General features: G+C 39.8%; 6 protein-coding genes across 14 annotated transcripts; 1 reads left to right on the forward strand and 5 right to left on the reverse strand.

Annotated features, from left to right (window-relative positions):
- Window positions 1-342: 342 nt before the first annotated feature.
- LOC122002979 (chromatin-remodeling ATPase INO80-like) lies at window positions 343-18,181 on the reverse strand. 2 transcript variants are annotated; one of them, XM_042558399.1, is made up of 22 exons: window positions 17,949-18,181; window positions 17,466-17,553; window positions 16,421-17,271; window positions 16,121-16,321; window positions 15,906-16,016; window positions 14,366-14,793; window positions 14,139-14,247; window positions 13,990-14,070; window positions 8,287-8,459; window positions 8,058-8,183; window positions 7,727-7,888; window positions 7,595-7,652; window positions 5,676-5,906; window positions 5,340-5,483; window positions 4,658-5,218; window positions 4,280-4,534; window positions 4,013-4,120; window positions 3,187-3,281; window positions 2,476-2,632; window positions 1,738-1,938; window positions 1,330-1,464; window positions 343-1,068 (listed from the first exon to the last, which is right to left on the reverse strand). In XM_042558399.1, exons 1-22 carry the CDS (start codon window positions 18,009-18,011, stop codon window positions 769-771), a joined length of 4,638 nt encoding a protein of 1,545 aa, XP_042414333.1. In that variant the 5' UTR covers window positions 18,012-18,181; the 3' UTR covers window positions 343-768. The 2 variants fall into 2 exon arrangements, with proteins under 2 accessions (XP_042414333.1, XP_042414332.1); XM_042558398.1 differs by having other exon boundaries at window positions 1,330-1,467.
- Window positions 18,182-20,158: 1,977 nt separating this feature from the next.
- LOC122002984 (thylakoid lumenal 16.5 kDa protein, chloroplastic-like) lies at window positions 20,159-21,588 on the reverse strand. Its single transcript, XM_042558406.1, has 4 exons — window positions 20,920-21,588; window positions 20,708-20,847; window positions 20,562-20,634; window positions 20,159-20,472 (listed from the first exon to the last, which is right to left on the reverse strand). The coding sequence occupies exons 1-4, from the start codon at window positions 21,227-21,229 to the stop codon at window positions 20,363-20,365; spliced, it is 633 nt and encodes a 210-aa protein (XP_042414340.1). The 5' UTR covers window positions 21,230-21,588; the 3' UTR covers window positions 20,159-20,362.
- Window positions 21,537-24,077, reverse strand: LOC122002982 (cyclin-P3-1-like). Of its 3 annotated transcripts, none has more exons than XM_042558405.1 (3): window positions 23,834-24,077; window positions 22,157-22,582; window positions 21,537-21,883 (listed from the first exon to the last, which is right to left on the reverse strand). In XM_042558405.1, exons 2-3 carry the CDS (start codon window positions 22,555-22,557, stop codon window positions 21,616-21,618), a joined length of 669 nt encoding a protein of 222 aa, XP_042414339.1. In that variant the 5' UTR covers window positions 22,558-22,582; window positions 23,834-24,077; the 3' UTR covers window positions 21,537-21,615. The 3 variants fall into 3 exon arrangements, with proteins under 3 accessions (XP_042414339.1, XP_042414338.1, XP_042414337.1); XM_042558404.1 differs by having other exon boundaries at window positions 22,157-22,607; XM_042558403.1 differs by having other exon boundaries at window positions 22,157-22,589; window positions 23,834-24,076.
- A 1,660-nt stretch (window positions 24,078-25,737) lies between these two features.
- On the reverse strand, window positions 25,738-29,756 carry LOC122002985 (SUMO-activating enzyme subunit 2-like). 6 transcript variants are annotated; one of them, XM_042558411.1, is made up of 5 exons: window positions 29,511-29,755; window positions 28,140-28,285; window positions 27,885-28,067; window positions 27,703-27,800; window positions 25,738-26,325 (listed from the first exon to the last, which is right to left on the reverse strand). In XM_042558411.1, exons 2-5 carry the CDS (start codon window positions 28,197-28,199, stop codon window positions 25,989-25,991), a joined length of 678 nt encoding a protein of 225 aa, XP_042414345.1. In that variant the 5' UTR covers window positions 28,200-28,285; window positions 29,511-29,755; the 3' UTR covers window positions 25,738-25,988. The 6 variants fall into 6 exon arrangements, with proteins under 6 accessions (XP_042414345.1, XP_042414343.1, XP_042414344.1 ...); XM_042558409.1 differs by having other exon boundaries at window positions 28,140-28,290; XM_042558410.1 differs by having other exon boundaries at window positions 28,140-28,293.
- Window positions 29,757-31,232: 1,476 nt separating this feature from the next.
- LOC122002986 (SUMO-activating enzyme subunit 2-like) lies at window positions 31,233-39,381 on the reverse strand. Its single transcript, XM_042558413.1, has 11 exons — window positions 39,232-39,381; window positions 39,042-39,131; window positions 37,655-37,738; window positions 37,316-37,534; window positions 35,996-36,097; window positions 34,804-35,259; window positions 34,493-34,722; window positions 33,691-33,784; window positions 33,438-33,620; window positions 33,256-33,353; window positions 31,233-31,892 (listed from the first exon to the last, which is right to left on the reverse strand). The coding sequence occupies exons 1-11, from the start codon at window positions 39,262-39,264 to the stop codon at window positions 31,568-31,570; spliced, it is 1,914 nt and encodes a 637-aa protein (XP_042414347.1). The 5' UTR covers window positions 39,265-39,381; the 3' UTR covers window positions 31,233-31,567.
- A 12,263-nt stretch (window positions 39,382-51,644) lies between these two features.
- Window positions 51,645-54,698, forward strand: LOC122002987. Its single transcript, XM_042558414.1, has 2 exons — window positions 51,645-53,954; window positions 54,059-54,698. The coding sequence occupies exons 1-2, from the start codon at window positions 51,708-51,710 to the stop codon at window positions 54,524-54,526; spliced, it is 2,715 nt and encodes a 904-aa protein (XP_042414348.1). The 5' UTR covers window positions 51,645-51,707; the 3' UTR covers window positions 54,527-54,698.
- Window positions 54,699-70,226: the final 15,528 nt, after the last annotated feature.

A 70,226-nucleotide genomic window follows, 5' to 3' on the forward strand; every position in this document is an offset into this window, starting at 1 on the left:
TCGGTGTGACGTCTTCCTTGGAGTGTGAGAAACTGTCCAATTGTTTTTAAAAGAATAAAAAAATAACCTAAAATAATCGGTGGCGTGCTAGCTTAAAATCACAGTCAGTGAGCAGACTTAAACATTCAAAAACAAACTAAAAAAATAGCTCTGCCCACTTATAATCGCCGTGGAAATTTATAAATCATATAATTATTTTTTAGGACAAAATTCAAGAAAGCTCAAACACCTTTTTATATATATAAAAAAATTATTATTTAAAATATTACTTTAAAGAAATAAAATAAAATGAAATAAGACTTTTAACAAATCAAAGGCACCTGCCTCTCACTCGGTAAGCCATGCCCCAGAATAACTCCACAGTTAGCAAGAAACAAAAGCGTTACAATAATTTATTTACACTGATGTTAATGCATCATATTTTGCAACGCTTTTTTTAAAGTTCTTCCAGCAAAAGACGAGATCTCATCTCTACAACAAAAGAATATATTATCTAAAACAAACAAACAACTTAACATGATACAAAAGCTCGTATCAAAGTCTTATAGTAGGTAGGCAGCTGAATCCCATATCAAACTCTCCTGCATGCATTTGAGGATGCACTATCTACAATTTGCACAAGTAATTGGATCTCTTTCAGCTATATAGTTGGAGTGCGCTAGATCATGCGGCAGGCGGCAGCACCACACTTCTGATGCGCGACAGCTGAAAAACTTTGGGTCGCCAAAGAATCCACGAGAGACGGTTTAGATATGGAACTGGTGAAGCTTAAGGTGGTGTGCCTTCCTGTAAATCAGCTCTATAGTTGCCAGTATGATAGTCGTGTGAAGACGGCTGGTATTCGAAGGAGTTCAAGTTGACTGCTGTATTGGCTGCAGAGTTGTAAGCAGGTTCGAGGTTTTCGTTAACACTCTTTGTAGGTCTTTTTGCTCTTTTTGGCCTCTGGTCAGGAGGGTGATCTTCCTCGTAGCCACTTGGACTAGGTTCATCAGGTTCGGCTACATAAGCTGCTGTTTTACGAGGGTTCGGCAACTTTGAAGGATTATGCTTCCGGGAATTGAGTTTTCTCTGGGTGACGATTCAAGAGAACCACCGAAACCGAAGTTAGAACAGCAAATCAATTTACTTCTGAACATATTCTCCATGATTAAATGAAATAGAACTCTGATTACCATATTAACCAATTGCATCATTTCTATCTTAACTAAGAATCTATTTTATTGAACTTAAATGAAACAAAAACACTGAAAATAAATAATTCTAATTATTCATGGCAAAAGTTAGAGATGCATGCTATCGAATATTGAAGTCATGGTAGCTGAATGATACCTTTCTGTTACGGGCATTTTCTTTTTCCAAATCATTTTCCACTGGAACATCGTTTGTCAAGTATTCCAGAGATACATCACCATCTGCGTCTACTCGTATTCCTTTCAATCGTTTTTTCTTCTGTCGTTCCTTAGGCTGCTACGAAAAATGATAACTATAGTCAGAGATACAGAAAGCACATCGGGTGGCACAAGCCATCAGTAGGTGTAGAATGGATGCGGTGATATCTACAACAAAATTCATAAGCCGACACTGGAGAAAGGTTCTTCCAGATTACAGGACCTGATTATAGAAATGCTTATCCAAATTTGGCTGCAAGATTTACTTTGAAAATTTGCATTTAAACAAACAGCTAATGTGAGAAGGTTGATTTTTTAGTAGGAAAACAATAGAAGTAAAGGGAAGTACCATCTGTGGCAGTACTTCTTTCAACTTCTGCTCCAATTGTGCATCGTCAAGGAGAAGGGATACTACATCCTCGGGCTTCAAAAGATCACCCTGAACATGGCCGCCTGTCATGACCAGCTGCTGCACCGTATTCTTTTGGCTCGCTCGGTGCAAAATTTTTTCTTCGACTGTTTCTTTGCAAATCAATCTATACACAGAAACCTGAGTAGAGAAATCAAATCAAGGCAAGCACTTTATTAACACCTCAACAATAGACACCCACATATCTCAGTCCCAACAATATTTACATTCTATCATCAAATTGCTATAAACATTACAAGGATATGTTCAAAATCCAACCAGTTGGTGTTCATTAAATTTGCTCCAGAAGAGAAGTTCATTACCCAAGACAACATAAATGTCTAATCCTCAGCTAGGCAAAACATTTTACATAGCAGAATGGAAAACAAAAGAAAACATGAAAAATAATTTATCCAAAACATAAAAGGTAGTATGCAGAATCCTCATGTCTCATTTCTAAGCAGATGCATAGATTTCATGTCTCTAAAAAATAGGTCCGTTATTTTCTATTCTCTTTTTCTAATTTTTCATGATAAATATTTTTTTATTTGCAATGATCTTTCAATTTCCAATTTTTAAATGAAAAATGAAGGGGGAAAAAACCACAACTCATAATCTTCACTTAACAGCTAATATTTCCAGATAATATGAAAATGAAGATTTTGCTGATTTACTTACGTCCTTTGTTTGTCCCAACCGATGTGCCCTATCCATCGCTTGCAAGTCCAATGTTGGATTCCAGTCACTCTCATAGAAGATCACAGTATCAGCAGCAGTAAGATTAATACCAAGACCTCCAGCCCTCGTACTCAGCAGAAAAACAAATATATCATTCCTGCGAGGAAAGGGCACCATGACAATCAAGACCAAAGTGGTAATAAGCTTCATCATCATATCTATGAATAATTATTGATATACTAAGTTTAAAGATTATTTCATGTCCAGCTACAAGTTTAATTACTTCATTTGTATTACTTTTTTCGATTAAGATCTCCCAGTAATAAAAATAATGTATGTGATAAATCCAATGCACAACAACTTATAATGATATCCAAAATGCTAGCATAGCATGTCACATATCATCAAGAAAAACATGTAATATTTGAATTTATGGTAATTCTAGCTGATGTTGCATGCCACATCATATAATGATATATACATCATGTGTAAAGTCACCCTCACCAGTAACATTATGGTAAGTCATTTTGAAGATTAACGAAGTTTGCACAAGCAAATACAATTTAAGAAATTTGAAGCATGTGCAATTTTTGAAACAATCTTGAAAGTAGTATGCCATATATAGATTAATTATTCTATCTTACAGTGAGAACCTGTAAAGATTAAATGCATGCTCATGCCACATTATTAGAAGAGGGATTACATACATACCTACGCTGAAAATCCCTCACCATGTCACGACGGTCCATAATAGTAGATGATCCATCTAATCGGAAGTACTTGTATTTCCTGTAGTTCATATAATCCTGGAAAATATTTGATAACATCCTCATAAGAAGTTACAAGTTTGTGATGACAATTAACAAGAGGCTGAAGGAATGTTATTGCAAGTTTATAACATCCTGAAAACATCTTTCATTGAGGGCATTCAGTTAAATAACCTACATAGCTTAACCCCCAGTACATATGTCAAATAAGTTGATAATCAGTAAAAAAAAGGCAAAGAAATTTTTGCAATTCAAACTACATTTGTAGTAGTAGAATCATTGATCTTGATAATGTTACAACTATCCTTGTCCCTTCATTAAAACAGCATGCTACTCGAGAACAAATCATATATCTCAAGGAAAAAAACTGATATGAAAAAAAAAAACCAGCATCCCTTGCATATCCTTGAGTCAACTAGAAGATACTATGTGAAAAGTGAAATAAACAGGATTGACAGAAGCTTCTAGAAGAAAATTATATATGATATCGAAAAGAACATTACAAATAAAACAGGATTGTTCTAAGCAGAAAGTTAAAATAGAGGCGATTTAAATGAATGATTATAATTATATTTCAAATCTTGCAATTACTTTCAGGGTACTTAAAAGACAATTTCTATAATTTAATAATAGTCACTAATGGTTTGCAGAAAGTATATACAAAACAAAAAAAGGTAAATTTGGTCCAAGAAATAGTATATATATATATATATATATATATATATATATATATATATATATATATCAGGAAGACGAGAGGCTATAAATACCTCAAGTATATTTAACATTTTTGTCATCTGCGCAAATAAAAGAACACGATGATTTTCAGCCCGCAGACGTTTCAATAGCACATCCAGAGTTTGAAGTTTCCCAGAGTCCTAGAAAAAGATTATGCATAGCGACATATATATCAAATGGCTAATTTAAACAGTATTAGCTGAAATATCTGAAAGAAAGAAAGCCCAAAAGACATTCTACAAAAAACATCCAATGAGTCATCAATTATTCCAATTTTCCTGAAAATGAAAATCAAGTACCGTAAGCATTTTAGCAGGATCAAAGCTTCGCACAGGTGGAGAAGAACCAAAAATTCTATAAGGGAGCTGAAAAATGGGTTCAATGATATTTGACCCTGAAATCTCTTCTATCAAAGGGTGGGAATGAATAGGCATTCTAGGACCATTAAATTCAGAGGTCCGAGCAAATCCAACAAACAATTTCTTCATCCAAGGGTGATGAAACTCCTCCGTCATTTGGTAGGCAAAGCTTCTGTCAGAGCATTGAGCATGTATCTGTGGAAGAGAAAAAATATTAAAGAAATTACAAAGTAGCAACAATATACAAGACATGCATGGCACAATAAACTTGTATATCTGCATTATATTGAAAGAAAAAAGAGAGACTGTCAAACTTACAGGTGGAGATCTGGCCCGTGGTATAAATGCATATATAGCACGCAAAAGCCTGGCATTCATTATAAACCGATCTTGATGGGAAGTAACCAAAGCCTCATATGGAGCATCACTAGAACCAGTTGAAAACCTTTTTCTAAGTAAGCTTGACTCCGATTTTGCTGGTAACAGCAACATCCGTGCAACAGTTCGAATACTTTGTTTATCCAGGTGAGAACTTTCGTGATCATTGCCTTCTTTTTCCATAAACAAGTCTAAGATTTCCTCGACCAACTGCCTATCCCACCTTATTACAGAAAACAATAACCGCTCGAGTAGTGAACACTTGGCTAAGAAGGTAACTTCACCTGGTGATAAATCCAGCAGTCGTGTAAACCCAAAAGTTCCACTAAGTTCAGAAGTCTCATTTAAGAGGTTATGTTGTAACACTCCAGAATGATAAACGCTATCTGGAGAAAATATATCAAAAAGTCGGCCAAAACTTCCACGGTTAAGACCGCATAGAGCAAGAGGAACAGGTGCTCCAGAATTATGAAGCATTTCTTGATGGACCAGCTTTGGCACCTTAAGTGCAAAAAAAACAAATGCAGTTAAAGATGAGAAATTTACAAAATACAGAACATAAGATCTAAACATGAAGGATGAAGACCTAACAATCCCCAAAAAGAAAGCTATGAAAATGCACCTCATACAATATGGGATTCCTGTTTCCTGCATAATGTACATCGATTCCTCCAAATGGAGATGGAAGAAGCGAATTTGGTATCTCTGCAAAGCAAAAATATGAGCTTCCTTCATTACGTTCAAACAACTCTGGATGGTTACACACCTACAATTCCGAAAAATGGAAAACATTCTCAGAGGTCCTTCATCATTAGGCAATGACATATTACATGCAAAGTTCCAGAATTGAGTTATAAATCTACAGTGTAGTGTTGTAGTGAATATATCACAGGATGACAGGAAAAACACAAATAGAAAATAAAATATATAACTGGATAGAACTTGATGGAAAGTTTACCTTCCGTAATTGTATAACAATATTCATCAAGTTATTTATTTTCTTCTCATTCATATGGCCACGGCTACCATCAAAAAGTTCAGCAAGTGATATCTTGTTTTTTATAGCACGATAAAAGGCCTGCTGTCGAGAACTCAAATTACAGTGAACTGTGATTTCTTTCTTCCCTGTCATCTCTGATATAACATCTTTCTTTACCCGTCTCAACATGAAAGGCTTCAAAACTCCATGCTAAAGAAATAAAAAGAAAATCATATTGATAACACAACATAGCTATATAGAGAATGGAGAAAAGGTAAAGCCAGATATGATGAACATAAAACTGAGTTATTTTGAATTTAGATAACAAGTAGATATAATAATATCTTCAACCCTCACAAAGTATGTGACAGAATCATTTTGTGAGAATTGATCTAAATACACAGATCATGGGTTATCCAGATGTTTTTTGCTTCTAGAGAGAAACCATCATGGTTTTATCCCTGTAAAAAGATGCCCAAAGAGAGGAAGTTTCTTTTGGCTAATGAGAATCAGGATCAGCGGAGTTGGATCAGATTGGTGAAGAGTGATCTGATATTTGTCAAGAAAGCACACATCGACTAAGAACATCAAGGAATTTGTTGAAAAACTTCCGAATCATGACAAATGCATCCGAAGTTGACCAAGACACAACTTCTATGCACAAAAAAAGGATGCACATCAAAATAAAAATTTGCCTTGGCAACTGCTCAAGCAATAGGATGCCATGTGGGTAATACATAAGGGGGTTTGAAGCTGACATGGAGACTCAAAGTGTCCAGAAGGAGAGGCAGGTGCAATGATGCATAACTGCTTATGCGTAGTGGAGTGGAGGTGGAGACCGAGGAAAGACGAGGTAGAGAAAATATGTAATTTATATAACGTACTATATTATTAAGCAATAAAATAGTAATCATAATAATAGCTAACACTTATTGTAATAACTTTGGATACCTAACAATATTGAGAAAACAGAATAAATGCACAACTATTAATTAAATTTGGAAGTATATATTAATAATCCAATATGATAATCGTCCAATATTGTTTATTAATATTTTATATCAATTAATCAATATTACTCATTAATTACATACATATGATATAAGAGTCAAAAATAAATAATCTGATATTATCTAATATTTAGTGAGATATAATAATAATAATAATAATAATATTGCAAAACTCATGGAGAACTAGGAGCCTTATAAATTAAAGTTGTTGAAATGCCAGAAACAAATTGTTAAATTTTCAGTGTGTTTTTGTCACTTGCATACACTTATTAAGTCTATCAAGATAATAGTTAAGAATTGATTGATAAAGCGTTGGTTTTTAGTTCTTATTTCTTTCCACTTGCATGCATTAACTTATTTAAACCTATCTAAACAATAGTTAAGGAGTTATTGCTAAAGACAAAATCTGACTGAAAAATTGAAAGAAGAGTTGAAGATAAATGGTACTAAACATAATCAATTAGGACATAATTGCAATTATCTTTTATTTTGATACACACATTAACTATAGTATATATATTATATATCAGTTGGTAAAACAACTGATTGTTAACAAAACTAGCGAGATATAATGCTGCAAAACGGACATTGAACTAGTCGCAAAGAAGCATAGCCAATAATCTAGACATCAAATATTAGAGAAAATCTCACATTATAAGTTAGCATGTAAATTCACCAGTGAAGAATTATATATTAAATGAGTTTGAAAATAAATTTTACTAATTAGGACTACTTGATAAACCAGCATATTAATTTCATAGATAATGGAGAATAACTCAATAGACAATAAGAAATTACATCTTGAATGATTTAAAAAAAAAACTTTGATTTATTATGAAAGTATGTCTCAGAAAAAAAAACTTACAGAAAGTAACAATAAGCACGTACCAGTCTGTTGAGTTGATGCTCATTTAGAGTACCTCCATGCTCTGCATGGCTCTCGATACTGGAAAAGAACACAAATTAAACAATAGAGAATAAAATGCTTTAAAAAGAATGATAATCCTATGAAAAATATACCCTTTAGAGAACCACTCATTAAATTGCTCATGGCTGTCAAATAAAGTAGGCATGATAAAATGGAGAAGAGCCCACAGCTCAGCCATGTTATTCTGTATAGGTGTCCCAGTCAGGAGCAAGCGATTTCTACAGTTAAAGCTGAGTAATGTCTTCCATCGAATACTACAGAAGGCAAATGTAACAAGTTTATAGGTGGGTTTACACAAGAAAAAAAAAATACTTCTGCAGCAAGAATGCTAGCGTGAACAGAAACTACATAATGACTAAAAAAAGCAGAATCTATAAGCGCCCAGCAAAAAAATAAATATCAGGTATAAGAATAAAAAATCACCTCTGTGAACTTTTTATTGCCTGAGCTTCATCTAAAACCATATACTGCCATTTCAAACGCCGCAAATACTTCTCATCAGCTATAATCAACTGGTAACTGGTAATTAGTATGTGGAATCTTGCCTCCCTGAAGATAAATATATTATTATTGGTTCCACAATGCAAAGTTGGAGGATGAAAGGTTAGACATGAAAAAAAAAATGTGTATGCAGTAACAAAGGCATACTTACTTTCTGTATAGACGCTTTGCGTTGATGTTTTTCCTAAGTACTGCTCTCTCTTGAATTCCACCCCAGTAAGGAAGTGTTATAAATTCAGGGCAAAACCTACTGATTTCATCAGCCCAATTATTCAAGACAGAGGATGGTGCAACCACCAGAAAAGGACCCCAAATATTTTTTTCCTGATCACATGTCAGTTAAATATCAAAACACACGAAATGAATGTAGCTATGTGAAATTAAGGTATATTTTGAGAATCTGAAAATAATTTTGGAGAAAAAAAAATAGTATTTAAAATACATCTAATAGACGAACAGAAAAACCATATAAAAGAGAACCAAATCTACAAAAGCAAGAAATAAAACTTCAAGGCTCATTTAACTTGACCAGATGAAGATGAAGAAAACAAAATTGGACATGAGTCTAGATCGCTCATTTACAATTTTGTGAATTTTTTGCTCCCCTCCTTGTCTCATCCTCACCGTTTTTATCCACCCAAGACAAACAAGCCAAAGATTAAGCTTGGCTGTGTTTAAGTTAAAAATTATAAGGGTTGTGGAAAATATAGGTTTAATCCCACAAATGGTATTTGCTTATTAGGTGGCAAAGTTACTATATTTTCAGTTTAAATTTTTCAAAAAATAGAAATATTTTCCATTAACTTTTTGACACAATTAACCTCTAATAAATATGAAGGTGTCAAAAAAAAAAAATGATTAATATTTGTTTGGTTTTTCATTTTAAATTCTCAAAATCTAGTTTCTAAAAAGCAATGTTCTAAAAAGCGCTAGGTGGTAGGCAGGCAGCGGGTCTAGGCGGAATTTTTTTTAATATTTTAAATAATTATAAAATATATAAAATATTTTATAAAATCTTAAATTAATCAAAATATGCATAATTTGTTCAACATACAATGTAAATAGAAAAAGTACACAAAATAACTCACATAATCCTATATCCTTAATTCTTCTTCTAGTTCATCTCCATATTTCTCCAACACTTCCTCTGTATCGGATTCAAACTCAAAATCCACAGCATCTTCCTCTTCTTTATCCGATACAAATTCTTCTTCAAAAATGGAAACGGTTAAACGGAAATCCGCTACTTTGAGAGGTGGTGCCGAGGCGAGGAGAAAGATGTCTAGTCTCGGCCGGCATCGCGGTTGTTGAAGCCATAGGGGAAGGAGTGATGTCGTGGTTGTCGAAGCCTCTGCAGAGGGAAGGGCGTTTGGTAGAAGCGAGGAGCCAGCCGAGAGAGCGACGGGATCCTCTTGAGGGTGTCCCTCCCAACATCGGTTGTCGAAGACGCGGGGGATAGGCATTGGGCAAAAGCGGGCGGGCTGTGAGGAAGTGTGAGGAGATGCAGATTTTAGGGATTTCATTCTCTCCTATATTTAATTTTTTTAATCTTTTAATTTTCTTTTTTTTAAAAAAAGGGTTTTTTTGAAAAATAATAAAATCAGGAAAAAAAAAATAAACACAACCCCCTCCAACTCCTCTGCCCACCCCCATCCCTCCTCCACACACACCCAGCATAAATATGAGCACAAATAGTGAGAAGGATCAATAAGCAATCTTCATTAAGAACCTAAGCTTTGCTAGTTGTAGAGAACAGGGCTGGTCATCTTCATTTTCGCTGACGTCTCACATTCTTCCTCTTTTCCTGCATCTTCTTTATTGACATGGAGTATGTCAATGGCAACCTTCTTCGGAACCTGCCATTTTGTAGAGGTTAAGACTGACCATCTACACTTTTGTTGTTCTCTGATCGAAGAAGCAATCTCCCCTTCTTCCTCTTTTATTTTCCTCTTCCTAATTGACATGCAGAATGTCAAAACAGCCTTTCCCATAGAACAATCAGAAATTGGCATAGTAGTAAGGTCTCAAACCTTTCTTATAAGTAAACAAATGGGTGGAATTTTTTACTTAATTATTTGGATAATATAATTATGGCCTCTTAAATGGATGAAAAAGCAATTCAGTTCCTAGCAGGCTCTCTTCTAGAGTTACCATTTCCTCCTTTCAATCCCTTAGAGGGAAGTCAGACAGTTGATGTTATGATAGACCTTCCCCTCCATTACCCACTGCCAAGACATCTTGTAATTAGCTCACCTCTTATTTTGCAACACTGAGTTCGAAAAGCCTCGACAATCATTCTCCACCTTCAATGTCTCCACCTTGCTCCTTACCACATTGGAAGTACAATCCACAAAACCAAAGAAGTAGAGACAATGAAAAGACTACCTCAATTCTAATTACTCCCAAAACTCTTGCTTCATTCATACCCTCATACCCATCATTTCGCTGCCCTCTTCATTGTCCCCCACCATTTTACCCTCTTCACTATTTCACGAACTGTAAATGTCCACAACATCACTTCTCGCTTTTGCAACAGTTGTTGTATTGTTACTTCACTTAGACGAACCCATATCAAGGTCTAGACCAAGTCCAAACCTAAATTTTTCTCCAACAATGGTTTGACAGTGAGAAATTTTTCTAGAAAAAAGACTTTTAAGAAAAAGGAAGCAAGAAAGAAACACATGATGAAAAGGAGCACACTGAAAAAAAAAAACGAAAAAGTGAAGCAATAGCTATTATGAGGATGAATAAAAAAATTACTTATTCCTAAAGAATAAGGCAGCAGCAGCATTGTTGTCATCAAATTGTGTCTGTCCCAATTATTTTGGATTGACATGAATTTTAATTCCTTTGTTGAGCTGTACATTAAGCAATACCACTTGTAATATTAAAATTAATTAAATCATTTTTATTATATTGATTGAAGGGGAGCCTTGGCGTAACAGTAAAGTTGTTGTCATGTGACCAAAAGGTCACGGGTTCGAATCCTGGAAACAACTTCTTGCAAAAAACAGGATAAGGTTGCGTACAATGGATCTTCCCCGGGACCCCGCATGGCGGGAATTTCGTGCATCGGGCTGCCCTTTTTTTATTTTTATTATATTGATTAATTTTTTTTCTTTGGTTGCCCTGTCCCCTGCACACCTAGCATTCTTATAAATTCAACTATACTAACTACTGAACCTATTGCTTGTGTGCGTGCGCGCGCCATCCTAAACCATTTTCTCTCATCTGATCATATATTGACACTGCACATAATTGCTCGAAAATATTTTTTAAAAAAAACTCCTAAAATCCTTTATAATAAAACTACAAACTTATCTTACCATTCTCATATTTATCATATTAACTTTTTATACATGTTAGTTCACAATAACCCAACACTCGACTCTCTGATCCATATAATATGACAAGTCATACCAAGGTATAGAATGTCGTTCTGTGCCGCCCGACACGGACAATTTTTATCGTTCCGCCGGGCGGGCGAAACTGGCACAAGAGGCGTCCCCATCTCGGCGGCGACAGAGGAGTAGCGGACACCTCCGACGCCGCTGAAGGAGGTGTCACGACGCTTCTGAAGGCATGTCGTGACGCCTTCGGCACCGAAAGCGTCGCGAGACACCTCCTGTGGCACCGAAGGCATAGCCGGAAGCATCCGGCGACCCTTTCGGCACTGCCGGATATGTTCAGTGACCCTTCCGGCGCTGCCGAACTCGTCCGACGACCCTTCTGGGGCCTTTGAACTCCCCCGCGGAAAATCACGGGCCGCAGTTTCGGGAAAAAAAAAAATTTTGGCCACAGGCCGCAATTTCAGGAAAAAAAATTTTTTACCACGGGCCACGTGGGTGCAGTTTCATGAAAAAAATAATTATTTCATTTAATTAATTTAAACAATTCCTAAGGATGTGTGATATTTCGAACAAGCTTTTATAAACCCTAATTTAATTATCCTAATAAAATATATAAAAAAAATATATTTAAAATTAAAATAAATTTTATTAATTATATTCTGATTTTTTTAATTTTTTTAAATTTCATTTAAAAATTTTAAAAAATACAATAATTCTTGTCTATATCTAATATATTTTTTTATTATTTTGTATTATTTTAAATTTCATTTAAAATTTTTATAAAATTCTAAAAAATTTAAAAAAATTCTAAATTAAAAAAATCTAATAAATTAGATTTATATTCGTATAATTTTTTATTATTTTATATTTTTTAATTATTTAAATTATATATTATTTAATTAATAATTAATTAAATGAATAAATAGTTAATTTATTATTATATAAAGCAATATCTTGTATTAATTTATATACTTATTATTATAATAGAAAGATCCATTTTAATTCGAGTTATTGATATATAAATTTTATTTAAATAATTTTTTAATTTTTTCTAACAATATTTATTTATTCAATAATTGAGAACTTATACAAAATCAATATACAATTTATTTTTATATAGACTATAAACATATTTTTCTTATAATTACTATATATAAATAAAAAAATATCGAAATTGTATCGTTCCGGTCTGAGACCGAAATCTTAGCACTGATTGAAATTTTAAACCTTGAGTCATACACAATCTTACAAAATATTTCTTTTATCCAATGGAGCAAGATGATTATACAACACTTCAAAAGTTCCTCAACATTTTGACAACTTACTATTTATCCTATTAATTATGTGTTCATCCTGTTCCTGTTGAACAATAGATCCAAGATCTTAAATTCTTATAGGAATTAAATGCCCATTCATCTTAATTATTTCAATGATTCTTTTCTTGTTAACAAAACTAGATTTTGTATATTCAATTTTTGTTCTACTTATCTTAAATTCCTTCAACATCTAAAGTTTTCTCCCCACTTTGAGCTTCAATTTTAAATCCATTAGTCTCATAAAATAACACAATTTAAGCAATATATATTATCTTTCTCAATATTTTCTCCTCGTGTATACCATGAGAGCCCCCACCTAGTAGTATAAGGTTTGATTGTTGTTGTATAGAGTATATATTAAAATCCTAATCTATTTCTTCCTCTTTGCAACCCTTCACAAATTGTCTCTTAGAAAAGTTCATCCTGCAAAGAAGCAATTTCCTCAATTAGAGGAAATTAAAAAGAAGATTACATGCAAAAACACTTACTATTTTTCAAAAATCATATAAACACCTCAAATTTCAGTCCAAGTATTGTGTTGTCAAATCTATCTACTATTTTATCATCTTCGCCAATTGATATATCAATTCTATTTTGTACTAGTAACTTCTCCTATTTAGTGTAACATGAATGGCACAAAAATAACTATACCTCAACTTTAGAGACGTATTAGAGTTACAATTACATGGGAAATAGAGCATGCAATTTTTTTCCAATCTGGGATATATAGTCAATATGCATTACATTAGAGAACCATATGTATAGGTATAATGTTATGTTTGTTACTTGGATCTTGTTTTATCCCTCTCTACTTACCAATAACAGTGACTCAACATATTAAAGCACCAACTTATGTTTTCTTTTTCACTTTTGTCATTGTGGTTGTTGTTGTTTACGTAGGAAACCAAACACTTCACATCTTGCCTATGTCCCTTTATGCCTAAACTAAAACCGAACGTTTCACGTCTTGGCTGTCCCTTTATGCAAAAGGAACCTTTTGCATGTTGGTTTATTCAAGGTCGTACTATCTCTTCATTAGTTGATTTAATCATCCTTTGCCATTAAAGAATTTGTCACAACTAATAAGCATAGGGTTACCATCATCCCAGAAGTTCATTGTCAAATTCAATAACAGATATCTGGAATAGCATTCAAAATAGCTTAGCCGCCTCATAATCAGTCACAAACCTCGGCTAAATGAGCTAAGAAGGCCATAGCTTGAATTGTCTTTCCGAGCCCCATTTCATCAGCAAGAATTCCATTCAAACCCTGTATAGAAGTGAAATCAAGAAATATAAATATAATCTTAGAGAGAGCACTTCAAACATATGCATTACCTGCTCATAACAGTTAACTAGCCATTGTAATCCCTTTAACTGATATTCTTTAAGACGCCCTTTAAACATCTCTGGTGCTTGCACTGTTGATGTTACAGGCATTGTGGAGCTGCAAATAAGGTTTTTATTGATGTAACACCAGAAAGTAAAAGATTAAAAGCTGGAGTTCAAAACATCTTCTAACGAATTTGGGTCACTAGATACTTGGTGCTCAGTGAGTGACTTACGGGTTCAGGAGGTCTATGTTACTGGGCCCCGTAGCAATAGAGTCATTTGCTTGATCCCCAGTGTCAACTTGTCGAAACTTTAAACAAGCATTGTCAAATTCATTTGTAATCTTTTTCTGCTGAGAGACTGCCTGTTTAGCCGCCCTGAGAGCTTCCTTTTTTAGTTCAGCTTCCTCTGGATCCTCTTCCTCCCCTGGTTCGAAATCAGAAACAGTTGATTTTTCTTCTGGAGGTTCAGCTTCTTCTTCTTCGACAGATGCAGTTTCGGCAGGCTGTGTCGAAGACTTGTTCCCCATGAAATGGCTGTATAGTTCAGTCTGTGATATGAGAAAGTTAAGCCTCTGCTGTTGTCTCTTAGCTTCGCGAAGTTCCTCCTCACGTTTCAAAGCTTCAGCAGCATCTCTTTCTTCTTTCTTCCTTAATTCAGCCTAGAAAGATTATTTCAGTCAATTTCAAACCTCATAGAAGAATATGTTCATAAAAGATAGAAGGTTACTTTGCTAAAAGAAACAGATGAAGAAAAACTAGTATAATTTATCAGAGAATCAACAAACACATAATATTAAATATCATTTCCTAACTTAAAAGTAAAACCAGTAGAACTTACGAGTTCACTAATCTCAGATACAAATCATTAGTTTGGACAATTTACATTACAGACCATAAAAAATTAAAATCTAAAGAAAATAAGGGCAACTGAGACTACTTAGCACACAAATCAGCATCAATAAACCATGTGTCAGCTACATGATTTTAGTTATAACATTCTATATTTATTGAGTAAAAAATTTTTAAAAAAAACAATAGTTGCCCTATTAAACATTCTATGAACCAAAAAAATTCTAGGAGTTATCGTTGTGCTGACTAGCAGCAAAGACTCCGACTCTCAAGAAAAAACAAAAATCATATTTGGGCGTTATTTTATTGGAGAGTAGAACAGATCTTCTAGGAACTTGAATCAGAGGAACTTTAAACTAATTATTAATAACAAAAATATAAAGTAACAAATCCAAGAACCAAAAAGATAAAATATCCAACAGCCAACTCTCAATAAAATTAATAGCTATTTAATCAAATTTACAATCAGTTCTGGCTTGGCCCCACATTCTAGGAGGTTACAATATATAACTAACCATGGTTAGCAACACCAATTGTCAAGTGTTCATGAACTCATGGCTGATAATGTTAAAATATGGCATATATAAACAATAAAAATGTACGTGCAACATCTTTTAAAGTATATCTCTTACTCACAGAATGAATGAAACCTCATAAATCTACACAAATTATGCTATATAAACCAATATCAATAATTTTTCAAACTTAAAGAGGTAAAGGAAATTTTAACAAGAAACCTATCAAAAATTTATAACTATTCAAAAGACAATTTAATGAATTAACTTGTTAGAACAAGGTTCAAGCTATAGTTAGTCATACAAGGAGAAGGGAAAAAGATAAGAAGAGCAGAACCAGTCTGGTAAATGTTCACCAAAGATCACACTAAAAATACTTATAACAAGGAAGAGATGAGCAACATTACCTGTTCCTTATCTACTTTCTTCCAAAATATCAACATGTCTCTAGCTAGCCTTCTAGTGCGAACTGCCGCACTTCTCATAAATCTGAGTGACCTACTGACCTTCAACTTTACCTGAAATTTTTATGTACATTCAATCAGGAATGAAGAAAGGAGGACAGATCTCATGATTAACAAAATGACAGAAACAAGTTGATGCATAACAAGGGAAGCATTACCTCTCTCTGACAAGTCTCTGAAAAGCGTTTAGCATCTGCAAGTTGTTTCTTGTGGAAACTCGTCAATATCTTATGATGCTTTGGAATATCTCTTCTAACCATATTAGCCCAAACTTTCCCTATCTTCTCCATCTCTTCCTTCTCAATTTCAGATGGATCTTTCTTCACTACTATCTTCTTCGGTAAACTTCGTTCAATAATCTATAATCAAACAAAAGATTATTCAAAATAAGAAAAAGCAAGCAACCTGTTTACCTGAGTACACCAGACTAAGAATCATTTTCTTAGGTAAAAAATAACCTCATAGGTGTCGCCTCTCTCCAAGACTTTGACATAATAAACCTGTAAAGTACCAGAATCTGACATAATGTGCCGCCGAATCCTACCAGCTGCACCTTCTGGAATTGAGAATGCATCCAGACCAATGTCACATATCTTAAGCGTGAATTTTTTGTCTGAATTTCCAGACGGAAGTCCCCTCAACCTTGCCTGGAGAGATTCATATTGTGGTTGAGGCTCCCCCAATCCGCCTCGGTCGTAGTTGTCAAACCTCTTATCAGTAGAAATCACGGCAGCTAGAGACCTCAAATCTAAAGGGCCTTTAAGATAGTTCTCTTCGACTATAATGTCAGCAATGTTTGGCAAGTTCAGAGAACTCACAAGCTTATCATAAGTGGGAGGAATTCGATATGTGATGCCCTCACCAATGTCCAAATAACTGGACTCCATGGACAAAGTGTACCTATTACCCCCATCATAATCAGCTTCAAAATCAGCTCCGTAGTATCCGGGTGATATTTCCATCTCACGTACTGGTTCCTCAGCAGAAACCAGAGGCTCAGAATTGAACTTCCTTCTTTTACTACCATGACTTCGCTTAGAACCTGGCATTCCCATACGTGTGGAAGCCAACCCTGCCGATGAGTCTTTAGGCATCACTGTCCTATATCTTTGCATGTGTTCACTAAGCATGGCTCTGTATTGCTCCTCTGTTATTCCATTTTCATAATCTTCATCGATCTCATCATTGCTGTCAGTATCATTCCTCACGGTTGAGCTTGGAATATCCTCAAACTGAATATCGCGCCTCTGTCTCCTCGTTATCATCCCTGGAGACCTTTCTCCATTGCACTGCTCATAGAGCTCTTGGTCTGATTTAAAAACAGATTACAAAAACAAGAATTAGAACATGATTGACGAGAAATACCCAATATCACATCAAAATAATGTGACACTGGAAACAAGTAACTGAGTCGAGAACTTGTTCTATGATCTTTCCAACTGCAAACAGTAAATAAAAAAAAATAAGAATAAGAACAAGCAGAGAGTACAGAAGGAGAAAAACCTTGGCTGCTTCGGTTCTCATCATGACTGCTATCCCCGAAACTGTGGAAATCATCATCTCCTTGCGGAACACGAAAGGTCATCAATGGCTACATGAAAACCCAAGGACATCAATAACAATTAACCACAAACAATAAACCTATCAGGACACCCTCAGCTAAGTGGAAAAAAAAAATACAATTTTTATCACCGAAAAAAAACAGCAAAAACCGAACAAACACCAAGAAACTAGACAACTTAACAATAATAACACTACTCGTGATGCTGGTGATACCGCCACAACACCAATACCGATAACCTAAAACCAAGCGAAAGATAAGAATCTTAAAGCGTTTACCACTGCTTCCCAATGCTATCAAGTTTAAGTAGTCGAGAGCAACAAAAATCCCCCAATAGAAATCAACTTCAGAAGACGGAAGAAATCTCGAGCCGCACGATCAAGCGAAGGGGAGGGAAAGGGAATGGACGGAGCGGCGGCAGTTACCTCGAGGTTGAAGAGGCTGGAGTAGGAGAGGCCGTTTTTGGAGTGGTGCCGGCGCGGCTCCATGGGGCGGCGAGGCGAGGCGAGGCGACGAGCGGCGTCGCGGCGAAACCCTAGGATCGGCCCTAGAAGGAGGAGTAGGATGAATCAGAAGCGGAGGAGACGAGTCGGCACGTGCGAAGAAGGTAAATTGCATGGCGAGCGTGTGCGGTAGCTGAAGTATTGGATTTGGTTCGACGGGGGAAAAGGGAAGGGAAGGGAAGGGGCAACGGCTATTGTGCGCCGGCCAAAGTTGGTTCGGCTTCGATCGCTGCCCCGCTTGCATCGCGTGTTGGGCCTTAATTGGGCCGTCCAGTCTGCGGGCTAGTGGTGGGCTTCAATTGGGCCGATTGTCAGTAATGCATAGCTTGTAATGGTGGAATGGACTAGGTGAGGTGAGTCGATACTAATTTTGCTGAGGCTCTTCCATAGTTTTGTCAATGTTGCTCCTTGTGATTCGAAATGGGCTCACTCTTTTAGCCGTCCCTAATTTATCTTTTTCGTGTTGATCCTGAGACGGATTGACAGGGGCGTTAGGGGCGAACGTATTCACCTTGCCACCGTGGACTCTTTCAGCTAAATTTTATCTTCTATTGTAAATCCTAAAACTTGTTTACATAAACTTCAGATTTGATACCGAAATACGAATGCGTATGACACATATCATTCATGTTCCGACGAGTTTAGGGAAGGGAATTCAACATCAACATGAAATCTGTTACGCTAGCAAAGAAAGAAAGTTAGCCTAGATGAAACAAAAAGAGTGAACCCATCGAGTCGCAGGGAGCAACCCTAACACAACATCGGAGACCCTTCAGCTGGCCAACAACAAACATCTTCCATTGTAAACAAACCACTAAACTTGTTTACAGAAACTTCAATTTTGATATCAAAATACGAATGCACAACCACTAAACTTGTTTACAGAAACTTCAATTTTGATATCAAAATACGAATGCACACGACAATGCATACGACACATCATTCATAATTTGGCGACTTAGTGAAGGGAATTCAACATAAAAGTTAGTACCCTCGGGACGGTCTATCACAAGGAGCAACATTGACACATCATTAGAGGTCCTTCAGCTAGCTAACCAGGCTAGCAAACATCTTCCATCGTAAACCAACACTGAACTTGTGTACAAACTCTTTAGATTTGATACTGAAGATACGGATGCATACGACACACATTATTCATGCTTCGACGAATTTAGGGAAGGGAATTCAACATGAAATCTAGTACACTCGCATAGAAAGAAAGTTTGGCTTAGATGAAATAAAAAGAGTGAGTCCATTTTGAGTTGCAAGGAGCAACCCTGACACACCATCAGAGGCCCTTCAGCTAATCAACCAAGCCAGCAAGCATCTTCCATCCTAAACAAGCACTGAACTTGATTGCAGAAACTTCAGATTTGATACCAAAAACACGAATGCATACGACACACATCATCCATGTTTCAATGAGTTTAGGGAAGGGAATTCAACATAAAATCTAGTACACTTGGCAAAGAAAGAAAGAAAGTTTGCCTAGATGAAACCCCCCAAAAAAAAAATGAGCCCATTTCGAGTCGCAAGGATGGAGCAACCCTGACACACCATCAGAGGCCCTTCAGCTAATCAACCAAGCCAGCAAGCATCTTCCATCCTAAACAAGCACTGAACTTGATTGCAGAAACTTCAGATTTGATACCGAAAACATGAATGCATACGACACACATCATCCATGTTTCAATGAGTTTAGGGAAGGGAATTCAACATAAAATCTATACACTTGGCAAAGAAAGAGAGAAAGTTTGCCTAGATGAAACCAAAAAAAAAAAAAAAAAGAGCCCATTTCGAGTCACAAGGATCGAGCAACCCTGACACACCATCAAAGGCGCTTCAGCTGGCCAACCAGGCCAGCAAACATCTTCCATTGTAAACAACTACTGAACAAAAACTTCAGATTTGATATCGAAAATAATAATGCATGAACACATCATTCATGTTTTAGGGAAGAGAATTCAACATAAAATCTAGTACACTAGCAAAGAAAGAAAGTTAGCCTAGATGAAACAAAAAAAGTGAGCACATTTCGAGTAGCAAGGATCAAGCAACCCTGACACAACATCAGAGGCCCTTCAGCTACCCAACCAGGCAGCAAACATCTTTCATTGTAAATAACTATGTACTGAACAAAAACTTCAGATTTGATACCGAAAATATAAATGCATACGACACACATCATTCATGTTTCAAAGACTTTACGAAAGGGAATTCAACATGAAATCTAGCTAGTACACTCACATAAAGAATGAAAGTAAGTTGGCCTAGATGAAATTAACAAAAAAGAGTGAACCCATTTTGAGTCAGCAAGAAGAAACCCTCACACACCATCAGAGGCCCTTCAGCTGGCCAACCAGGCCAGCAAACTCCACCCATTTCTCCAGCGCGCTTGCGGACGATACAAAAGCCAGTTTACTAGACCCAACGTCGCGGTCGCCGACTGCAAGAAGAGAAAGAAAAACAAAAAGCAGTTAGTTTTCGATCGATCGTACGAGCAGTCGAGTGCATACGGCTGCAGTATAAGATGACCTGAGGCGAACAGAGATGCCAAGGAAGAATTGAAGTTGTCCACCTCAGTTTTCTCTTCTGGGCTGCTACTTAGCTGACATGAATTATGTGAGTATGAGTACAACTATAAGGGAAGCTTTGTGTATATAAACTTTGGAGTGAACAACCTTAGAAAAGGCTGCGTTTACGTTCTGAACCCATTCGACTGTGGTGCTTGGGCCTAGAAGAGAACTGGCTGCATCGAGGTCGTTGTTCTCGATGGCTTGCCCCACTTTGCTCAGTTTGTAGATCACTTCTTGAAGGTGCCCTGCAATCAGTGGACAGCCATCAGCAGGTTTACTAAATATTCCAGTTTACTTGAGGGGAGAGGGAGGCGGACCTTTTTCCTTGAGGGAGGAGCTGATGACGCCCTGTTTCTCGAGCCTCTTCTTCCGGTCCTTCTTCACCTTCTCCAGAAGCTCCAGGTCGTCGTCCGCCTCCAGCACGGCGGCGAGGGCGGGCCTGGCGAGCGAGAGAGTGAGCGCGGCGAAGCAGGCGGAGAGGCCCAGCTCCCGCCTTCCCACGGCCGCGGTGACGCTGGGCGGCGTCGAGGCGATGGCGGAGCGGACGGCGGTGGAGGCGGCGAGCGCGAGGGCGGATGAAGGGGACGAGGAGACGGGAGTTGCGAGCGGAAGAGGCGACGGCGGCATCGCGCTGGTTGATGGATGGGGAGGACGAAGGCTTCGCGAATGGAGGAGGTGGGTGATGAAATCTATAGGTTTGTTATCCGAACTTGACACGTGGATTATTCGCGTGACCACCCAATTTTATAGTCAAAGAAAAACACATTAAGTGAGCAAAATATTTTAGAGGAGCAATAAAAGAAAATAGCTAAATTTGTTTGTATATATTTATGGTCGACGAATTTAGTATTTAGACATGAATAAATTAGTCTACATACTAATCAATTAGACTAAATTAAACAACTAAAATTTGAATTATCCAGTTCATGAAAAGATATGATAATGTGCAATAGATCTTGTTGAATGAATGAAATTTGAATATCCAGTTTGTGTTCAAGTGCTCTGAAGAACATTCATATCGTACCCCAACTGTATCTCCGAACCACTGCTGGGTGTTTCGGATCTTCTATGTTCGTCCACTCATCGACCGCGCAAGTCTTGATCGGTGGCTCGATGCGGTAGGTCTTGGCTTCTGTTTCTATCCGCGAACAATATTTGTCGAATGTACCTACGGTCACATGGAGTTTGAAATCTAGACTGGCTAAGAAGTTGAGCTCCAGGGTATTCATTTCCAATGTGCTGATCCCTCCAACTCTTGCATAATATGCATTGCTGCAGAAGCTGCGGCAAATAAGCATGAAGTCATCACAAGTCATCACAGTCTACGACAACGAAGAACAAAGCCGCGGTTGTGTAAGAGCAAGTCAGAAGTAATAAGAAACAGTTGTGCATCTAGTTTTCGCGGCACTTCAATCTCAATGGAGACCAAAGCTATCTCGCTAATGATAGCATGCAAGTGCAAAATATAATCATTCTAGTAAATAGGTAATATATAAATTGCCAAAGGAGCTATATTTATTCACTAACCAAAAACAGAAAAGAATAGGAACTTACGCATCATCTATAAACTTGGCAGCAACGATAACACTTGTGACGATCAGCCGATGGACATTGAGGGAGGTCAAATAAATGTTGGGTTGTTGAAGGAATCTTTCAATATATATGTATCCAAGAAGAAAGCAAGACGGGCTGCACCTTGCATACTTGAAGATGCGTTCCATGTACCTTCGTATGTTAAGTGTCGGTGCTCTCATACCGGTGAAGACACTTGCAGTTTCTGTTATTTCCAACGAATCCAGTTTATTTTCAGTATTTTCGACGGTTGTCTCAAGAATTGAGGATATAAGGGATAATATCCTTGGGAATCCAGGAGACTTCTTGCATGATGTGATGAGACCCAATGATAGGTAGACCTCAGGATTTGTAACTTCAGTATTAGTCATTATCGATCTCATACTCTATCAGCAGTGTCCTTATTGCCTAATCACTGCACAACAAAAAGCATCTTCGGAAAGATAATGATAACAAAGTTAATATGCTTCATTTGTTCATCGATTAATCAATAATGAGATTGCCACACACTGTGAAAACCTAGCATGAGCACAAAAACATACTCTAGCAACAGAAGTGAACAAGAGAATCACAAGTCAGATCTAATTAAATTTAATTCTCTTTCCTATAGTCAAGTGAGTGGTTGAACAATGACTAGCAATCAGTTAAAATCAAGCAAGCTATACCTAATGAGACCAAATCAATTAAGAAAAAGACCTATCAAGAATATGGACCCACAAGTTATGTGAATTTCATTTCTTCCTCCATGATCATGTAACTTTCTCAAACAGATTACCAACTAGCAAAATGTCTCTACTTGTCGCATATCTCCTCAAACGAAGTACAAAGAGAGAAATAATCTTCCCTCATCAGCTACTACAAATTGATTTCTAAGTTCATTACAAATATCCTACTCAAAAGCAAACAACAATAATAATTTGGCATTCTCAAGGTGACTAAGAATGAGGAAGACTCATCCCCATCTTAACCATTTTTCTTTGATCTTCTCTACGACAGTCATACCTAATAATACTCTCTTTTAAATTAGCAAAAACACTTTCAATAGACCATTGCTCATCTCAAAACCATACAACATGACTTTTACCATAATCAATGTAACTAAAACTATCAATAATTTTCTCCAGTTGAGTAACATGTCGACTTTGATGCATCCTCCTTCCTAATTTTCTAAAATCAGACTCAAATACCACTAAACTTCAAAATGAGGATATCATGTCCTACCTGCCACAGTCTTCTAGCTATGCATAAGTTTGGATCCAAAGTTGAGCTGGTACCTAGTTAAAGATTTTCCTTGATTTCAGTTAGAAGCTCTTGAAACCTTTAACTTCATATGAAACTTGTACAAATTTCATTTCTTCACTTAAGACAATAATCATAGTTCTGCTATCCCATCACTAGTAGCCGCTACACGACTTGCTAAGAGCATGAAGAAACCCCCCAAATTAAATTCTGAGTCGACCTACTATTAATTGCTAGATCAGAGAGCTGAGAACCCCAAACTGAAAGGAAATGGACTCGCGACCTCTTCTTCCATCTACAACAATTTATCCAGCACAATTAGGGTCCGAATAAAGTGCCAGAGAAGCATTTTTGACCACGAAACTCGAATCAAACCAAATTGCAAAACAAAAATCCAGACAGGGTGGATGAATCGCTTACTACACTGTTCTTGAACCGATCTTGTCTTCCCCCTTTCTGTCCTAGCCTCTGACCTCCGCTGGAAAAGGCACGGATCTCGGATCTACCTCTCTTCCGCGGACATTCCGCCTCTTTTCTCTCCCCAGCCGTAACAATGGCGGATGATCGACGATGCGAGAGCTGCTCGCCTTCCGCGAGTAGTTTAATGGCGCCTTCTTCTATAAAATGGTGATGGAAAAGAGGCCAAGAGAGAGAGAAAAAAATGAGTTGAAAATTTTAATTAAAATGTTTTTTATAAAAAATCGCGGTGTCGGTGGGCGTCGACGCGGCTGTGGGTAGAGGGATTGGCACCGACTAATACGAATCCTCATAGTCTACTAGTTATTCCATTGGAGCTTGGCGCGGTCCCAATGGCTGTCCAACTATGAAGGATGTGGGCAGTGTGTCTTTATTTTTTTTAAAAACTGAATAAAAAAAGAAATAGCTTATGTGCCCAATATTTAAATCCTTCATTCATTATATCATCCACCGTGGTCTATCCCAACAGAGACAGTTATAGGTTGAATCCCGCGTATCATTATATTGGACTGGACTAGAGCTATATTTCGCTAAATACGGATTAGAGGATTTCCCTATCCCAACCATGAACATTTCTCAACTGTCATCAAATACATTCAAGAAGTGTATATGAGCCACGGCTCTAACATCATGTGTGATTTAAATTTTGAATGACATGAGATTTGAATTTTAACATGCCCGAGATAAATATCTTTCCCAAATATTAATCCTTATTTTAAAAGTTAATAATTATCTGTAATTTTTTTTTTTTTTTTATGTATCTTGGCACGGATTGATGGTAGCAATGGAAATCATCTATTGTCAATTGGTTTGAACAATGTAGGTGTTAAGGGCGTAGTCAAAATTTAAATTTATTTGGGGCATATCATTAAGATATAATAAATTAATTGATTCAAAAAATCTAAACAAAAAATGATTACTAATTTTTTAAAATTATAGAACAATAGTATCTAATATTCAATAGATTCAAAATTAAAGCAGAGCAAAAAATATTATTGAAATTGTACTCTTCGATTGTTCTTAGAATGAAACTCATTAATTATTATATCATTATCAATTTTTTCAACCAACTCCCATTAAACAAACTCATTAAATAAAACTAATCAAATTAATTAATAAATATGTTAATAAATTTAATTAATTTATTAAAATAAAAAATAGTAGTTGACTCATACAGATAATATCAAAAGAAAATATATCTATGACAATAGTCGTACCGATATCGTGTGCTATTCGAGAGAAGGGATGTCGTGCTTGTACTCGTCGAGTTACTATCAAACACCTGTATAGAACATGAATATAAAATATTATGTGAATGATAATATAAAGATCTTCAAGAAATTGAGAGATTATGTCGCCGAGAAAGGAGCCGGATTGCTTGAAGAAAATCTATTCTAAAAATAAACAGATCTACTCGAACCTATGATAGAAAAAAAAGATCAAAATTAAAATCTTTCACACCTACGACTTTACGGATAAAAGGAAAAATAAGAAGATGGAGGACGGCGACACTACTTGTGGCTCTATGAATAAAAGGAAAAATAAGAGGCAGTTTGCGTGGAGTTTATAAAATTTTAATTTAAGTTTTAGAAATTTAATTAAACAAAATCAAAAATTTTGATTTAATGGAAAGTGTAGGCGGAAAAAAAGGAAACAATTAAGGAAAACAAATATAGAGATGATTTTTTTTTATTTTATGCCGGAAAATAAGAAATAATTAAGGAAAAAAATATAGAGATTGATTTTTTTTATTTTTCTAAAGTTGGTAGGTCTAGAGCCCACCCTATCCCCAATGTGGCTCCGCCCACCCTATCCCCAAATAGACTAGTCTACACAAGTTACCGTCCAAGGAAATCGAGGCGAGCTCGAGTTGTCCCACAATAAGAGATAACCAACAATTCCTGACATGATCAACTGGACGACTGACTACTCGACTCAAAAAAATTGGCAATTCTTCTCGAGATGCTTCCAATGGAAATACATCACCTAACACTAACTTTCGTAAGATAATTTAGATTACTTACGAGTAATTACAATTTATAAGTTTGAGTCAAGAAGTTAGTGAATGACTAAGTTTACCTGGGACTGCAACTAGATGTCACCATTTACAAAAGCTCAAATGTTGTAACCTCAGTTTCTTATTTGGTTCGGGGCAGCCATCGAGCAGGACAAGGTCATCGTCGTCGTTACCAGGAACTGAGAGAACCTGGTGGACTTCTTGATTTCCTTCTCTTTCTAATGTAGCAGACAGTTTTCTCTTAGTGCCAGGCATTGCTGCAGCTACATCAACCACTTTAGACTCTGTTGCTTCTGTTTTTATTGGACGATCAGCAGATGTGCTTGCTCCATTACTTTTAGCTGTATCGACTTTCTGAGGAGCTGTCCATCCTGATAAGACCACATGGTCGGGTTCTTTCTCTTCTTCAAAGTCATCCCTGCATGATTGAAAAGCAACAGTTTGTGATGATAACAACATATATTGCAGCATGAATTCTAGACAATGGAAAGGTTAAAGATAAAGCATATACGAAAAAAAGGAAAGCATCAACCACCAGACATCAGTACATCGACGACAAAAGATGCAATTAAATCAAACTAAACATGATCAAGAGATTTTTCTTCATTTATATCTTGACAACACTACAGAAATATGCGTTGTTATGAATTCATCGCTTTTCCCAACTCTACAATTGTCATTCTCTTCTACACCTTATTTCTAGTCGCATTCAAATTGACAGGGAAATCTGACACCATCCAACTCTCATCTCAGCATTCGACACAATGTTGTCAGTTTAGAAACCCTTGTCGTGTGCAGGCAATCCACATCCATATCGAGATTTAAAATCACTTTCTGAGTCAGTGGGTCAGTGTATCAATCAACAGCCAGAAGTAAAAGTGCTGGAGGTGCTGGTGCTAGTGCCCAACCTTAAAGCACCATGCAAGGCTGATCCTGCTGCTCACTGTAAGGCCTCCTGTCTCGAATATCATTGTGTCTTCTTCCAGTTTGGATATACCCTTGACTCCTCTTCCATTGAGCAGCATCCCGCATAGCCAATTGATAGATGTCGGTCTTCAGCGTACTCATGTTGACCTCTCCAACCTTCCTCTGATGTCGGCTGTGTGCAAGTGGTAGCTGGTGAGGATTCAAGTTGTGCAGTTCCTCAACCAGTGAGGGACCTGAAGAATGTAGACCCTGAAGAATGTAGACGATGCTGCAAGCTCTCTGGCCAACGGACTTCATCCTTTGCTAGATCAAAAGCCAATTCCAGCATTCGTGTGTCTCAATGAGCAAACTCCAACATTTGCTCGCAACTCAGTCTGCACACCTATAACACAAGGGTTTTGCATCCCAGTCAATTCCACAAGCTACTTGGCGCACATAATGAGATATTTCGCTTGTGCTGCTTTTACTAATTTCTACAAGTTCAAGGAGTTCCATACAACAAAATGGATGTGGCCGAATAGGCCTTAAATTTTGATGAGTATTACCTAGAATGGATAGCAGATACCTGCCTAAGGACCAGAATGGTAGGTTCAACAAGTAACACTGGTTTCAACTGGCACAACTTATTGAGCGGTACAGTATTTCACCTGACACACTGCATGTACTGGTCCTAGCCTAGACAGGTATGCTGCCAGAAACTTAAAACATGAATGTAACAATGATGATATAGATGACTCTTTGATAGGCATTCTCATAAAAACTTAGCAGTTAGCCCAAAAGAGTCTCCGGAGGAACCATAAATATCGCTAGGACTAACAGGAAAGAGTACACCAGATAGAACTAGTTTGACGAGTAGTAGCAAAAAGACCTGTGTTTAATGTTTATATGACACTTCAACTCCTGCTGAAAATCTTCAATTGTGAGCATGGTGCCACCGGTAAGTGGTGCAGGGAGATCTGCTAAGTTCTGAAAGATGAAGGTGCAGAACAAAATTGTAAGGAATTAAACGATGTCGGGAAATAGAAAAACCATGCCAGAACATATGACAACCTTGTCGAGGTTCAAGGCATAATTAGCAGCAACATCTTCCTCCAGATCATCACCATCCTCATAGATAAGGGCTGTACCTTGCATTACCATGGGAAGATTCATCCCCAATTTGACTTTTATTATCTTTTCAACAATGTCTCTCAGAGTTGTGTTTCGAGTGTTGACTTCAAGAAGTAAGGGTGTCTGTTTACAATAAACATCGATAAAGAGGACACAAAGAAACAACAACAAAAAAGAGTGGATGGACAGGCTCACCTCAGAACACACATAACAAGATTTGTTAGGTTCGAATGGCTCCACGGGCATCCAAAGCATCTTTCTAGACGGATGTTCAAGAACCGAGAGGTCATCGAGCAGGACAAGGCCGTCGTCGTCGTCATCATTACCAGGAATGAGAGAACCTGGACTTCTTAATTTAATAGGTTTAATATTAAATATATTTAATCATCATTAATATGTTTTGTCATGACTGTTGAGCCCCTCATTCAATACCTAACAGGTTTTGTCACCTATATGTTGTCCCTGTCTTTTTTTCTGAGTGTAACCGTTCATATAGAAGTTGCTGGCGCTAGCTCACATGGGCTGCCCCTCCTTTTCTCCCTTATAAACTCCCCCATCAACTAGTAATCTTTATCTTCAACAATGACACTTGTGGTGGTTTTGATGGTAACGTTCGCCACCACCTGCGATTCCTCCCGCCAGTTGCTTCCACTCCAACCATCTGCTCCACCAACGGTCACGGCCTCCCACGAGCCCTTCAAAGCCCCGAAGCACCCAAAGTTGCCACCAAAGTGGAGACGGTGACTTTGGGGGCTTCCGGGCTTTGAAGGGCTTGTGTGAGGTCGTGATCGTTGGCGGAGCAGATGGTAGGAGTGGAAGCAACTGGCAGGAGCAAGCGCAAGTGGCGGTGAACATCACCATCAGAACCACCACAAGAGCCATTGTCGCATGTGAGCCAGCGACGACAACTCCCATGTTAACGATTACACTGGGAAAAAATGGTAGGGACAATCCACGGGTGATAAAATCTATTAGGTACAAAATGAAGGGGCTCAACAACCATGGCTAAATATATTAATGACGATTAAACATATTAAATATGTATAATGTGTTTAATATTAAACCTCTTAAATATCAAAAATTTAAAAGAATAGTTTTACTTGCTGTAAAATAATTAAATTTGAATGAAAGAACAGTCTTCTAGCTATGCATACGTTTGGACCCAAAGTTGAGCTAGTACCTAGTCAAAGATTTTCCTTGATTTCAGTTAGAAGCTACTGAAACCTTTAACTTCATATGAAACTTGTACAAATTTCATTTCTTCACTTAAGAGAATGATCATAGTTCTGCTATCCCATCACTAGTAGCCGCTACACAGACTTGCTAAGAGCATGAAGAAACCCCCCAAATTAAATTCTGAGTCGACCTACTATTAACTGCTAGATCAGAGAGCTGATAACCCTAAGCTGAAAGGAAATCGACTCGCGACCTCTTCTTCCGGCTACAACAATTTATCCAGCACGATTAGGATCCGAATAAAGTGCCAGAGAAGTATTTTTGACCACGAAACTCGAATCAAAACAAATTGCAAAACAAAAAACCAGACAGGGTGGATGAATCGCTTACTACACTGTTCTTGAACCGATCTTCTCTTCCCCCTTTCTGTCCTAGCTTCTGACCTCCACTGGAAATGGCACGGATCTCGGATCTACCTCTCTTCCGCGGACATTCCGCCTCTTTTCTCTCCCCAGCCGTAACAATGGCGGATGATCGACGATGCGAGAGCTGCTCGCCTTCCGCGAGTAGTTTAATGACGCCTTGTCCTATAAATGGTGATTGAAGAGAAACAATTGAACAAGAGAGAGATAAATAATGAGTTGAAAATTTTAATTAAAATGTAATAAAAAAAAAAAACAATCGCGGTGTCGGTGGGCGTCGAACGAAACTCAAGGAATTGTTAATTTGAGTTGACCTGATCAAATTGAACCATCGAATTGGTTGCACAAATTGCAGTCCAAGCGAATCGGAGCGAGCTCGAGTTGTCCTGTGAGTTGACAAGGAAAAAAAAATTCAAACACATAAATATACTTACAAGTCAAAGTTTACTTATGGAATCATGAAATTAAATTATTTATAAAGATTTTTCTATATTTTTTTTTTGTATTGTTCTAACGGTAAATTAGAGAAAAATCCCCAATGGTAATCATAACTTTGCATGCAATCCCCATGCCTAAAAAACTTTGTTTCCACTCCATGCATGCAAAGTATTACTTGTTTCAACTCCCTCATGCAAATATTGATACCTAAATTGTCCCTCAGATTTTTTAGGTACAAAAAGTTCAAAATTGAGTACAAAAAGTTTAAAAACGAGTATAATTCTTCTTAAAGTCAGTACTTTATATTAAAAATCGAGTATATTTTCTATCAAAATTGTCCCTCTTATTTTTTAGGTATAAAAAGTCTAAAAATAAGTATAATTCTTGTTAAATTCAGCACTTTACACTATAATCTAGTACTCTATACTAGGATCGAGTATATTTTCTATTGAAATTAACCTATATTTTTTAGGTACAAAAAGTCAAAAATTGAGTACAAAAAGTCCGAAAATGAGTATAATTCTTATTAAAATCAGTACTTTATATTAAAAATTGAGTATATTTTCTATTAAATTCAGCACATTAAACTAAAACGAGTATATTTTGAGGTGAAAAAAAAGAATCATACTCAATTTAATAGAAAATATACTAGATTCTAATTTAATATACTGAATTTAAGAGGATTTATACTATTTTTGGACTTTTTGTACTTAAAAATATCATGGGCAATTAGGTAAATATGTTTGACTGGGGAGTGAAAAGGAAGTTTTTGATGGATGGGGACTGCATGCAAAGTTGAGTTTACCAATGGGGAGTGCATGCAAATTTACCCATAACTCATCTAACCCATAATTCAAGTTGGATTGGATGGAAGATTTCCCAGTCACTATGATAACATCTCATCCCATCCCATCCCATCGACCTACTCGGTCACAGATTGATCCGTCTGACAGTTTTTAAAAGAAATAGACCGAGATTATTTTCACGACTTAACTCGTGATCATAAGATCACACATTATCAATTTAACTGTTGTGCTAATTCCCCTTCAATAACAATTATTTCTTAAAGATATTATTCAAATAGCACAATAGATTCAATAAATAACACATAATTACACTAGTAATGAATATTTCGAAGATGGACTTGTGTTTTCAAATTTAGCTGATAGATAAATTAGAAGAAAAAATCGTCTACCTAATAACAAAAATAAATAAATAACACATGCAGAAGAAAAGCTAAAACCAGTTACAATAGCTAATAAGGTAACCTGCCATGGTCAATCTTTCTATGATTCACAATTACACAAGAACTACAAGGTCGTTTATGAATAAGATTCACAAAGTTCCAACAATAAGAGATTACAAACAATTCCTGACATGATCAACTGGACGACTGACTACTCAGATTCAAAAGAATTGGCAATTCTTCTCGAGATGGTTCCAATGGAAATACATCACCCTAACACTAACTTTCGTAAGGTAATTTAGATTACTTTCGGGCAATTACAATTTATTAGTTTGAGTCGAGAAGTTAGTTAATGACTAAGTTTACCTAGGCCTGCAACTAGATGTCACCATTACATGAACTCAAAGATGTTGTAACCTCAGTTTCTTATTTGGCTCGGGGCAGTCATCAAGCAGGACAAGGTCATCGTCGTCGTCATTACCAGGAACTGAGAGAACCTCGTGGACTTCTTGATTTCCTTTTCTTTCTAATGTAGCAGACAGTTTTCTCTTAGTGCCAGGCATTGCTGCAGCTACATCAACCACTTTAGACTCTGTTGCTTCTGTTATTATTGGACGATCAGCAGATGTGCTTGCTCCATTACTTTTAGCTGTATCGACTTTCTCAGGAGCTGTCCATCCTGATAAGACCATACGGTCGGGTTCTTTCTCTTCGTCAAAGTCATCCCTGCATGATTGAGAAGCAACAGTTGGCGATGATAACAACATATATTGCAGCACGAATACTAGACAAAGGAAAGGTTAAAGATAAAGCATATACAAAAAAAAGGAAAGCATCGCTCTACCACCAGACAGCAGTACATCAACGACAAAAAATGCAATTAAATCAAACTAAACATGATCAAGAGATTTTTCTTCATTTATATCTTGACAACACTACAGAAATATGCGTTATGAATTCATCGCTTTTCCCAACTCTACAATTGTCATTCTCTTCTACACCTTATTTCTAGTTGCATTCAAATTGACAGGGAAAACTGACACCATCCAACTCTCATCTCAGAATTCGACACAATGTTGTCAGTTTAGAAACCCTTGTCATATGCAGGTAATCCACATCCATACCGAGATTTAAAATCATATTGTGTCAGTGGGTCAGTCTATCAATCAGCAGCCAGAATTAAACGTGCTGGAGGTGCTGGTGTTAGTGCCCCCCCTTAAAGCACCTTGCAAGGCTGATCCTGCTGCTCACTGTAAGGCCTCCTGCTTCGAACATCATTGTGTCTCTTCTTCCAATTTGGATGTACCCTTGACTCCTCTTCTATTGAGCAGCATCCCGCATAGCCAATTGATAGATGTCGGTCTTCAGCGTACTCATGTTGACCTCTCCAACCTTCCTCTAATGTCGGCTGTGTGCAAGTGGTAGCTGGTGAGGATGCAAGTTGTGCAGTTCCTCAACCAGTGAGGGACCTGAAGAATGTAGACGATGCTGCAAGCTCTCTAGCCAACGGACTTCATCCTTTGCTAGATCAAAAGCCAATTCCAGCATTTGTGTCTCAATGAGCAAACTCCAACATTTGCTCGCAACTCAGTCTGCACACCTATAACACTAAAGGGTTTTGCATCCCGGTCAATTCCACAAGCTACTTGGCGCCAATAATGAGATATTTCGCTTGTGCTGCTTACTAATTTCTACAAGTTCAAGGAGTTCCATACAACAAAATGGATGTGGCCGAATAGGGCTTAAATTTTGATGAGTATTACCTAGAATGGATAACAGATACCTGCCTAAGGACCAGAATGGTAGGTTCAACAAGTAACACTGGTTTCAACTGGCACAAGTTATTGAGCGGTACAGTATTTCACCTGACACACTGCATGTACTGGTCCTAGCCTAGACAGGTATGCTGCCAGAAACTTAAAACATGAATGAAACAATGATGATATAGATGACTCTTTGATAGGCATTCTCATAAAAACTTAGCAGTTAGCCCAAAAGAGTCTCCGGAGGAACCATAAATATCGCTAGGACTAACAGGAAAGAGTACACCAGGTGGTAGTACTAGTTTGACGAGTAGTAGCAAAAAGACCTGTGTTTAATGTTTATATGACACTTCAACTCCTGCCGAAAATCTTCAATTGTGAGCATGGTGCCACCGGTAACTGGTGCAGGGAGATCTGCTAAGTTCTGAAAGATGAAGGTGCAGAACAAAATTGTAAGGAATTAAAGGATGTTGGGAAATAGAAAAACCATGCCAGAACAGATGACAACCTTGTCGAGGTTCAAGGCATAATTAGCAGCAACATCTTCCTCCACATCATCACCATCCTCATAGATAAGGGTTGTACCTTGCATTACCATGGGAAGATTCATCCCCAATTTGACTTTTATTATCTTTTCAACAATGTCTCTCAGAGTTGTGTTTCGAGTGTTGACTTCAAGAAGTAAGGGTGTCTGTTTACAATAAACATCGTTAAAGAGGACACAAAGAAACAACAAAAAAAGAGTGGATGGACAGGCTCACCTCAGAACACACATAACAAGATTTGTTAGGTTCAAATGGCTCCACGGGCATCAAAAGCATCTTGCTAGACGGATGCTCAAGACAATAGGTCATCCTGAATAAGTCAATACATTTATAAATGCCCACTGATTATGATTAGTATAAGTATTAATACAAAAAAAAAAAAAAGAGACATAACTCAAGTCTACCAAAGAATCAATAGAGACAGTCGAAGTCATAGATGGGAAGAAACACAGTGCACAGAAGGGCAGTTGCAAACTTGCAATACGTGAAGCTTTTGAATGCAAAGCAACTTTATCGTGCACCAAATTACACATTTTGTTACACAGCTTATTGTTAACGATAAAATTGTCGAAAATATAAACTTATTAGCTTAATATATGTAAACATCAAGAAAAGCTAGGTATGGATTCTAAGAAATTTTGACCATGGTGTGATTCATTGGTAACAGCAAAAAAAATTAGGTAAAAAAATATATAGATACATACCACCCAGCCAGGAAAAGTTTGAGTGCATTTCAATACGTGTGACTAGCGCAGTACTGAAAGTTACCTAGCCTCCGAGTCAACAGCTATGAAAATAATAGCTTCATATTACATCAGAAGGTGAACCGACATACTCCACATTTGAGAGTTCTCAGATATGGAATGAATGAAATATTACAATAAATTTCAAATATTAGTTCCTTCTCCGAGGTAAGTGCCTAGGCTAGCACTTAAAATGCCAAGTGCTTTTGGATGATATTATTTTGAAATGAAGAAAAAAGTATGACAGGCATTGACTGAGGTTCGTTAAAACATACCTATAATTCTCAAAATCAGCCTGGAGCACCTTGATTGTTTCAATCACAATCAAACCAGCAATAATAGCATTAGTTGTTGCAACAGCATGCACAATGTTGCCAGCAATTCCTTTAGTATCAAAAAGGCTATGTAAAGGTATCCCAAAGGAAGATGCCCTAATATTCGCTGCAGCAGTAACAAATTCTACAGCCATTTGATCATCTTTGTCAAAAGTAAGGCTTCCAATGTCCTGAAAGTCCAAAGAGATTTATAATCAGGCAACCTGGAAATAGAGTCAGCATAACATATTGACAAGCAACGCAAGAAGGACCTTCGCTCGCTTCTCAATAAATAACCGTAATGCTTCTAAAAACACTCTTGAATTCTCAGCAAGATTCCAAACCTCCTGTGGGTTATTCAAACCGAGAGAAGGCATGACAGACAATGATAAATCATCAGTCAAGCAGCTTTTTTCAAGGTTACCATTCTGCAAGATGAGTTTCTCAGGAAGCACATCTCTAAGAAAGGTTGGTCTAGGCCGTCTTCTGCTTTTCCATGTTTCTTCATTAGCCAAAGCAGCTTCAATGTTATAACCAAAAACATGGTCATAGATTTTTTTTCCATACTGATCAGGATCCTCGTCTGGGCCTCGTTCAAATATGTCTTCCATAGGCTTTTCCAAATCAGACGCATCACTACTACGTACAAAGAGATCATTCTCTTGACTTTTATCGCCAAACAATTTTGCAAAAAGCAGGTCCTTTGCCCAAACTACACAGTGAATAAACTGTAACATACAAAGCAAATAATAGAAGGTAAAAGTCACTAGCCAATAAGCAAAAAAAAAAAAAAAAATGAAGCTACAAATCCATGTAGTACTATCTAACAAAAAGATAATATGGCCTCATGTGTGGGATCTATCGCTGTGTTAATACTTGACGTAAACAACCTAATAATTACAAGTACAATTTACAATCTACCATGCATCAAAGAATCATTAAGGAATAGAAGGATATACTCCAGATATCATAGAAATTTTGTGCAAGTGTTAACAATTTATGTGATTCAAAGCACAAAATGCCAAACCAATATGATGTCAAATGATCCAAATTAATCATTGCTAAAGTATATAACGCAAGGATGTCAAATGGTATAAATTAATCATGGCTAAAGTATTCTCTGTTTGCTTGCTTAAGTTAAAACAGGTATTCATGATTACTAGATTGCTCTTACTAAACCATGGTGCTAGTGTGGATCTTCCATTTTGCAAATTTGCAATTCAACTGCCTCTAGTTGTATGAGAACAGCCTCATTGAGATTTTTAATTAATCTTAACAAAGTACTTATATAAAAACACACAAGAGAAACTCAGTATGAAAGAAAGTCAAAAGAGAGATATTTCATGCCGAAGTAAATTGTTGAACAACAACACAGTAAACATGGCTACCTTAGAAAGAATAAGAAAGGAAACAATCTAACTGTAACCATAGCAATAACCATAAAAAAAAAAATTGAGATTCAACCTTTGATGGAGTGCTGGTGATTGTGCAGACAGGGTAAGTTTTTGGAGTTGGTTTTTGTTGACACTCGTAGCACTCAGTTCTACCCTTGATATGAACAGTAACCTGAAGTTCAGGGGAAAGTATATACATCCATAAAATGAAGGACTTAAGACAAAGAGACAAGAGCGTATTAAACATCCAAAATTTTATGTGATTTCACAGTACCGAATAAAGAATGACAGTAGACAAGCATCTGCATTAAAAATCATATACAGAATAAATGATCTGCAACACATACAGGAAAATAAAAGTTAAGAGAAAACTGACAATCTTCAGGAGCCAAACATTTTTTAAATGTTGTCCAGCAGTTTGTAGAGTGAGAAGAAAGAAAATTAAAACTTATATTTGGTGGAGTCTAGGGTGAAAATCAAGTACTGGTATGAAGAAACAAAAGAATTTGCTCCACACCAGTAAAAATTCAGTTGGCCAAATACTTAGAAACAAATAAAAAGGAAAATAAAAATCAGGATGAAAATGGATAGAATGTAATGACAAGAACTATGCGAGTTCATTGTGAGTTCAATGTGGAATGATGCCAGAAACAGAAGGGGGCTAATGCACTAAAAGTTCATGAAATATATCAGCACAATGAGATCCAAGCACCAGCAATATGTTATGTAATGGAATGAAGAAGTTTATTATTGCAAGTGGTGGGGTGGTCAATGGTTGTCATGATAAACCAATTCTTGCAATGCATGAACACCACTGTGTAAACAGGTTAAGAGGTTTTAGGAGTCATGACTTGGTTTCAAATAAGACATTTCGGCTTAGTGTTGGAAAACACATGAAAATGTTCAATTTATTAATCACACTGTTGATACATGAGAACTGAATTGATTGGAAACTGCATTGCCGATATTGTTAATGTGTAGTCTATTCCACAAGAAAACAAGTTTGTTTGAATCTAGCATCTTGGTAAGATCTAGGTGGCTAATTGAGCATTTGGAACATATAGAAAAGATGCTATGTGTTGCACATATCAGTGCATCTATAAGCCAAGTGAATAATGATGGTGCGTCTGCTTTTAACAACAATATTCAAGATATCACCTTTTCAGTTACTTTTTGAGAAAATCTTGATATTATATTTGTAAAAAAGTGTCGAGATGTTTCTTGTCAATGAATCTTTTTTTATAGTCAACAAAAACAACAAGAATGGAGAGGCCATGCAAATAGGTCTAGACAATCTTCAAACAAGGAAAGCATTAGGAAGACTACATTGCAAAATTATGTACTGCAAAATACTCAACATGATCATCATCAACAAGATATTCAATCCTACCTGCCCTAAAAAGCCTGTTGTGCCACTTTCAACTAGTGGGACTTCAGCTGCTAGACAAAGACGATTAACATGTCGTCTAGCATCTAGGTTGTCCAGACCATTTAATACAACATTAAATTGCTTGAAAAAATCCACATTAAAGTCGGGATCCTTCACATTTGCATGGTAAGGTGTTATATTAATGTGAGGTACAAACTTCAAGACAGCATCTCTAGCAACCTGATATAAGCAGAAATGTTTAGGAAAGATCCAGCATCAGCACAGGTGTATGCATGGATGAAGGCTGAAAAACATAAACATTAATGTCTCATTAAAGAATAAACAATTCAATCTACATACTTTGGCCTTGGACTGTCCCACGTGTTTTTGTCGAAATAAAAATTGTCTATTCAAGTTACTAACTTCAATAGTGTCCATGTCAATCTGCATAATCCAAACAACACTGAGATGCACAATAATAGCAAATATAAGAGCATATCACAGAAGTGGTAGAAGTTTAAAGCCATGGAGATGGCAAATTGTTTAGGTACTTGGATTCATAATCTGAAACTAGTGTATCATAAATACTATTCTACCTTGAAAAAGCTAGCTACTTAGTTCACAAGATCAAATTCAGAATAATGATTGAGATTACAAGATTAGTATATTTATTGGAATAGTGATAAGGAAGAGAAAAATACAAGAAAATTTGAAAAATAAAAATCTAACGAGTAAAATGTGACAAGATAACGGGTAATCTCATTTCCTAAAAGAGGAAGAATCAGATTGCAATCCCTTGGTCAAGTAACAAAACATGTGTCTATTGCCAAAGCTAGGATGATGTTATGATGAGTTGTGATGCAAAATCTCAAACCAACTTTTTTCTTTAAGGTGTTCTCCCAAACTAAATCAGTTGAGCAAGATCAATTATCCAAAACTCAAGAAGGATTTGCCTAATGCAACCATTTCCCCAATTAGGTTTCAGTTGAACTCTCATAGCATTTGAGGAGTCTGCATATACCTCATTTGTTGTAGTGAAATATCGTAAAAAATTCCAAGCCAACAATCCATACCAAGCATAAGAAGTTTAAAATACATTACATGTATCATTGCTAAGATAAAAAAAAAAAAAAAGCTTCCTTCTCCTCTTTAAAAAGTAAGAAAGAAATCCAGTGATTTGCTCACAAGATAGGATTTACAAGAACTTACAAAAGCTACAAGGCTGAAACTGGGTGGCATTCAAACAGTCCAGAATAGCTATAGTAATCTGGTACTTTCACTTGATAGATTATCATATTAAAGAAATTTAAAGCCAATAGAAAGATTAAACCAAACTATACACCATCCTAAGAGAATGGCAACTTCAACGAGTAATGATTATCACACAGCAATGATAATCAGCTGAGCAAAAATTTATCGACCAAATGTAACTTTATCCAAAAAAAAAAAACTTGTTGTTTGTAACTATATAAAAGTTCTTCAACTCGTGTCCTAAATTCTAAGTTTCCCCAACCTCCCAAGAGAATAATCTTTACGCCATGAGACAAAATGATGAAGTGATACGAACACTCCCTAATTTAATCACCAAAACTCCAACTCCATGCAAGTATATCGGTCAGTAGCCCTAAATACATTACCTTTTACCAAAACCCATAACGCACAACCTCAGTAGCACATAAGCACAACGATCGGCAACCAAATTTATAAGTAATAAAGCAAAATTCTAAGTTCGAGACTAGTTGACTACGATGTGAATATCCTGAAAGCCAGAAAGCGCGAGGGTCTTCAGCAACTCGCAACCAATGCCGCCAGCGCCCACCATCAGAACCTTCGCCCGCTGCAACCACGGAGGAAGTCACGCACAAAACCTGCTTAGCTTTCCGCCTCAACGGCCCAAAACAAAGAGCAACGGAAGCGAAATAGACTTCAAACCGCACCTTAATCGCCTCCGCCTCCGAATCCGAGCCCATGGGAGAAGGAAAAGGGTAGCACAAGCGACGAGCGACTGAAAACAGTGGGAAATTCGAGGGTTTGGGCGAGGGAAGCCACGAGGGAGAGGGAGAGGAATCTGATGAGCGTCCGCAGGAAATTATAAAGGAAGAGAAAACAGAGGAAAGGGTTTATTATCATTATTATTATTTTCGAATTGCCCCTCGTATTTTACTGATCATCAAATTAATGCTCGTATTTTCCATTTGTTTCATTCCTTAATTATTGAAACACCTTTATTATTAATCCTCATTTTTTAAATGATGTTAAATTCTTATACAATGAACTGATAAATAATTTAAAACTGACGACATTTTAATAATTTCATTTTAGTCCTGCTTTTTAGATTTATTTGATGGACAAAACATGAGATCGAATCATTTATCTTAAATTTGATCTTTTTATCGAATTATGAATGTCAGGATAACAATCTGAATATCTTAACGAGATATCATAGCCCCAAGGACGATAATTGTGACTACAAGATTAATGGTAAAGATGTTAAATAAATACATTTAAAACTCTTATAAAACTTTTAAATAAATATAAAATTTTTTAAAATAATAAAAAAATTGATATTGAACTCACTAATCAATCAAACGAGTTTAAAAATTCTAAAATTTTAAACAATCAATCTAACTCACATTAAGAGCTTATAACATTGAAATGTATTAAGTTCAGAACTTAGAAGTAATATAATCATTTTACCAATTATCTTTTGGGTTTGATAATATATTAAAGAAAAAATAATATCATTCATCCCAAATGATCTACATTGATCCCATGTTAAGATACAGATAAGTAAATTACGATAAACATTTTATCCTAATACAATAATCCTTTATATGAAAATGATCAAATACCCAATAAAATATTTTCTATCTATTAAAAATTAATCTCAAAATCTACTTAGAGCAAACAACTTCACATGGACTTGATCATTTATGGTCTTGGTTATTGGGGTGATAATTGTGATAAAATAAAATAACAATATCAATATTTAAGATTAAAAAAACTGAATTTAAAAAGATTAAAAATTATTTAATGATTTTAAAATGTTATAGGCATTAAAAAGATTGGGTAAAATAAAAAATTCCCATCCATATTTAATGCTGAGTCAATGATAGTTTAATGCCATCAATTATGTCGTTTAGGGAAAATTTAGGTGGGATCATGAATTTCCCTCCACTGCTTCCTTTATTTAAAGGAAAAAAAATAGTAGAAAAGAAATATAAAACAATTTTTATTATTATTCTCCTTTTTTCCACTTCACTGTTGATAAGAAATTAAAAGGTAAAAAAAAAATAATTTGATTACTTTATTCATTTCATATGTAATGAGGGATATTTTTTTTGTTTTTAATCCTTTAATTTGGATAAAATTAAAATAAAACGATAATATTTTAGAATTTAGTTAATTTAAATTGGAAAAGGTTGAACATAATATTCATTCAATCGTTCTAACAATGTCAAGCCTTTTGATGCAATACACCAAAACAATTAAAAAAAATAGAGAAAAAAATAAATTAGAAAAAAAAAATGTTTTGAAATTTAGTTGATAAAATAAAGTTTTGATTGATTTCTAAGAATGTCTTAAATCATGAAGATTAAGAAGGTAAACAACAGATAAGGTGGGGTGAATTTATACAGATTGTATGGATTTACACCTCATTAGTCTTGAAATTCAATCATAAGATTTCATATGACAATCAATCTGTCACTTACCAAAAAATAATAATAATAATAAAATCCAATCTTATTTTCTACTTTTTTTATTATATATAATAGATAGGCTGTGTTTTCAAAAATATTTTATATAAACCTCCAAAATATTTATCATTATTTTTTATTATTAGAATTAATAACTTAGATAAAATTACTATATTTTAAAAATCACGTCTCATGTTTAAAAATGTTGGCACGCTGTGATCGGAGAAAGGTTGAATTGCATTAGAACCATTGCGATATTAATTTTTTCATTTGGAAAAAAAAACAATGGATTGAATTCTAAATTCGTTTGTGGATTATTTTGGATGTTTCAAATCGAGTGAATGATAAATTTATCATACTCCATAAACAAATTACGGCTATAAGAATAAAACTTTGGTTGAGAGGCATCCATGTGGTCATCCATGGAATATATATATATATATAATTATTATTTTGGATGTTGCAGCGCCTTTGCTTTGATATTACACATTGTAGCAGCTACTTCGACTAATAATTGCTATACCTTGTAGCAGCTAATTATTCATGTAGCTGTTATAACTTGTAGCAGTCGTTTGGTAAGTCATTTTTTTAGTAGCTATATTTTCTAGCATTTATTAACCCTAAAAATATTTTTTATATGTATATCAACTTGCTAAAAAATAATTTAAAATTATTTATGCTGCTGCAACATGTAGCAGCAAAGCAAAGGCGTTAGCTCTCCATGTAACTGCTACAACTTGTAGCGACCGCTTGGTAAGTCAATTTTTTTAGTAGCTATATTTTCTAACAGAGATTAACCCTAAATATATTTTTGTAACTGTATATCAACTTGCGAAAAAATTATTTAAAATTATTTATGCTACTGCAGCACCTTTGCTTTGTTGCTACACGTTGTAGTAGCTGCTTCGACTAATAACTACTACACATTGTAGCAGCTAACTGTTCATGTAGCAGCTACAACTTATAGCAGCTAACTTGAAATGTTAACTGCTACAACGATGTAACAGCTCTTTCTTCGTTTACACTCAACAAGATGTTACTCTGCATTTTCAACCAATAGTAGATCATAGCAATCTCAGTTTTTTATTTAGATCAATTAAATGAGGTTCTACACGTTGTAGAAGCAACTACAGCACGTTGAAGCAGCTAGTCGTCAGAAGCTGTTACACGTTGTAGCAGCTTGTCAAGAGTGGCTGCTACATTGTGTAGTAGTTACTCCAGAATAGTTGCTACATGTTGTAGCAGCTAACGATCCAAATTAGGGGTGAGCAGTCAACCCGCCAAACCGACCAACCCGCTTATACCGACCCGAACTGAACCGAAAAAAAAATCCGCCAGATATAGGGCCGGATGTAGGGTCTTGATATTATATTATCCAATCTAGTAGGGTCGGATAATTTTTTATCCAAATAACTGAACCAACCCGATCCACGATCATCCCTACTTATAGCAATTACTGTCGATAAGTTGCTACACGTTGTAGTAACTACTGCGGATAAGTTGCTACACGTTGTAGTAGCTACTGCCGATAAGCTGCTACACGTTGTAGCAATTACTAACGATTAGCTACTACAACGTGTAATGAGTAATGTCTATTATCATTTTAAAATATTTTATTTTTTATTATTTTATATTTTATTGGATATAGGGTCGGATATCCAAATAACTGACAACCCGTCGGATATCTGATACATAATAATCGCCAGATATAGGGTCGGATGTAGGTCATGATATTGTATTATCTGATCTAGTAGAGTCAGATAATTTTTTATCCTAATAACCGAAGCAACCCGATCCGTGATCACCCCTAGTCTAAATAACATTTTCTTACCAATTATCTTTTTACAATTATTGTGCAAATATATATACTGTGCAATTACATTTTTACCCTCATTGGCCAAAGGTTTAACCCCTAAACTCGCTATGTGACAAATATTTCGAAAGCTTTCAATCATAGTAGATCAGTGCCCACACGGTGTCTTCATCAATCAATCTCACCACGACGACTTGTTTCTCATCCAAATCTTCATCTCCATCGTAAGTATTCTGATAGGGATGAAAGTTTTGAGTCATCTCGTTTTGTTTAGGGGTTTGAATTTTTAGGGTTTGATTTGTCTCCTAGCTGCTACAATGGGGTTTACTGATTTTAGGGCTTTCAGGTTTAAGATTATGGTTGAGGGAATAGAGTATTTAAAAAAAAATTATCTTTATTGTAGCAGCTACTGTAGTTGAACCCTATTGATTGATATAACGTGGTTAAACCCTACAATCTCGTTTGGCTTTTCACTATTGTAGCAACTACTTGACCATAACTGCTACAACGTGTAGAATACTCATGTTTAGCAGCAACTACTCACATTGTACTACCTTAGAGAAATTATAGACATTGTAATGTATTAGATTATGGTTAAAAAATAACAGTGTAAGGTATCATAGTATGGGTGAAAATCAACTGCATTGCATTGAAGGCAACTGAGTATCACTAAGATCTTATGTATTTGTTTGACAGAATTAAATGGCGAGCCAGAGAACTGCTGCTTCCCGGACATATCGTAAAAAAGTGTATTGGAAAACTAATTACCCACACTTCAAGGGTTTTTTATCATTACTACACATAACCGACTGACAGATGGAGATGATCAATGGAAGCTCATTTGCTTGGGCAGTAGCCATGCCTGAAATTGAAAATATCCGAAGTCTTATACAAAATATGTTTGACAATTGGGACATTGAAGCCAGATGTTTCATCTTTCATGATAAGGAGATTAGCTTCACAAAGAAAGATGTTTCACTGATTCTAGGACTCCCAGACCAAGGCGATGTAGTAAATTTGCAGCAGCATACTGCCACCACCCCACTATTTCTTCAACACTTCAGTAATGTGGAGTGTACACAGAAGGAGTTAGAGAACAAGATAATCAGCCTCAACAAACAACCTTCATCTGCTGAATCTGATACTCTCTTTTGCCAATTTTTAATATTGTATTTCTTTGTTTCTATTTTATTTACTACTACTAGCAGTATATCTAGATTACCAGTACAATCACTAATAGATTGTGTATGATTTTACTAATTTAGGTAGGTATAATTGGTGAAAGGTTGTACATGACTATATGAGCCCACAGATGGGGGCTATTGGTGTGATGCTTTACAGAGGCCGAAACCAAATGGCCTTACAGGAAATCAAGCTTCCATGCTCAAAGGGTTCGCACATCTCCTAGCTGTAAGTGATTAAATTAATGATAGTCTCATAAGATTTATGCAGAAAATATCATATTTAAACAACTTTATTGTATTGCAGGTCTGAATGTGTGAATATGTCTGAATAATGGATCATTACAGACATCATACCCTTCCAAGAATATGCAGATGGAAGTGGTTAGGCTCCCGTGTAGAGACAATAAAGTTTAGGATCACAGAATTACCTACTGCCAAAATAATTGTTGATTTAAGTCCATCGGACCTAGAGACACATCTGCTCTCAAACGATTCCCTGGAAGATGTTGTAGGGGTTTTTACAATCAGCTGCTGAGCAACATCCTGAACAAGTTCTTGAGCAATTTCCTAAACAGACAGCCGACGCTCAGGAAAATCCCCAAGCATGTCCTGAGCAGGAGAAAGAGGCTTGTACAAATTGTCAAGCAAGGGAGGCCGAAATTGTTCATTTGGAATCTGTGGTTGAGAGCAAGGATCGACTCATTGCCCAGATGGAGGCTAAAATTAGTGAGTTAATTGTTGAGAATAAATTATGTGCCAGTGATGCAGAAACTTCATTAGCTTCCAAGGACAAAACAATTGATGAGAAGGACAGAATTATAGATGTAAAAGATCAAATTATAACAGAGCAAGATAGAAAAATTAAAGATCTTCAAAGTCAGTTGCTTGCCAAGGTTATAGTCTCATTACCTGCCAATCGACCATTAACCAGGTAAAAGAGGTGTGCTACAAAGAGAAGAACACCCCCAACTGCCAAAGAGATTAAGGGAGTGCCCTTGGCCAAAGGAGTAAAAGAGTCGCTTTCCAAGATGAGCATAAGACAGAGATGGCCAAGGGCAAAGGAGAGGAAAATGTAGAGCCTCTTGTTAAAGTACAAGAAGCCCCTGTCTCATCTACTGATGTAGCTGCCACATCTTCATCAACTAAACTCTTGCATACGCTTGTCAAACAAAAATCCAAAATCATTAAGGTACGATTTTGGTTGGTTAAATGTTTTGTCTTTTAGTCTGAATTCACATATAATTACTCACACAGAAAACTTGTCTCTATGTATTTGTTCAGCAAGTGAAGTCATACTTTAAGAAAACTAAAGATAATGTGGTGGCAGAGGTATTGTTGAAACTGAGTCAGCTAAAGTGAGTCAAATGTTTGTTGAGTTATACACTTACTATAATGCAAATATATGATGAATTATGTTAATACTTCTATTGTAAACACAAGGATAAATTACATTGGAATTATCAACTTATTGTATAGTTAAACAAACATTTCATATTATTGAATAAAATCAACCATGGATGATTTAAAAGTTACAATAACATATATAATTTCTGTAACTACAATTGTAGCAACAATAGGCACTATTGATGTAAAACCAAATTTATGGGTATGTTTCCAATATGGTCCAACGGAATGATTTCATTGAATCTGCCATCTTTCCTATGTATTTTTGATTAGATTGTCGACAGAGATGGTGATTGCATAAACACATATTTTATAATCATTGCAGAGGAAGTCAAATCTTCCGGCATACCTTATTGGCCATCTATATTTTGTCCTGCTGGTTTTGCTGTAAGTATAACACCAACTCCTATTATCTACTTTTTTATTCTCCATATATTTCTCCAACAATGTTTGTGTGCATACACAAGATTTGTTTGCAATGGAAACATATGAGACATTTGGTCTATCAGCAAGCACTGACACTGACAAGCCACTTGGATATATATTCTGTCTATTAAATAATGCAGACAATCACTGGTATCTACTGATCATAAACCTCCAAGAAGCTCACTATATGCATTATAACTCCCTTGGAGCCTCAGAATTCTATACATCTAAGTTTCAAAGTTCTGTAAGTACCTGTCTGTAAGCACCTGTCTTGTAGTGCTATTACTTTGCTCGAATTCGCCTCACTGCCCCGCTTGATGACGATGTATCCTAGGAAGCGTCCTCTTTTGCACCGAACAGACACTTGCTCGGATTCAGATTTATCCCATAGGTCCTCAGAGTCTGGTAGGTCTCCTCGATATCTATGCATAGGTTAGCAGCTCGAAGAGATTTTATCAATATGTCATTGATGTATACCTCCATGTTACGGCCGATCTATCGTCGGAACACCTTATTTATCGGGCTCTAGTAAGTGGCTCCGGCATTCTTGAGTCCGAACGACATGACGTTGTAGCAGTACGTCCCGTCGTCCGTAATGATGTTGACCTTCTCCTGATCTTCATGGGCGAGCGACACTTAGTGGTACCCTTGGCATGCGTCGAGCATACAGATCAGCTCGCATCTCACAGTGAAGTCCACCATCTGGTCGATCTGAGGCAGCGGGTAGAAATCCTTCGGGCATGCCTTGTTCAGATCGAGGAAGTCGATGCAGACCCACCATTTGTTGCCCGGCTTAAAGGCCAACACTACGTTGGCGAGCCAGCTCTGGAATTGAACTTCTTGTATATAGTCGACCTCTAGCAGTTTCTCTATCTCCGCTCGGATGATCAGGTTCTGCTCGGCGCTGAAATCGCTCTTTCTTTGCTTCGTTGATCGAGCGTCCAGTCGGACATGTAGCTCGTGTTGCGCCATGCTCGGGAATATCCCAGGAAGCTCATGTGTCGACCATACGAACACATCATGATTTTACTTGAGGCAGGAGACCAATTTTACATTCTTCTCCACTTCCAGGTTGGCGGCAATAAATGTGGTTGCTTCCGTCCAGCTGGGATGGATCTGAACCTCCTCCTTTTCTTCATATACTAGAGTGGGAGACTTCTTAGTGATAGCATTTACCTTTAGCCGCGGAGTCTTCCGAGCGGCTTTTACTTCGGTCTTGACTATTTCGATGTAGCAGCGCCGAGCGGCCAGCTGGTTGCTCCTGACTTCTCCCACTCGGTCGTCAACTGAGAACTTTATCTTTTGGTAGTATGTAGACACTACTACTTCGAACTCGTTGAGGGTCGGTCGGCCTAGGATGACGTTGTAGGCCGACGGTGCATCCACCACGATGAAGTTCATGGTCCTTGTTCTCCTAAGCGGCTCCTCTCTGAGCAATATGGCCAACCATGTTTGGGTGATCGATAAAACTTCATTACCTGTGAATCCATAAAGCGGTGTCGTTATCGCAGCAGCTCGCCTCGATCGATCTACAATTGATCGAACGCCTTCTTGAAAATAATATTCACCGAGCTCCCTGTATAAATAAAAATCTGATAAATAGTATAGTTGGCGATCACCGCTCGGATGATCAAAGCATCGTCATGAGGGATCTCCACTCCCTCTAGGTCTATGAGTTCGAAGTTGATCTCGAGCCCTTCTGCCTTCTTCCGGCTGTATCTTACTATGTGGATCTCCAGCCGCCGAGTGTACTATTTCTTGGCTCGGTTGGAGTCATCGCCGGTCGGCCCACCGGCGATTATGCATATTTCTCCTCGGGCGATGTTGCTTCTGTTTTCTTCCTCCCGAGCGGAGGGTCTATTTCGATCATCCGAAACTCGATCACGCGTATTGTGTGTCGCCCACTGGTGGAAGGAGCAGAATATCGGCGTCCATACCTTGCCCTTTAATGCCTTCGACCGACCGGAAGCCACATACTGTATGGCGTGCGCTCTAGTCTCCTAGTGTGGCTGTGCTCCTTTGGCCCTTGGCCCCTTGGGCGACTGGTGGCTACTTGATGGTCGACGCTCGACTGTTATAGAAGGTTCGGTCGACGCCTCCTTTCTTCTTGCTGCTTGGGCTTCTTCCATGTTTATATACTCGTTGACCTTCTTGAGCATGTGGTCAAAGTCCCTGGACGGCTTCCTGATGAGTGATCAGAAGAAATCTCTCTCGACAAACCCTTGGGTGAAGGCGTTCATCATTGTCTCAGATGAGACCGAGGGGATGTCCATGGCTATCTGGTTGAAATGTTGTATATAGGCTCGAAGCGTTTCTTCCGGTCCTTGCTTCAGGGAGAAAAGGCTGACGCTTGTTTTCTGATAGTGTCGGCTGTTGACGAAATGATGCAAGAAGGCCGCTCGGAAGTTCTTGAAGTTGTGTATTGATCCGTCCGGCAGCCTTCTGAACCAGCGCTGGGCCGAGCCGAGCCGAAGAGAGTAGTGAGAAACACCCGGAATTTTACCCCATCTGTGTATTGGTGCAAAGTAGCTTCATTATCGAACCTATCCAAATGGTCATCTAGATCGGTCAATCTGTTGTATGACCCGATCGCTAGCGGATTGCAGTGTCTGGGCAGAGGATCCCGCAAGATCTCCTTGGAGAACTGCCGATTGATCCATTGGGGCGATGTGTTGCCTCGGGGCATCTTGCCTCTTCGTGCGTCCCAAACGAGCGCGTCGTCCGAAGATGATCCCTATTCTTGATTAGCTTGGGCTATTTCCGAGGGCGTTTGGAACAAGGCGCGATGGAAGGGGATCAGCATGGGTGGCGCTTCCCCCTGTGTGCCGATCGGCCTTCTATTTTGCCCCCACACAGAGAGTTGCTCCGCTCGGTCTTCATGCTCCACTCGACCTCCTGCTGCCGATGTTGCTTATTGTGCTTGCCTATCGGCTAGCGCCTGTTGTTGCTGTTGCTCGACTATCTTTGCTGCTCGAGCTTGCACGAGCATGTCGAGCTCCTCCTTGGTGAGTGTCACTGTCATGAGTCGTCCAGCGTCCTCCATCTTCTCGGCTCGAATGCAAGCTACACTCGGACACTCCCACAGACGGCGCCAAATATGATCTTGTTCGAAAGTCGAAGAGACGAAAACTGGGAATGTGGTGCTCCTGCTGACCGCTACTGGACTCCGCTTGGATCTGCAACCACAGACCACGTCAGTGCCGAGCCAAGGAAAGGGTCTCCGGCGTTGGCTCTCCGACACTCAAGTCAGTCACCGACGATGAATATGGAAGCGGAGCAACAAGAAGCGAACAGTAGCAACAACTATTACTCATACCTCCGCTGAAGCTTGGGCCCCCTTTATATAGAGCTCCTGTAGCGTGTGTGCACGCTTCCCAAGGTGTGCACGCTTCTCAAAGCTTTCCCTGAAAATACTTGTCGGTAAAGTGTCTCTGACACAGTACCTTAACAGACTGAGCATATCGCTGAAGTGACAGTGGAAGCTTCCACCGTACGATCTTTTGTCTGACCATGCTGCCTGTCAGCGGCGCTAGCTCCCAGCAAGATGTAGAAAGATGGTGTTGTATCTGTTGCTGGGCTGAGCGGGATAGCGGCTCGACCATTATTCCACTGTTCATTTGGTTGGCGAGTGCGTTGCCTGGCTGAGCGGGATAGTTGCTCTGCCATTACTCCATTGTCCCTCGGTCGTAATATTGTTGTTTATGTATGTAGCCCGCTCAGTTATAACTCTGCTCCGCTGTTCTGTTCCCAGTACTGTTGTAAGTTCGAACGGTGTAGTCGCTCGACATGCCTTCCGCATATCCTTGTGACCTCTCCTTTATTGAGCATCGGGTGCTCGGCGTATTGCCGAGCCAAAGGTGATGTCGGATCGGGCTCCCCTTCTCCCGATCGGGCGGCCCACTCGCCCGATCGGCCGATGCTATCGAAGCGTTGACTATCTTGACTTTGAATATCACCGTGACAATGATTCTTCGTAGGATGGATCTTTTTTTATCATCACATCAAGGACCTATCATTATTTTATAATTACTTTTATATCTTGAAATAAAAATATCTAGAATCTTGGTAAATTTAAATTGATTTGGATGGTTTTTATCATCTATTCACGCTTCAATTAAAAAGCATTAAATGAATTAGTCAACTTTCATACTATTAGTCCACTATAAAAAAAAGGACAGAAGCAGTTGAGTCGCGATGAAAAAAACATATAAAAGACCTATCATTATTTATAATTACTTTTATATCTTGAAATAAAAATACCTAATATCTTACTAAATTTAAATTGATGTGGATTTCTTTTATCATCTATTTACGGGATGAGATCTTGCTCCCCTTATCCTGATCCCCATATGACAGGTGAGAGGTAGGGGTGTAAATGAGGTAAGTCATTCATGAATTATTCGAAGTTCGTTTTGATAAAAGTTCATTTAAGCTCATTTAATTAGGCTCGTTAAGATAAATAAATTAAGCTCAAGCTTCATAATATTCGGCTAGTTAACTCGTGAACATGTTCGTTAAGCTCATGAATCAATTTTTAAATAAAAAAATAATAATTTTAATATTAAATTTGTAGATTTTATACTTTTTTTTTTTAAAAAATATATAGAGAAATATATTAAATTTATTTATTAGAATAAAATTATAAATTTTAACAAGAATATTATAATTTTTAAAAAATATATAATTTAATTTTTAATGAATATTTAAATTTATAATTTATATTTATTAGGCTCGTTTAGGCTCGATAAAAGTTCGAATAAAGTCATGAGACATAAATATATTCGTTAAATAAAGTTCGAGCTCGGCTCAATTATAAACGAGCCAAACTCTAACATCTAAAAATTCGGCTCGACTCGACTTGATTATACCCCTAGTGAGAGACCATTATATTGCCTCCACCAATATAAAAATTGAATAGGGGACACATGATCCAACCATTGTGGACTCCCATCCCTTTTATTTTATGGTAAAAGGTGAATACACTCGTCCCCAGTGCCCCCGTCAATCTATCCCAGAGTCAACACGGAGGAGGTAAATCATGAGCGACTACTAACCTTTGGAATAGTGACTAGCACATAAGCGAGGTATTTGCCTCGGCTTTACCGAGATTCGAACCCCAGATCTCATTATAACAATACTTCATGCACTAATCACTAGACCTATCCGAGGGGACACTCGCATCCCTTTTATGCTTCTATTAAAAAGCATTTAATGAATAAGTCAACGTTTCATATTAATTAGTCAATTATATAAAAGGACCGAAGCAGCTGTGATGATAATATATAAAAAGACCTATCATTTCATCTATTTACGCTTCTATAAATAAGCATTAAATGAATTAGTCAACTTCCATATTAATTAGTCAACTATATATAAAAGGACAGAAGCAGCTGTGATGACAAAAAAAAAACATATAAAAAAGACCTATCATTATTTATAGTTACTATTATATCTTGAAATGATAAAATCTAATATCTTCATATAAAAATGCAACTCTGACATGATACTACGGAGGAGGATGAAAGTAAGTATGAAATATCTAGTTATCGGTGGATGTTATATGTTTTCAGATGTTTTTTCAAGCTAAGGGAGATTAAATTTTGACTAAAGTCAAATAGTTACAGTAAGAAAACTTATAAAGGTGTACAAATTTCTATTATCAAACGTTAAGAATATGTCAATCATGATTTCATGCTACTAATATCCGAGAATTATATTCGCATCTTAAATATACAATTTACTTATAAAAAAATTAACTCGATGTAGATTATTTTCATTATTATTATTTCTTTTCAGTGTATATATCATGGCCTGGGTTTTGCCACTCGATCATCGAACTTCTTTTATCGATCCTTTAAATTTTGATTGTTGGCCATCGCATCGGAGCCATGGAGCTTCCATCAAACGGAGGGGAAGATGCGAGCGTCAGACTGGAAATCGACAACGCCGGAGGCCGGCAGACGCTGCCTCCGGCGCAGAGCTCCTTCTCCCATCCCCATCCTGAAGTTTTCCGCCCGCTGACGCCGGCTCCGCCCGGCGGCGGAGGCGGCGGCGGCGCGGCCGATAAGGCTCCGGAGAGGAAGCTCATCCTCTTCGCCTTCCACCTCGCGATGCTGGAGAAGTTCGCCAACGTGATCGGCACGCTCGCCTTCGTCTGGGCCACCGTCGTCATCCTCGGCGGCTTCGCCATCACGCTCGATCGCAAGGACTTCTTCTTCGTCACGGCCATCATCGTCGTCGAGTCCTTCCGCGTGTTCAGCCGCAACAACGAGCTGGAGTGGCATAACCAGTCGGCGTGGGAGATGGCCGCCGCCGCCACCGAGTGGTCCAGCTTCCGGTCCTTCCGCGGCGTCCGGTTCTCCTCCTTCGGGTTATTCCAATTCATCTTCCGGTTCTTGTTCGACCCCTCCAAACTCACAATTGAAGGAGGAAATGCCGTCCCCGTCGAAGACCGGTCCATGTGGGAGGTGGTTCCCGCGGCCGTCTGCTGGTCCGTCCTCCGCACCATCAAGTTCAATTCCCAGTTTTCCTTCCTCTCCTTGGATATCACGCTCCGCCGCCACGGCCGCGGCTCCGTCCCCCAAATTAACCAGGCCGAGGCCGACAGAGAAGGGGACCGGAACTGCCCCAGTACTGAAGACCAAAGACGCGTCATGACCGTCAGCGTCAACTCCGACTGGTTTCTCTTGTGGCAACTTCCCGACGTTCCTCTGTTTGCCTACCCCGGTTTGATCTTAGTCCTCAAGAAAATCCGCCCGCTTCTCTTGGAGCTCCAAATCGCGTTGTCCGCCTACGGCATGGTCCTTTCCATAACGCGCCTGGTTCAGCATGGCCACGGCGAGGTCGCCTCCGAGATCAGTATCCGGAATTGGGCGCTCATCATTTTCTACTTCCTCGCGCTCGCCGAAGCCATGATTATTTTAATCCGGAAGGTCTACTGGTGGTGGAAATTCTACTGCTGCTACCTCTTCCAGGTCGTGAACCGCGCTTGCTTCCCCGGGAGCACCGGCGGCGTCGACGTCGCCGTGACGTGCTTCTTCTGCAACACCTACTCCAAGTTGATCACCTGCGGCTTCGTCGACGGGCTAAAGATGGACCTCGTGAGCTTCGCCACGGAGCTCTTGGCATCGAACTTGCGCATCGAGCAGCTCATCGGCGCGCGGGTGCTGCGGAGCTTCTCCCGGAGTAAAGATTTTGGATCCGATACGCTCCGCAAGATCGGCACCTCGAATGCCGTCCTTGAGCGGCTCGTCGAGATGCTGAGCTGGACGAACCCGCACCTGGAGGAGGAGGAGCTCCGCCGCTGCGCGGCAAAAATCCTGAAGAAGCTCGCCGGGAAGAGGCAATACGTGCTCCGCGTCGGCGCCGTGCCCACCTCGATCGACGCGATATCGTCGTTGCTCGAAAAGCCGGCGCCGGAGGCCGACGGCGACAATGGCAACTACGATTTCTTGGCGTTCAATCTCCTGGGGTTGTCCCTTCTCAAAAAGCTCGCCGCCAACCACGACAACTGCTGGAAGATCGGCAACTCGTCCTTGGTCTTGTCCAAGATCATCGACTTCACCGGGGCGAGCAGGGCCCTTCTGGCCGACAAAAAGGCGTCGAAGTTGCAGATCAAGACGGTGAAGCGGGCGCTGGAGCTGGTAAAGATGCTCGCCGCCGCCACCGGCAGCACCGGCAAGATGCTCCGGATTAATCTATCCGTGATGATCTTCACGGTGAGCAACGTGAGGGAGATCATCCGCTATGGGGAGCTCCACAAACTGCAGACTCCGGCGATAGAGATACTGAAGAGCCTCGCCATGAACCGCTACTCCAAGGAACAAATCGGCGGAACCGGACAAGTAACGAGCCTTCTCCTCGCCATCTTCTTGAAGCCATCAGTCACAAACGAGGAGATGTCCTTGAGGAATCAAGCAGGAGAGACGCTGTCGATCCTGGCGCTGGAAAACCAGAAGAATTGCAATCGGATCGCCGACGAACCAGAGGCGTTGAGCCGACTTATAAAAGCGCTCGACGACGGCAGCGAGATCCAACTCCAGGCGTCCAGGATTCTGCGCAATCTATGCGCCTACGGCGGACCCGGAACTGGCTTCCGGCAACACCCCCGGCCACTCATCGCCGCTTTGCCCACCGTAAGATCTCATTTCTCTGGGCCTTGTTTTATTTTGCCCCCTCTAAGTAAACTTATTTCGATTTAACCCTTACAAATTGAACTTATCCTAATATTCCGGAGCAGGTACTGAAAGCGATCATTGAGAACGAGGGCAAATTGCTGGAGGCATCTCTCGGTCTCGCAACGCAGATCTGCGAACTGACGACCACTCCCGGCGAATTCTCCGACGCGCTCAGGCGAGCGGGCGTTGAGGAAGCCGAGCTGGCGGAGAAGCTGGCGGCGATACTGCAGGAATACGCCAGTCCCGGGATCAAGGTTCCGAGAATGAGGAGGTTCGTGATCAATCTGGTCATTTGGATGATCAAGTCGAACGAGAGCAGCATCGATCAGTTCAAGGAGCTGGGGATGGAGAGGCTGTTGGAGTCGGTAGCGGAGACGACGTCAGAGCTCGAGTGCTTCCATATCTTCTCCGGCAGCATCGGCTTCGTCCGGCAAAGCAAGACCATGTTATCTCATGTAGAGGAGGCACTGAAGATCATGAGATCGTTCGGTATAGTAGCTGAAAGCAAAGAAGGCGAGACTAGCACATGAATACCATAATAAATATTCGAAATGTATGAATCTTATTCATGTACGGTTGGTATATCTAGTACATGAGGTGTTATTATTATGATTTAGATTAAATCTTAACAAAAATAAGATAAATATTTTTTTTTATGTATTAATCATTATTCCAAAGACTAGTAATCGTATGTTATATTTACCTTCTATGTGTTAGTCTTAAAATAAATTGAAGAGATGTTAGAAACGAACGTATTCATTTTTTATCATCATAATTTAAAACTAAAAGTTTCTATTAAATATTATAAAAAGTAATGTAATATGAAATTGTAATATAAATCAACTGCTCTTTTCTCTCTCCTCTAAATTACTTAGAGCATCTTCAATAATTTTTTACCAAGTTTTTTAAATTTCTCTTTCCTATGTGTCATCAAACATTTAGAAGCTGGGTTCGATTTTTCGAACCCAACTTCTTAGAGCATCTACAACTTAACGCGTGACGCGTTAACAACAATATACTATTTTATATATATATATAGGAATTAACAACGTTAAATTCCTTTAACATGTTAAATATATAGTGCATCTATAGTATATCCATGTAAATATTAATGCTGAAATATTAATGATAAATTAGAAAAAAAATTTTCAATCACAACTTTAACTTTGCATGTAGTCCCTATATCTAAAAAATTTTGTTTTCACTCCCTGCATGAAAAGTTTCATTTGTTTCAATTTCCTCATGCAAATATCATTATCTAATTGTCCTTCAGATTTTTTAAGTACAAAAAGTCCAAAAATAAATATGATTTCTCTTAAATTCAGCACTTTAAACTAGAATCCAATATACTTTATCAAAATTCAGCACTTTAAATAAGAATCCAGTATATTTCTATTAAAATTAACCCCTCATATTTTTTAGGTATAAAAAAATCTAAAAATAAATATAATTCCTCTTAAATTCGACACTTTAAACTAGATTCCAATATATTTTCTATCAAATTGAACATGATTTTTTTCTACTTAATATAATTTCTTCTAAATTCAGCACAATTCAAATAAAATTTTATATATTTTCTATTTAATTGAGTATCATTTAAAGTAAATCTAATCTAATTAAAGTAGAAAAAGAGTCGTGCTCAATTTGATAGAAAATATATTGAATTTTAGTTTAATGTGCTGAATTTAAGAAAAAATATACTTATTTTTGGACTTTTTATATCTGAAAATATCAGAGATAATTAGATAAATTAGTGTCTATTATTTTGGATTAGGGAGTGGAAACAAAGATTTTGATTAATGGAGACTACATGCAAAGTTGAGTTTATGATTAGAAACTGCATACAAATTTATCCAAATATTAATAGGGATGTGGATGCTTTTACTCAATTTCTTCAATTTGAGTAGGGCTGGTAGAAAAAAGCTAAAAACCTGGGCCACCGTTGGAGATGCCCTTAGAGCTTATCATCTTCCAACCGTCTAATTCTTATTTTTCATTTGTATATATTTTGTATGCGTTGATTTGTATGGGTGAATTACTACTTAGGTTTCGTATCTCATAGAAGATTCTTTTATCTGTTTTAGAAAATAAAGAAAGACTTACTCCCAATCATGTCCAAAGTGTATGGTCTATCAATCAAACACTTGTGTATTGCAAGGTGATACATAGTTGGTGACAAAAATTTTGGTGTTTATTTTTATTGCGAAGTGCTCTTTCATGATAAAAATTTTAAAAGAAAAAATATACCCCTTATTTTTAGAGTGATTAAGATGATATTACATTTATTTTTTTAATTGAAAAGGGACATTCCATTCTTATGTATAATTATTCAACTATCCCCTACTATATTTCATTATTATCTCTCCCTGATATTTCATATCCAAATCGTGAATTGGGATCGATGCTTTTTAGCAACTACAAATATATATTTACTTATAGTAGTTATGATTTTGTAACTACTACTAGCGGTAAAAATTCGATTAAAACTGAACTGAACAAAATTAACCAAAACGAACTAAACAATTTTTTTTTAAATCAATCGAATCGAACTAAATCAATTTTTTCTAATCAATCGAAACGATCAAATTTTCTAATAGAAATTGAATAAACTAAATTGATAAAGTATTAATTAATTTAGTTAAAAACAAAATTAACTGAATTTTGTTAATTATGATCTAAAAATTTGGTTTGATTTAATAAATATTTGATTTCGATCTAAAATTAAGGTTTAAAATTTTAACTCGGTCCAAAAATTTGATCTATTTGATTTCTAATAAGAAATTTTAAAATCAAACTGAATTAATGATTAACCAATTTAGCCGTACCGAAAAAACTAAATCGAATTTTTAAATTCGGCCGATTTACTTTGTTTAACCAAACTTTTTCTTACTCATAACTACTACAACTACAATAGTTGTAGTAGATATGAAACATTAGCTGCTACACTTGCAAATTATAACTGTTGTAGTTGTAATAATTATGAAATCGTAGTTACTACATATGTTGTAGAAAATTATTCAATTCATGATTTAGATGGTAGATATAGGCGAGATAATAATGAGGATAATACAAGAGAATACTTGTGCTTTCCCGGGAGTAGTCTAGTAGCCCAAAGGATGCTAAAAAATTCATCAACTCAACTTCTTCCCACATGGTCAAGCTTGATTTTGATGCCCCAACCAATTTCTCGATTGACTATTTTCACTTGCCCATTGCTCTGCAGATAAGCAACAGAAGTGAATGTTTGCTGAATGTCAAAGCCTTTGCATCATTCTTTAAGTTTGCGGCTTTGGAACTGCAAACCATTGTTGGAAATGAGCTTATGTGGAAAACCGAACCAACAAACAATATTTTTCCATAAGAATTTCATAATAATGTCTTATGATCCGAGCCAAGACCTCTATTTCTACCTATTTTGAAAAAAAATCTACAGCAAGCAGAAGGAATTTCTTTTGTCGCGGCCCGATCGAAAATGATCATACTATATCCATTCTCCATTAATCGAACGAATAGGAGAAGGTTGAAGTCTTTAGAAGCTCAGTCGGACGATGAGAGCAATTCTGGTGATTCTGGCAATGTAAGCAGGCATCAATGTATCAAGCGGTATCAGCATGTAATGTGGGCCAAAAGTAACCGACCAATAAAATTTTCTGAGCGAACGTCCAACCCCATACATGATTATTACAAATGCCTTAATGAATTTCCCACATGACATAATCAGCATCATCAGAACCAAAACACTTGAGTAGGGGCATGAAAAAGCTCACTTATATAGATAGTCATCGATCAAAGTGAACCAAGCAACCCTTCGCTTTAACAATCAGGCTTGCTTGGGTTTGGCAGATGATTCGGTGGTCAAGGCAGGGGACCCCATTGCAAGAGGTCAACGCCACGTGGAGATTAAAGGGCCGGGGGATCCACCGGAGGAGGATGAGCCGACCGGACTCGGAAGAAAAGGATAGACCGATCGGCTAACCGAGGAGCATCCAACAGTAAAAGGTGCCCTGACAGGGGTCGGGGTTCCGACGCTCAGTTGAAACAATGTCTAAGAGCCGAGCGGAAGGCACTCGCCCGGAAGTCTCCCCAGCATATCAATGCAAGCGACAGGCGAGACGTGAAGGGCGTGCCGCCCGGCCGGAGCAGGGGATGAGGGCCGTCCGGACGACGGTCTCCGTCTAGCCGGCCGGACGTACGTCTCGGCCGACGGTGGGTAAAGGGGGACAGGAACATCTTCTGACAGCCGTCAAGTCCTATGGCTAGGCCATACTCCAAGTCTGACAACGAGGTATTCTGTTGTCCTATCGAAGACGTGATTGGACTGTAGCAGTATGGCGTCAGGTAAGCTTTCTGACAGACACATACCGAAGTATGGGCTTCGGACATGTATATGCCTCGGTGGACGCACAGGAACCCTTCCACCGTTCTATATAACGAGCCTCATACTTCGCCGGAGGTACGCGTTGAACACCTTGGGAGCTACTTTTTCCACCACTTGCTTACCTGACTTGAGCGTCGGAGGGTCGCCGCCGGGAACCCCTTCCCGGCCCGACTTCTGTGCAGGTTCGCCGGAGCTACATGCCACCAGTCGGAGAGCGCCCCGTGCCCAGCGTCCGTTGATTCAGCATTCGGACAGGATCAATTTGGCGCCGTCTATGGGAACGCTCCTGCATCCGAATGGAAACAATGGATGAAGCTGGACGACCACACATGGTGATGCTCTCCATGGAGAAACTCGACGCTCTGATAGAGGCAAGAGTAGCTAGGCTCGTTGAGCAACAGGAGCAGAAGGCTCAAGTAAAAGGATAAAGCAGCAGGCCACCTCCACCTCTGGGGGGGCCGAGCGGCCATGGGGGACCGACCGGGAAGTTTCGCCATCCTCCTGGCCTTGATAAATTTCGGCGAGTACATTGTATCCACCTCACTCCACGGGTATTCGGGAGTTGAGAAATTGAGTCAGATCTTATGTTGATCGGCAGGTTAGTCTTTCAGATATAGTTTCTTTCGGGAATAGAATTCATCGTAATTTTTCGAAAGAAGGCCCGTGCCGTTCGGCCGGGCGTATATCATCGAAGCCAAAGGCTTGACAACGAAGGCCCCGAGCCATTCGGCCAGAGGTATAATATCCGAGCCAAGCGCTCGACGAAGAAGGCCCCGAGCCATTCAGCCGGAGGTATGTTATCCGAGCCAAGTGCTCGACAAAGAAGACCCCGAGCCGTTTGGCCGGGAGTATGTTATCCGAGCCAAGCGCTCGACGGAGAAGACCCCGAGCCGTTCGGCCGGAAGTACGTTATCCGAGCGGGGTGAAAGGTGCGCTAAATGTAAATTTATATACATTTCGGTCGCCTATGTCCTTGTTGTTGGTGCAACCTTAGGTCAAGGTTGACCTGGTTGACCCGACTCGAGTTGACGTGACTCGAGTTGTATTTTGATGTTTGACTTGGGAAGATTGTCGGTGCAACCTTAGGTCAAGGTTGACCTAGTTGAGTTGCATGTTGATGTTTGACACTCGTGAGAGAGTTCTATTCTTGATATGGGACAAGAATAGATGGTTGGGAGATTATTGGTGTAACCATAGGTCAAGGTTGACCTGGTTGACCTGATTCGGGAAAAAGTCCAAGTATGGAGACTTGGCAACGGAAAAGCCCAAGCAGGGAGCTTGGCACTGGAAAAGTCCAAGTATGGAGACTTGGCACTGGAAAAGTCCAAGTATGGAGACTTGGCACTGGAAAAGTCCAAGTATGGAGACTTGGCACGGAGAAGTCCAAACAGGAAGTTTGGCACGGGGAAAAGTCCTGGTGAGTGAAGCCAGGCATTCGGGAAAATCCTGGTGAGTGAAGCTAGGTGAATGAGAAAGTCCTAACTGGGATGTTAGGCAGTGTGGAAAGTCCTGGTGAGTAAAGTCAGGCAGTGGGAAAGTCCTAACTGGGATGTTAGGCAGTGTGGAAAGTCCTGGTGAATGAAGCCAGGCAGTGGGAAAGTCCTAATTGGGATGTTAGGCAGTTGGAAAGTCCTGGTGAGTGAAGCCAGGCAGTGAGAAAGTCCTAACTGGGATGTTAGGCAGTGTGAAAACCCTAGTGAGTGAAGCTAGGTGAAAGTCCTGGTGAGTGAAGCCGGGCAAGGGAAAATCCAGATGGATCAAGGGTGATCGGACATCTGGTGTTGTTAAGTCCAAGTGAGTGAAGCTTGGCATATGGAGTCGGAGAGGGCTTGGTAGCTCGTTCTCCGAACTAGGTTAGAGGGGGCACTCTAAACCTAGGAGTTGGATCGGTCCGCAGACCGATCCAGTGATACTCAATGATTCCACTCAGTAGCATATCGTGGAGTTCCTGATCGGTCCACAGACCGATCAGGAAACGATCGGAAGCGGAGAAAAGAAGCTCCTGATCGGTCTCCACGACCGATCAAGAGACGAGCGATTCTCTGTCTGTAAGAGAGCTGGGAGAGCTGGGATCGGTCTGGGGACCGATCAGGACAGAGCCTGATCGGTCCGCAGACCGATCAGAGTACGCACAGAAGGTCTGTGCACTGGCTGATCGGTCTGGAGGACCGATCAGCGCAGGGCCTGATCGGTCCGCAGACCGATCAGGGTTCTAGCCGTTGCGTTGCAACGGCTAGTTTCTTCGCTGTTTCTCCTTCGCAGGTATAAAGGGGCTGAGGGCTTCTACAGGGCATAGACTTCCTTTCTTCTTGAGCTTCTGCTCTTCGACTACTGAGCTGCTGGTGTGCTCTTGAGCTTTGCTGAGCTCTCATCGCTGCTGAAGCTCTGCGTGAGTTTCCTGCTGGTGTTCTAGCTGCTGGATCTGAGAAGCTGCTGCTTCATCAAGGTTCCAGTCGACAACAAGAGGCAAGCAAGTGTTTTACAATTTCTATTGTTCTTGTTTGTTGTCTCTATTGTTGTACTCCTTTGTTTGCTATTGCAAAAGATTGTGGTGAGGTTTCTCCACCCACAAGGAGTATATTATTAGCCGGTTCTCCGGGGACTCATCCACCGACGGATTGAGAGGCTTCGTCCACCTTACGGACACGCCGAGGAGTAGGAGTATCATCTCCGAACCTCGTTACATCGACGCGTTGAGGTTTGATCTTCTTGTTTTCGTTTCCTTGTTTGTTTTTCCGCTGCGCTAACGAAGTGTAGGAAGAAACGCGATCGATTTGGGGCGGCTATTCACACCCCCCTCTCTAGCCGTACGAAGGATCCTAACAAGTGGTATTAGAGCGAGGTCGCTCTTCATCGGATCAACACCCGGGGAGCACAAGCTAGAGAATGGATCTACTTGGAGAAGACGTCACCATTCCACCCTTCTACGAATGCGGCGACTTCGCGTATTGGAAGGTAAGGATGAAGTACTTTCTTATGACTAACATAATGAATTGGTTTTGTGTACAAGAATGCTTTTCTCCTCCGGTGGATAGGGAAGGAAAACCTCTTGAGAAGAAGGAGTGGACCGGAGAACAAATTCACAAATCCGAAATCAACGAAGAGGTAACGAAAACAATTGAATTTTCATTACCTACTAATATTTTGTGTAAGATAGGTAAATACAACAATGCCAAGGAGTTGTGGGATAACTTGGCCAAGTACCATGAGGAGAGCTCCACTTCAAGCCATGAAGAGGAGCATAGTGAGTCAAGTAGCTCACATCATGGAGGGAGCGAATTGGGAGTTGAGGGCTACTCAACATCCAAGGAAGAAGAGGAGGAGAGTTCCTCTTGCTCAAGTTCGGAGCAAGAAGAAGAAGTTTCCACCTCCGGAAGGGTTGAAGAAGAAAGCTCATCTCCATCCACAACCCTAGGTAACTCAAACACTGTGATTTCAAGCAAATTACACATAATGTGTTTTGAGTGTAGGGAACATGGACATTACAAGAGTAAGTGTCCAAAGAGGGTAAGAAAGACTCCACCGGCGCCAAAGGTCAAGGAAGCCGGAGTCCCGAAACGCAAGGGCAAGGAGCACATCGTGTGCTTCCAATGCAAGCAAAGGGGACACTATAGGAGTCAATGTCCAAGGGGGAGGCAACCTCACAAGGACAAGAGGCCAAACACATGTAAAGGGGGAGCTAAGGCAAACCCTAAGGTAACCTCTAAGGTTCATTTTTGCAATTCTAATAAAATGCATGCTAGGAATTTTATTGCACTTGTCGATAATAACAAGCATGATAACCTTAGGAATCAATACATGTGCTTAGGAGCTAAACATATGAATCTAGATAAGGATAATTCTAGAAAGGCTAACCCTAGGATCAACCCATCTAAGGCTAAGGATAACCTAGGTAGGAATCCTAAATCAACTAGACATATGCCTAGGAATACCTCAAGGAAGAGTGATAAATCAAAAATTGAGGTATTAGAGAAGGAGAATCAAGTCTTGAAGTCAAGACTTGATACTTTGGAAAAGACTCTTAAGAACATGGAGAAGTCATCTCTAGGGTTTAAGAGTCAAAAACCCAAGTCCAAGGACAAGAAAGGTTTGGGTCACAAACCTAAGTCCCAAATGGTCAAGCTCACTTATCATAATGTTCCATTCGATTATGGAACAAAACCTAGGGCTAGGAAGACCACCACCAAGGTCACAAGGGGAGTCACCCCTAGAGTTGATCTTGATGAGTCCCAAATGACCAAGGCTTTAAAGCCTAAGAGGGTCATTAGGAGGGTTGCTAGGGAAGTTATCCCTAGTGAATATTTAGTGAACCCAATGAGCTCGAATAGGTATTGGGTTCCTAGGAGCATCTTCTCTACCCATAGATGGGTTAGAGAGTGTCAACTCCGATTAGAAGGGTAGTTAACCCAACTTTGAGGAAATTGACACTCAAGGAGCATTTTCAAGGTTTTGAGAACTTTTGAAAATGAAATGGAATTATCATTTACTCCTTTGAAGAGTTAAATGTGCCTAAAGATTGGAAATTTCATTTTTAATCTCAATTGGCACAATTTGGGAAAATCTAGAGAACTCTCGAGGAAAAATGAAACATGCCAAGTTTTGAGGATAAATTTGATCTTTAAGTGGCATGAATTAATCTAGAGTTCAAGAAGTGTCAAAATTAGGATTTTGGCATTTTGGGGCAATATAGGATTAAATTTGAAGTTAGCCAAGTGGTTAAGGATACTTAGATAGGTAATCTAGGTATATTTATTTATGCTAAATCTTGCCATGATTGTTTGCCCTCACATGTCATGACATCATGTTTAGTTTTATTATCATTTGAAATGTCATGATAATGCTTAGGCTAGTTTTTATGTCATGTTTATTTAAATTTCAAACTTTATGCCATGACATCATGACATTGGCACATGTTTTCATTTATGATACCATTTTATGCCATGTCATCATCTCTTGCATCATAATCAATGAAATTGATTTAAGGACAAACATATAATTTGATATTGAGATCAAATTGGTGTTTAGAAAATGCATGAGAACTTAGCCTAAGTTGACCTTAACCCATATCTCACATCAAATTGACTTGAATGTGGTTTGATACACCTTAGATGTGTGTGAGATATTAGGATCATGAGTTAGGATCAAGGTGCATAGTCCTTGTACCTAGATGACCCTAATTCAAGAAATTAAGGATCATAGCTGCTGCTGCTAATTCAAGAAATAAAGGGGCTGAGGGCTTCTACAGGGCTTAGACTTCCTTTCTTCTTGAGCTTCTGCTCTTCGACTACTGAGCTGCTGGTGTGCTCTTGAGCTTTGCTGAGCTCTCATCGCTGCTGAAGCTCTGCGTGAGTTTCCTGCTGGTGTTCTAGCTGCTGGATCTGAGAAGCTGCTGCTTCATCAAGGTTCCAGTCGACAACAAGAGGCAAGCAAGTGTTTTACAATTTCTATTGTTCTTGTTTGTTGTCTCTATTGTTGTACTCCTTTGTTTGCTGTTGCAAAAGATTGTGGTGAGGTTTCTCCACCCACAAGGAGTATATTATTAGCCGGTTCTCCGGGGACTCATCCACCGACGGATTGAGAGGCTTCGTCCACCTTACGGACACGCCGAGGAGTAGGAGTATCATCTCCGAACCTCGTTACATCGACGCGTTGAGGTTTGATCTTCTTGTTTTCGTTTCCTTGTTTGTTTTTCCGCTGCGCTAACGAAGTGTAGGAAGAAACGCGATCGATTTGGGGCGGCTATTCACACCCCCCCTCTCTAGCCGAGTACGAAGGATCCTAACAAGTGGTATCAGAGCGAGGTCGCTCTTCATCGGATCAACACCCGTGGGAGCAAAGCTAGAGAATGGATCTCTATGGAGAAGACGTCACCATTCCACCCTTCTACGAATGCGGCGACTTCGCGTATTGGAAGGCCGTCGAGCTCCGACGTTAAATATCGAGAGACGAGCCGGCGTCTATAAACGTCCGAGCGAAAGGCCGTCGAGCTCCGACGTTAAATATCGAGAGACGAGCCGGCGTCTATAAACGTCCGAGCGGAAGACCGTCGAGCTCCGACGTTAAATATAAAGAGACGAGCCGGCGTCTATAAACGTCCGAGTGGAAGGTCGTCGAGCTCCAACGTTAAATATCGAGAGATGAGCCGACGTCTATAAACGTCCGAGCGAAAGGCCGTCGAGCTCCGACGTTAAATATCGAGAGGCAGCCGGCGTCTATCCGAGCGGAAGGCCGCCGAGTTCGGCGTTAAATATCGAGAGACGAGGCGTCTATAAACGACCGGCGGAAGACCGCCGAGCTCCGGCGTTAATATCGAGAGCGAGCGTCTATAAACGTCCGAGCGGAAGACCGCCGCGAGCTCCGACGTTAAATATCAAGAGACGAGCCGGCGACCCTCCGGCGGAAGACCGCCGAGCTCGACGTTAAATATCGAGAGACGAGCCGCGTCTATAAACGTCCGGCGGAAGACCGCCGAGCTCCGACGTTAAATATCGAGACGACGAGCGGCGTCTATAAACGTCCGGCGAAGGCCGTCGAGCTCCGGCGTTAAATATCGAGATACAGCCGGCGTCTATAAACGTCCGGCGGAAGACCGCCGAGCTCCGACGTTAAATATCGAGAGACGAGCCACCGCTTATAAACGCCCGAGCGGAAGGTCGTCGAACTCCGACGTTAAATATCGAGGACGAGCCGGCGTTAAACGCTCCGGCGGAAGACCGCCGAGCTCCGACGTTAAATTTCGAGAGACGAGGCGTCTATAAACGTCCGAAGCGGAAGACCGCCGAGCTCGACGTTAAATATCGAGATGAGCGGCGTTTATAAACGCTCGGCGGAAGACCGCCGACTCCGACGTTAAATATCGAGAGAGGCGCCGGCCGCTGCTCGGCGGAAGGCCGCCGAGCTCGGACGTTAAATATCGAGACAGGCCGACGTCTATAAACGCCCGGCGGAAGACCGCCGAGCTCCGGCGTTAAATATCGAGAGCGAGCCGGCATAAACGCCCGAGCGGAAGACCGTCGAACTCCGACGTTAAATATCGAGACGACGAGGCGTCTATAAACGCTCCGGCGAAGGCCGTCGAGCTCCGGCGTTAAATATCGAGAGACAAGCTGTCTATAAACCTCCAAGCGGAAGACCGCCGAGCTCCGGCGTTAAATATTGAGACGAGCGGCGTCTATAAACGTCCGAGCGGAAGGCCGTCGAGCTCCGACGTTAAATATCGAGAGACGAGCCGGCGTCTATAAACGTCCGAGCGGAAGACCGTCGAGCTCCGACGTTAAATATCGAGAGACGAGTCGGCGTCTATAAACGTCCAAGCGGAATACAGTCGAGCTCCGATGTTAAATATCGAGAGACGAGCCGGCGTCTATAAACGTCCGAGCGGCTCGCATTGCAAAAATCTAGCGAAAACCCCTTTGAGGTAAGGCGCAAAGCAAAAGATGGTTAATTAGAATTAAAAATGTGAGCACGTGAATGGTTGACGTTCGCGCGCCGAGCGGCTGCCCAATTGCATCGCGAAAGACGTTATTGAAGGCAAGCGGCTTGAGTCCACGTTAGAGCGTGAAGCCGAGCGGAGGAGTTTTAAAGAACACTTAATGTGACGAAAAAAAATTTCTTGCCAAAACAAAAGTTGAAGGAACGGAAAAGATAATCTATTTATGCCGAGCACTGGGCAAACCAAAAAAGTTACAGCAAAAAACAAGTTTGGCCGAACGGCAGGGGAACAAAAAAGTTGATGAAAAACACTCCTCACGCGTCAAAATCAAAAAGTGCATCAGGAATGGCGCCCATCACGGTAGCCAGATCCTCTGGGGGGATGGTCAGCTCGGCGGGAAGGTGGCCCTTGGTCTTCAAGTGATCCACAGCCGCCTTGATCGCCTCTTCAAAGGTGAGGGAGATCTTGTCAGTAAATTTCTCCCCAAAGGCATCCGAGCGGACGAATGCCTTCCTCACTTCCTCAGAGCGAGCCGACTCCCCCTCCTGATACTCTTTTAGCGCGGCCTGGGAGGCATCGTTGGCAGCATGGAGAGCCTTTAAGTCTTCATCAAATTTCAGCAAATCGGCCGAGCGGCTCTCCTTCTCGGTGGTCAGAAGGGCATCCAGATCCTTGATGTGTTGCTCTAGCCCTCTGATCTCCACCTTCATTCGGTCCATGTCATCGATGACCTGGCGCTTCCGAGTGGTCGCCGTCTTGATCTCCTTATCTCGTTGTTTGACCACCGCTTCAAGCCGAGCAACCTCGCTCGCCAGATCGGAAGCTCGTTTCCGTTCGGCTTCCAGTAAGTTTTTGGCCTTCTCCAGAGCGGCCGTCGGTTGTCCCCTGCGGCTTTAAGTTTTTTCAATTCATCCTCCAGCTCGGCCAACCGATTGCTAATGGCAATCTGCTCCACCCAGTTCTGTGAGCAAAAGTGAACAGGTTAAAATCTAAATTCAAATACACGAACAAAGAAAAAAAGCATACCCCGGTGGCCTGTTGAAGGTTGCTGTCGCCGAGCTGCCCGGGAGTCATCGCGGTTATTAGGCGCCGAGCATCCTCCCAAGCTTTTGCAAGAGGGCCTGTCAAGGTGATCTACTGCTCGGGGACCAATTGCCGATCAGCAGCAGCCATGTATTCCTCTGAGGGGAGGCGCAGGACGGTTTTAATTAAATTCGGGCCGCTCGGCTCGCTCTGAGAAGCATCGGCCTTACCGGATGGCCCACCGATGGACGAGGAGGGAAGCTCGCCCAAACGCCTGATACGGCGCAGAGTTTTGAAGGGCTGGACGGCGGCACCTCATAGCTTGCCCTCGGAGAGCCATGTGGGGTCGGGTACTCTCTAGAGAAATGGTCCCCGATAACATCGGAGCATCCGCGCCCCGCTCGGGCTGTGGCTCATCAAAGGCAGTTGATGCAGATGCCGGCTCTGGCCGTCTGCGCTTCCGAGTGAGCAAGGGAACATCATCGGCCGAACGGCCCTCCGCCTCAGCTTGGGTAGAAGGTTCTCTGCCGCCCGCTACCTCGTCGTGAGAGGTAGTAGCTGCTAAGGCTTCAGGGGCATCCTGAGTCCCCTCACCTACTTCGCCGGTCGAATCAGCTGGATCAAGGCCCCGCTCGGCGACCTCCTTGTTCTTCACCGCCTCAATCTGAGCGGCCTTCAATTTGAACTTCTCGGTCGCCTTAGCACGCCACATAACTTCAGCTGCAGAAACAAAGATTAAATCAATTAGAACAAAAGAAAAAGGAGGGATGAGAATCGCTTACTCATGTTGCAGGGCAGATCGGCTGGGGTAGAAGACAGGCCGAATATGTACATTACTCCCGGAAGGAGCAGCTTGTCAATGTGATAGCGCTGACCCACCAACCGCTCGGCCGCATGAAGGTATGCCGCATCGCCTCTAAATTTGCCGAGCTCCGGTTGCGCCGGCATCGCCGTCTGCCACTTGGTACGGAAAGTTGGCGGCTCGGGAAAACGCACATAGAAAAAGTGCTCCTTCCAATGTTTGTTGGAGCTCGGCATGTTATCAAAAAGGACGAAACCTATCCTAGACTGGAAAATAAAGGTACCCCACTCGGCTTGCTTGGGATAAAAAAAGTAGTGAAAAATCTTAGGGTCGAGGGGGATGTTGTTCAGTTTAAAAAGGACTATCACTCCGCTCAACAGCCTAATGGAGTTAGGGACTACCTAGCCGAGCGGAATGCAAAAATAATTGCAGACTTGTAAGAAGAACTTGTGGGGTGGAAAACGCAGCCCGACCAAAAATTGGTCTCGGAAGAAAAGAACGGTGCCGGGCGGCGGTTCATGTGGCCGGTCGGTGGTGTCAGCTACTATGATGTGGTGATCGGTAGGCAGATCATAGGTTCGAGTGAGGCGCAAGGCGTCCTCCTCGTCGAACCGACTTTCCATGGTCGAATACCAAAGACCAGGAGCACCGCCGGTCGGCTGTGAGGTACTGGTCATGGTATAAGGCCAGGGATGGACGCGTGATGGAAGGAAGGAGGAATAAAATTAGGAAAGAGTGCGGGATGATAAAAGAAATAGCTAATAGAGAGAAGAAAGGAGAGGCAGCAAGGAAAAGGAAACCTTACGGGCAAGGGAGATGATCGGAAGAAGCTGTAGGGTCGCCGGAGAGCCGGAACGCAAGGTCGTCGGAGAAGAAAGGTGCAGCGAGACGTCGGGAGGAGATGAGGCCGAAATGCGGCGGAAAGCAGAAGTCGGAGCTTTATAAGGGCGGCCGCTATCAATTTCAGCCGTCCGATCCAGGTCGTCGATAACGAGGTCATCATCCAGCCGTTCATTTCAAACGGCGGCTGTCCCATCGGAAGTGACGCCACCGCCGACAAGAGAAAGGTAGTCACGTGTCAGCAAGTTACGGGTTAACACATGTGGTTGACAGATGCCTCGGCATAATTTCCAAGGCACGGGCAAGATATCGCCGAACGGCCGAGCAACCCTCAGCCTGTCCGAGCGGACTAAGGTATCGGTCGCCACTCGATCAGCTCGGCAGTCCAGTCAGTCGGACTTCGCCTCCTTCGACTAGACTTGAGGGGAAGGCAAGTGATCCGGTGGTCAAGGCAGGGGACCCCATTGCAAGAGGTCAACGCCACGTGGAGATCAAAGGGCCGGGGGTCCACCGGAGGAGGATGAGCCGACCGGACTCGGAAGAAAAGGATAGACCGATCGGCTAACCGAGGAGCATCCAACAGTAAAAGTTGCCCTGACAGGGGTCGGGGTTCCGACGCTCAGTTGAAACAATGTCTAAGAGCCGAGCGAGACGTGAAGGGCGTGCCGCCCGGCCGGCGCAGGGGATGAGGGCCGTCCGGACGACGGTCTCCGTCCAGCCGGCCGGACGTACGTCCCGGCCGGCGGTGGGTAAAGGGGGACAGGAACATCTTCTGACAGCCGTCAAGTTCTATGGCTAGGCCATACTCCAAGTCTGACAACGAGGTGTTCTGTTGTCCCATCGAAGATGTGATTGGACTGTAGCAGTATGGCGTCAGGTAAACTTTCTGACAGACACATACCGAAGTATGGGCTTCGGACATGTATATGCCTCGGTGGACGCACAGGAACCCTTCCACCGTTCTATATAACGAGCCTCATACTTCGCGGGAGGTACGCGTTGAACACCTTGGGAGCTACTTTTTCCACCACTTGCTTACCTGACTTGAGCGTCGGAGGATCGCCGCCGGGAACCCCTTCCCGGCCCGACTTCTATGCAGGTTCACCGGAGCTACGTGCCACCAGTCGAGGATCCACGTCAGCAGTCGGAGAGCGCCCCGTGCCCAGCGTCCGTTGATTCAGCATTCGGACAGGATCAGCAGATAAAATCCCTTGTTACAAAAATAAGATAAAGGGGGTCCGCCAGTGAGCCGATTCCTCTCGAATTGGTGCTTAATCGATGAGAAATCAATAGAGTTTTTGAGATCGAGTTGTCTAAAGTCAAGGTAGCTAGGGCGCTCATCATTTTAACTAACTCATCAACTTTATGGATGTCTGATTGAGGTAACTTTTAGAGGATTACCTTCTATAAATCTAATTTTAATCGTGAGGAGGCTTCAACATACCTTCTCAGTCGGCCATTCTTGATTTCAAAACTCTCGTCTATCTGTTGAGCGGCCAACTAAGAATCGGAATGAATAATTACACGGAAAGTGCTAACTTGCTTGGTTGCTTGAAGGTCGACCAATAAAGCTACAATTTTGTCTCATTGTTAGTGACTCAAAAATTTAGCCGAACGGATAGTTGAGGTATATCTTCTTAGGACGAAATTAATAACATCCCAACTCTAATTCCTGATTGAGAAGATGATAAAAAAAGATAACTCGGTGCACAAAGCTCTCACTATGCGAGGTCCCGGGAAAAGATCCATTGTACG

Source organism: Zingiber officinale, chromosome 7A (assembly GCF_018446385.1).
Source record: "Zingiber officinale cultivar Zhangliang chromosome 7A, Zo_v1.1, whole genome shotgun sequence".
Lineage (NCBI taxonomy): Eukaryota > Viridiplantae > Streptophyta > Magnoliopsida > Zingiberales > Zingiberaceae > Zingiber > Zingiber officinale.

What these genes read in the sequence shown, in the direction of transcription:
- LOC122002979 (XM_042558398.1), bottom strand. Translation starts at nt 18,011, where the DNA reads ATGGAGCCGCGCCGGCACCACTCCAAAAACGGCCTCTCCTACTCCAGC. An exon ending in AGAGAGGCGACACCTATGAG is followed by an intron (nt 16,322 to 16,420) that starts GTTATTTTTTAC and finishes GTTTGATTATAG; the next exon opens with ATTATTGAACGAAGTTTACC. An exon ending in ATCCTGCTAAAATGCTTACG is followed by an intron (nt 4,121 to 4,279) that starts GTACTTGATTTT and finishes ATCTTTTTCTAG; the next exon opens with GACTCTGGGAAACTTCAAAC.
- LOC122002984 (XM_042558406.1), bottom strand. Translation starts at nt 21,229, where the DNA reads ATGCCGCCGTCGCCTCTTCCGCTCGCAACTCCCGTCTCCTCGTCCCCT. An exon ending in CTCCTCCCTCAAGGAAAAAG is followed by an intron (nt 20,848 to 20,919) that starts GTCCGCCTCCCT and finishes CACTGATTGCAG; the next exon opens with GGCACCTTCAAGAAGTGATC. An exon ending in TAAACGCAGCCTTTTCTAAG is followed by an intron (nt 20,635 to 20,707) that starts GTTGTTCACTCC and finishes AATTCATGTCAG; the next exon opens with CTAAGTAGCAGCCCAGAAGA.
- LOC122002982 (XM_042558405.1), bottom strand. Translation starts at nt 22,557, where the DNA reads ATGAGATCGATAATGACTAATACTGAAGTTACAAATCCTGAGGTCTAC. An exon ending in GCCAAGTTTATAGATGATGC is followed by an intron (nt 21,884 to 22,156) that starts GTAAGTTCCTAT and finishes TATTTGCCGCAG; the next exon opens with CTTCTGCAGCAATGCATATT.
- LOC122002985 (XM_042558411.1), bottom strand. Translation starts at nt 28,199, where the DNA reads ATGCTTTGGATGCCCGTGGAGCCATTCGAACCTAACAAATCTTGTTAT. An exon ending in ATGCCTTGAACCTCGACAAG is followed by an intron (nt 27,801 to 27,884) that starts GTTGTCATATGT and finishes TTCATCTTTCAG; the next exon opens with AACTTAGCAGATCTCCCTGC. An exon ending in CATATAAACATTAAACACAG is followed by an intron (nt 26,326 to 27,702) that starts GTCTTTTTGCTA and finishes TCAATCATGCAG; the next exon opens with GGATGACTTTGAAGAAGAGA.
- LOC122002986 (XM_042558413.1), bottom strand. Translation starts at nt 39,264, where the DNA reads ATGGGCTCGGATTCGGAGGCGGAGGCGATTAAG. An exon ending in GCTTTCAGGATATTCACATC is followed by an intron (nt 37,739 to 39,041) that starts GTAGTCAACTAG and finishes TGGATTATGCAG; the next exon opens with ATTGACATGGACACTATTGA. An exon ending in CAACAGGCTTTTTAGGGCAG is followed by an intron (nt 36,098 to 37,315) that starts GTAGGATTGAAT and finishes CCTGAACTTCAG; the next exon opens with GTTACTGTTCATATCAAGGG.
- LOC122002987 (XM_042558414.1), top strand. Translation starts at nt 51,708, where the DNA reads ATGGAGCTTCCATCAAACGGAGGGGAAGATGCGAGCGTCAGACTGGAA. An exon ending in TCATCGCCGCTTTGCCCACC is followed by an intron (nt 53,955 to 54,058) that starts GTAAGATCTCAT and finishes ATTCCGGAGCAG; the next exon opens with GTACTGAAAGCGATCATTGA.